Source organism: Scleropages formosus, chromosome 17, assembly GCF_900964775.1.
Source record: "Scleropages formosus chromosome 17, fSclFor1.1, whole genome shotgun sequence".
NCBI classification, from domain to species: Eukaryota; Metazoa; Chordata; class Actinopteri; order Osteoglossiformes; family Osteoglossidae; genus Scleropages; species Scleropages formosus.
The window spans coordinates 7,741,081-7,802,028 of NC_041822.1; the positions used below are offsets into that span (position 1 = coordinate 7,741,081).

General features: G+C 38.9%; 2 protein-coding genes and 1 long non-coding RNA gene across 4 annotated transcripts; 2 read left to right on the forward strand and 1 right to left on the reverse strand.

The window, feature by feature from the left end:
* Positions 1 to 31,953: 31,953 nt before the first annotated feature.
* LOC108938416 (uncharacterized) lies at positions 31,954 to 37,286 on the reverse strand. The gene is made up of 3 exons (XR_001966418.1): positions 37,229 to 37,286; positions 32,520 to 32,738; positions 31,954 to 32,052 (listed from the first exon to the last, which is right to left on the reverse strand). It is a non-coding gene; the product is annotated as an uncharacterized LOC108938416 (long non-coding RNA).
* Positions 37,287 to 37,363: 77 nt separating this feature from the next.
* On the forward strand, positions 37,364 to 42,591 carry prdm8b (PR domain containing 8b). 2 transcript variants are annotated; one of them, XM_018758970.1, is made up of 4 exons: positions 37,364 to 37,722; positions 39,826 to 40,050; positions 40,484 to 40,715; positions 41,055 to 42,591. In XM_018758970.1, exons 1-4 carry the CDS (start codon positions 37,441 to 37,443, stop codon positions 42,299 to 42,301), a joined length of 1,986 nt encoding a protein of 661 aa, XP_018614486.1. In that variant the 5' UTR covers positions 37,364 to 37,440; the 3' UTR covers positions 42,302 to 42,591. The 2 variants fall into 2 exon arrangements, with proteins under 2 accessions (XP_018614486.1, XP_018614487.1); XM_018758971.2 differs by having other exon boundaries at positions 37,408 to 37,722; positions 39,823 to 40,050.
* A 9,794-nt stretch (positions 42,592 to 52,385) lies between these two features.
* On the forward strand, positions 52,386 to 60,288 carry fgf5 (fibroblast growth factor 5). The gene is made up of 3 exons (XM_018759117.2): positions 52,386 to 52,637; positions 55,407 to 55,510; positions 59,856 to 60,288. The coding sequence occupies exons 1-3, from the start codon at positions 52,418 to 52,420 to the stop codon at positions 60,222 to 60,224; spliced, it is 693 nt and encodes a 230-aa protein (XP_018614633.1). The 5' UTR covers positions 52,386 to 52,417; the 3' UTR covers positions 60,225 to 60,288.
* The last annotated feature ends 660 nt before the right edge of the window (positions 60,289 to 60,948 follow it).

Genomic DNA, 60,948 nt, shown 5'->3' on the forward strand with positions numbered 1-60,948 from the left:
TAAGGAAGATTTTTAACACTTCAGAATATTAATTTGTTATTTATTTGTTATATTTCTTGCAGTTATTCATGTATTATAATTATTTTTTTTCCACCACAAGTCTATAATCCATTGTTTACAGGTCTGAATATACAGTAACTAGCAAATGTATCCAGTAACAAACCAGCACCTATTTTTGAAATCAAAGTTACCTATAGATTTAAAGCAAAAATGAGCAATCCTCAAAACTGGAGCATGCAAGCAAGGAATATGTAACTCTAGCATTCTTAATATGGATTAATATGGAAGCTCCAGTAATTTCAAAGAAAAGGCATCAATAAGAATTTAACATGAAACTGCATCATATTTGCAAGAACTCTTTGATACTGATTAATTTTTGTAATTAAGAATGTTAGTATAGGAATGTTCTGCAAAATATGCTGCCCGCAGCGAGCATATATACAGTGCAGTGAAAAAGTATTTCCTGCATCCTGAATTACTATATTATTGCCAGATTTTGATATTGAATGTTTTCTAGCTTTCACCCAAAACAAGTGACCAAATATTTAGTTATTTCATTTATTTAATAATCAAAGTTATCCAACAGCAACTAACCTTGTGTGAAAAAGTAATTGCCTCTATATATCTAATAACTGGAGAGGAACCAAACACTTTCTATAGTGAAACATCAGTCCTTTACATAGCTGTGGAAAACTTTTACTCCATTTTTCTTTGCAGAAATGTTATGGTACAAAACATTGGTAGGTGTCTGACCATGAACTGCCCATGTCAAATTTGGCCACAGCATCTCTGCTCAGCTGAGGTAAGGATTTTGACTAGGCCACTTCAAAACCTTAATTTTGCTTCTTGTCGACCATTCTGATGTGGGCTTGCTTTTGTGTTTTGGATCATAGTCTTGCTGGATGACCCAACTATGCTTTAGCTTCAGCTCACGGACAGATAACCAGACATTCTTTTTAAGAATTTTCTGACGCAGAGAAAAATTCCTGGTTCCTTCATTTGTGGCCAGTCATCCACATCCTGACGTGGCAAAGTTTCCACACACTGCCACCACTATGTTTTACTGCTGGAATGATGGTCTTCATGCGAATGTGGCTTTTGCTTTACACCAGATATAATGGGACCCATTTCATCCAAAAAGATCTACTGTTTGACTCAACTGTCCATTAAACACTCTCCTGAAAGGCTTGGGTATCTTCCAGGAGCTTCTTGCCAAATGAAAGACGAGCATTTATGTTCTTCTTTGCTACTCTCCCATGAAAATTTTTGGGCATTTTTTTCTCATTACGTAGTCAAGCACATGCTCCTATTTTATGTTTGTTGTATATTCAGTGGCATTACTTGCCTATGTAGGCAAGAAGCTGAGAAACTGGTTCATGCTTTTGTCTCAAGTAAGCTAGACTATTGTAATGCTTTATTATCGGGTTGCCCATACCAGACTGTATCCAGGCTACAGTTGGGACAAAATTCTGCTACGAGAATTGTCACTAGAAGTAAGTAGTACGACCATATAACACCGGTACTGACACTGGCTCCCAGTTACATTTAGAGTTGACTTTACAATCCAACTTCTGACCTGTTAGGTAGTACATGGCACTGCTCCAGCTTACCTTTGTGAGATGACTGATTCTTATATCCCAGAACGATGCCTTCATCCCTTGGATGCAGGTTACCTTAAAGTACCTGTGATTAATAAGACCTCAGTAGGAGGGCACGCCTTTAGGTACAGAGCACCTAAACTGTGGAACAGTCTACCAGTTACTGTCAGAAATGTCCGGTATGTCTCGGTCTTTAAATCCAGACTAAAGATGTATATGTTCACTCAGGCATCTCACCGCAAAAGTTAATTCCACTTGCCTGTGTTTCAGTTTTTTCCACCTCTGTACTTAAATGTATTAAACTGTCTAATTTATTTAAGTTATAAATTACAAACAATTTCTTCTTTTTGAGCATTGTTTCCTTACAATAAGATCTGAGAGGGCTGGCTGGCCGTTACCAAGCACCCCATGCTGAGTGAAGATGATGACCAACCACCATGATGGATGAGACGTACCTTGGTGAACTGGGAAATCGAGCTATCACACAGTAACAATGCTAATAGCTGTAAACTGACTTAGAAGTCTTGTTTAATCTAGAATGCCCAGGAGGGATGGGGAGCCACTGGCACTTGGACCCCCAGAAGTTTTTTTTCTCCCTTAACTTTCAGTTGGGGGTTTTTGTTCCTTTCCTCCATGACCAGTTGGCATACGTATAACTTTGATAAATGCGTTGATAGTGATGCTAGTCTGTAGTCAACTGTCTTCTTTGTTGTATTTGTTTCTTTGTCTTATGCCTTTGTTCAAGCGTTCTGTGCCAATGCATGAGAAGAGCTCTCTATAGAAATTAAATTAAAAAATTTAATTGAACTGGGGGTTGCCCACTATGTGGCAGGTCTGGCGTATGAGCCTTCTTTCAGGTGTCTTCCGATGGACTGGCGTCCCATACGGGGTGTGTCCCCTCCCCCTTTGGCCTTGCACTCTGCGTTGCCAGGTGAGGCTCCGGCTCACTGTGACCCCACTCAGGACAAGCTGTTGTAGACGTCGGTTGAATTGAATTACTTGTATTCTTGGTTGTCGAAATACAAAATGGCAAAGAATCTTTGAAGTTTTCCAAAGAGAGGTTTCAGATATGATGGGCTTTTGAAAAGAATATAGAAGTATAACAATCCAGACTCTTTTTCTTTTCAGACCACATAGAAAAACTTGGCGGTGATGTTCTGAAAGCTTTCCTACATATTCCCACAATTACACCTCGGGCTGGAATGACAAGTGTCTTGGGCCAGAGAGGGGCTTCCCTTTTTCCGTTGGCAACTGGCAGAGCTGGCTGAATAAAGGACTGACAGGCTCAGAGTGGGAGATGAATTCATTAAGATGGCAGTGGCATTCAGTCCTTCATTCTCTCCACGATTTAAGACAATCAGACTTCACAGCAGATGAGATGGCAAGTCCTGTCATGTCAGAACCGTCAATGTCTGTCAAGAACAAGCATCCCGCTGTATTTGAAAAGACTTCTCCTGTTCAACTTTGAAACTTTCAATGGTCGGACCTTGTCCTCAGCATCTTCCCTTCAACATCCATTACAGCATGAACCATCTGATTTGAAACATTAAAAAGCAGAATACTTGTCCTAGTTTTCCAGGCTGCAGTATGGTGGTTCTGGTGGCTATAACTATCTATTTACATTTGTTAATTTAGCTGATGCTTTTCTCCAAAGCAATTTACAACATTAAGCTACTTACAATTATTTATGCATTTCAGCAGCTGGGTAATTTTATTGGAGCAATTTAATATAAGTACCTTGCTCAAGGGTACTACAGCAGAGGTGGGATTCAAACCCACAGCCTATGGATCCAAAGACAGCAGCTTTAACCATTGTGTGATCAGCTGCCCTGTATGTATATGGTGCAGAATATATGTATAGTTGGATGCTAAACATGCTTTTAAAGGGGATTTTTAATGTATCTTTAATGTAGTACCTTGCGCAGGGGTAGTACAAGGGAACTGTTATCCACTGTCAATTTCTGTCTATCAGTTAAAACTTGATGGTCATTTAACTCCACCTAAAAGTCTTCTGGTCACCAATGTCACATTTCAGTAAAGTACTCAAGTTAGCCTTGGCTTTTCAATCAAAAATTTACACAAATAAATTGCATACAAAGAAAGGGCAACTGGGTCATTGTTCACACTTTATAGCATATGATCCAAAAAGGGAAGTAGGTTTTAAAATGTAACATGAAGACACCTTTAAGAACTTCACTGTGCAGTATATTGTGTGGTTCAGATAATATTTTACTGCTAAGTCACAGAACACAACATCAGGGAAGGATGGCACCTGAGTTCATGTTTCTGTAACATTTCCATTTCAACTTCAATGTAGATAATCTCATCTCTTCCACTTTCTTCAAATGTATCATAAGTATGAGAGTTCACCTGACTACTTTATGACAGATCTTCTGTTCACAGCTGTTATACAGTACCTAGGGGGACACAAGCATTCATTTTTGAATTGGAATAATATTAAACTTATATGTAATACAAAAGCTCATTTCACTCAGATATTCCAAGGCTGTTTGTCTTCAAAGGTTGTTTGGAAGGGTCTTATCAATTAAGAGAACAATTTATTTTTGGCGTATAGAAGACGTAGAACTGACAAATTCGACAATTCCTCAAAAATCGTTTGATTTGTGGATTCAGTCCATTGAAAGACATAATGAAAGGAAATGGTGCTGGTGTAACAATGGACAACAATGTGGATTCTTTGGGTAATCCTTTGAGAGACCTTGGTGACCGAAGAGTAGACAGAGTATCTGATAGCTTGGTGATGGACATGAAATGTACCCAGTGTCAGTAGCAGTGTTGGTGCTTTGCTGTGCCCTGCCTCTGCCACTTGGGTCTTAGCACTTAGCAGGCCTGTTTCCTAAATTGACTACCGGGGCCTTCTGTTCCTGTTACTGATTATGAGGAGCCGTTTGTAAACCAACACCAGGGCTCTAGTGGAAACTAAAAAAAAATTAACTTGTTGACAGGGAGCCTTTGGGGTGAGTACGGCTGCCCGTTTATCTCTTAATTAATTGGATGAGGTTCAACGCTTCCAAGCAATCCGCAATCATAAAGTCCTAAGGAGTTAATTAGTTTCAATCAGAGGCAGAGGGGCCATGTGGGCTTTGCTCCAGCCTCCATCTGATAGATGATCACCCGCACCCGGGCACAGGGTGCAGTGAGCACACACAATTCTGCTGTCAAGGGTGCAGTGGGGCCATGTAACAGGACAGTCCCACCAGGACCACCAGCTCTAGCAATGTGGAGAACCCCAGTGAATCTCACTGCAGCGCAATACATTGTCACATGTCACTCCAAGGAAAGGATGCTTACACCTTTCCACACTTGCACACTAGTCATTTACTAAGGCTTAGTCATTTCCAGTACTCACCAACGGACATTTATTCAGTCACTGGAAGTCAGATCACGTGAGAAATCCATGGTAAACAAATTATCAGTTATTGATACAGGTTGCATTAGGACAGAGGTTGATTCTATTTATAGAATATAAACAATATTACGGTATTCAGCGATGGCACATAAACTTAAGGTCACAGTGCTTACTCAAACCTATGACACATGCACAGTCGTTATGTAATACCCGTGTTCAAGAGAAAAATTAGAAAATAATCCTCCTGCTGTTTTCAGTCTCTTAAATGTTGCGTAAAACAGTTTTGAAGCCAGCAACTTTTAGTGTGGACATATTTATAAAAAATACCTTTAATGTATTACATATAAAAAACATTGCACTATATCGTAAATAATAGTGGAGATATAATTTCTCATATTAAAGGAATATGAATATAATATAGTTCCAGAATGCCATTGTTTTTATTTTACTTAAATTATCAATTAAGAGTTAATTCACTTGTACCCCTTTTTGCCTAAAATTTGGTAATATCAATTAGTAGGCTGTAGGTATAAAGATTAACATAATTTCATGCAGACCTTACAATGAAGGATTGCCTGTTTGATGAAGTAATTAAGCTGCAGATTTATATTTCAGACATATTGCAGGATGACTAAAACACTGCCCATTTTGCTGGGAAAACACCTGACAAACAGATGTGGTCAAGAAGCCTGCCACAAATGTCATATAAGTATGTTGTAATTAGAAACAAAGCCACAGGGCACTTAACCATCTGAGATTAGCCTGAGCTGCTAAAGTCCCCAACACCCATACCACAGATCTGACCGTTCTGAAAGAGTCAGGTCAGCATTCCCATATGGCTACCCCATTACTGTCCAATTGGATTTTATAATCCATTCTCCTTTGCCTAAACACACCGTGTAATGTCAAGCTGTTTTTCAGCCTAATATGACAGCAAATATGTGGCAGGTAGCATATTTGCAAATGAAAATAATTCACTTTCAATAACAGCAAATTAACCTTTTCGCGAAGGACACAAGTTGTTATAATCAGAACAGCTTAATTCTAATCAGTCATTTGTGGCATGCTGGATTTTTGCTGCTCTGCCAGTTTTAGATTTTTCGATACCTCCAAGGAGAGTTTCGGATAACTGTCTATATGCACATATATTACCCAAAGAGCTTTTGACTGAAATAAATAAAAATGTTATTTTTCCATATTTTTCAAAACATTATTTTATGAATTCTTGTTTCCTAGTGTGATAGTGCAATATGCACCCTTTTCAATGAGAAGACTTGTTGTTTTTGTGGTGTTTTTCAGTGAGAAGAGGGTGTATATTGCACTACAGTTCTGACTACTAAAATCAGCATCATCTAGTTTAAATATTAACTACGCACACATGGCCCTCTTTCTTTTCAAGTCCCTAATGAAGCCAAGCAGTGGATCCACAACCAAGACAAACACAGCCACATCCAGATAAGCTGTAGGGGGTTTATATTTTAATGTGTTTGTTGGTTTTCCAAAATATGCTTCCATCTTATCCAGAAAAATAAAATCCCCACTGGGTTCTAATAGGCCATTGACTCATTGTTTTGTGGTGTTTCATCAAATTTCAGATTCCAAAAGTTGAAGAAGAGTATGTCTTTTCTAGCAGGTTCCTTTTGTTTTAGCCATTCAAGTTTTCCTTTGCAACAGCACAAATTTCTGACATAAACCTGTGCAATCTGATTATTATCAGCATTGAAGCAATTATTCCTCAGGCATGTATCATCATAAAGTGTCCCAATGGTGTCTTAAGTATGCGTTGAAGCAGTACAGGATAAGGGATGACACAGTACTTACCTGAATTTTTTAAAAGTTTGAAGAATTTAACATTTTTAATGTCCAGAGCTCCTCCTGGAAATACTGTGTGCAACACCAAGCAAGATGTATTCTAAACAGGATTACCAGCCCATTACAGGGTAGTGTAAATATAATAATAGACAACTGCCCAACTTTATTTTTGTTACAACATTTCCAGATGAACTCTTGCATTTATACTCTCGGCTGTTTCACATGTTGCTGGATATTCTTCGTTTTTTTAACCTGGAAAGCTTTAACTTAATCAGTTTCTTGTTTCAACAAATGATATAAAAAATCCTCAATTAAAGATTTAAAGTTTGGGCAGAAACAATCTTTGGAGCTGAATTACTCATGCTAAGATTCTTACACATTAAGGTAAACCAAAGGTGTGAGAGGTAAGCTGTGGGGACACTGCTCAACCAGGGTCCATGGAGTGAGAGGTATCACATAGCCTCAGCAGTCATACAGCCATCACTGGGACAGGGGTTCCTACTGCTCCGAGTTCAGTGGTTTTAGTCTGTACAGGGGTGCTTACGTTGACCCTAAAACTCAAAACGCCTTAAACTTTCAAAAATATTCTTGAAAAACATTAATAAAAACTTTTTCAAATTCTGATCCCCCTGCACTGCACAATTTAAGTCACTGAAAAATCTGTGTGGTGGAATGAAAATGCATAATTCTCCCACTTTATTTGCACAGGACAGCATAGGGGCCATTTTAACTGGGAAACTGCCAAAGACATGCAGACACTCACAACACTTTCTGTTTAAAAACGTATAATATGCAAACTTAGGGGCTATCTTTGAGTGCACCACATTTATTCATTTAGCTGACAATTTTCTCCAAAGCACCTTGCAATGTGAAGCTACTGACAACCAACCAACCAATCAATTTCAAAAACCACTTGTACCAAGCGGGTCATGGTGAGCCGGAACCTATCCGGGAGACAACGGGCGCAAGGCTGAAAGGGTGGGTGGGGGGGCACACCCTGGATGGGACGCCAGTCCATCGCAGCGCCACAAGTAGGTACCCAGTCAGACAGTCGGGCAAAGGTACAGGAGCAATTGCAAGGCAAGCGCTACTGACAGCTATTTCCCAATTATTATTTCTTCACAATTATACAGCCAGGGGATATTTGTTATGGCAATAACCACCTCACTCAACAGTGCTGCAAAAGACGGTGGAATGTGCAGAAGTCCAAAAGCAGTAGCTCATACTGATACCCTACCTGCTGCTCGTTGTGCCAGAGAGAGAACAAATACACAAATGCATATCTGATTTTTGCAAAAGTTCAACGCACCTTCTAACACTGGATCATACTGGCACAAAGTGGCAATACGGGTTTCTGCAGACTGATAGATTATTAATGAACCACAGTCCTCTTCCTGCCTGTTAGCAGGTGTTGGTTTGGTCTTCAGTTATTCCACTTCATCCACTACTGTTGTGGAAATGCAAGTGAGGATGTGGCAACAAAGGACCTACGGCACTTAACCTTTACAACGGAGGATGAGTGGGGTGGGGCGCAGGAGCGTTAATGGGGGCCGGGGACAGGTGCCAGGATGCTTGACTGACAAGGCAGCTGTCACAGCAGATGAGGCACTAAAATGAACATGCCGTCTCTGGCTGAGGGAATCCCTGGTTCGGGGGACAAGGCCATTATCTAAAACTCTTAAAGGATGAAGCTTTGCAAATAAACAGTGAAGTGTGACTTTTCACTGTGAACTTCTAGTGGACATCTTCTGCTTGGAAAGAAAAAACAACACTATGCCCGAATGTGCAAAGATGCTTTGTTGGCCTAGACTGTGTCTATTCTTTTCTCAACCAAAGAAAGGAAAAACACAGTTGGCAGAGGTACACATTCTGCGGCTGCTCTATGTGTCAGTGGTGACCACGCAAAGCAAACAGATGGACAGAGACACAACTTCTGCTCAGATGTTGTGCTATTTGTGTGCATGTGGATTGTCAGGGCATAGTAAATTATTTAAATACCACCACAGGAAAGGGAATCGCTGCATCTGTTGTACATCCCTTCACAACTCGTCACCAGATGTCTTTATTCTCTACTTACACTATCTAACTACTTAATGGGTCACAGTCTGAAGCCAAGAGTTAATTAAGCAAACACACGGAAAAGCCACCAGAAATAGGACTTTAATTTTCTCCTGTACTGGGTAGTTGTAACAATTCAAGCAATTTTATGTACAAGCAAATATTATAACAGCATTATAACAGCATAACTACCATTGCCTCAAAAACTCAAGGTAGACCAGAAAAATTAATTGGCGTAAAATTCTTCTACATGAAGTTCCCTTTAATACAGCTAAAACTATAGAGCTTAGATGGTCACTCATGTCTGCCTAAATGTGTCTGCGGCAACAAAGTAAAACAGAATTAAATAAGAATTGTGTTGGAAGTGGGACTTTTAGAACAACTATTGTTTTTCATATCAAGATCTCCCCTTTCTGTTACAGATATATGGCATCACACATTTTGAAGTTATTATTTCACAAGGAAGCAGGGGGTGCGGTGGCGCAGTGGGTTGGACCAGGTCCTGCTCTCTGCTGGGTCTGGGGTTCGAGTCCCACTTGGGGTGCCTTGCAACGGACTGGCGTCCCGTCCTGGGTGTGTTCCCTCCCCCTCCGGCCTTGCACCCTGTGTTGCCAAGTAGACTCCGGTTCCCCGTGACCCCGTATGGGACAAGCGGTTCGGAAGGTGTGTGTGTGTGTGTGTGTGTGTGTGTGTGTGTATATATATATATATATATATATATATATATATATATATATATATATATATATATATGTATGTATGTATTTTACAAGGACTATAATGAGTAAGTGCTCATAAAAATATTCGAAAGAATCATATATTTCTGCTACTGCCAATCTTTTCATGAATGCAGTGAAGGCTACACATCGGGGCAGGTAAAGGAAAAGCTATACTGTGGTGCAGAATTTCATAGGAAATAATCACTTGAGATTCTACTATGTGAAGGTTTTTATGAGAACAAGTTCAGGCGTCTGTGGTTGATGTCTACCTTCATGCGGTGTGAGTGTGTGAGAAAGATTTTTCTCCTGCACCACACTTGGCTTCTCATTCAAAAAATTGGCCTTTTTAGGAGTTCTACACAGACCAGTGATCTGAAGAATAAACTTTTTCTAGGACTAATAAATCTAATCATTTGTAATAAATAAACAATATCCATTATGTGTTTGAAAGCATCAACAAATTTCTAAAAAACTAAATTCAGAAATGTAAGCACCCTATAAATGCTGCTCTTTTCCATTTATACTTTAATTGATTCATTTAGCTGAAACAGTTTTCTCAGAAGAAACTTACGACATTAAGCTTCCTACAGCTAATATTTCCTACCTTTATACGTTTGTATTACCTTTCATGACACTGGGAAGGATGCACCAACAAAGCAGCACCAGCAAAGATGCAAAGACCCTTTAGTGCGAGGAAAGCAAAGAATTCTTTCTTTTCTTCAATTTAAAACTATTTACATTTTCAATAATAAAGATTTAGTATCTTTGTCCATAGGACTAGGCATTAATTAGCTTGACAGTTTATGCTGTTCAATATTTCAATAAGCTCAATTAATTAGGTCCATTAAGCAGTGCTTTTGTTATGCCAGAACCAGAGTACAAAAGCAACAAGTACAGAAAGAGTATAACATGAAGAACAAGGAAGTCAAGAAGAGTGCACAATAAGACAAGAGAGAGCTGGTCAACAGACTTGCCGCTGATGTTGAAGTAGTAGCAGAGAACGACTTGAAAACACTGTACAAAATCGCACGCCACCTTTCAGGAAGGAAGATCAACACCAACAGACATGTGAAAGCTTAAGAGGTGGAGGAAGCACTTTGACAGCCTGCTTAACGGCACATCCATAGAAAAACCACATCTGATAGAAGAGGAAGAAGATCTGAGTGTGAACCTTGGCCCCATATCAAAGAAAGAAATTACAAAAGCCATTAAGATGATCAAGAATGGAAAAGCACCAGGACCGGACAGCATTGCAAGCACTGAAAGCAGACCCTGGAATCACAGCAGACATCATGGCTGACCTATTGCCAGAGACTTGGGAGAGAGAAGAAATACCGCAGGAGTGGAAGGCAGGCTACATTGTTAATCTTCCGAAGAAAGGAGACCTCACTGATTACCAGAACTGGAGAGGGATCCATTTTCTATTTCTCCCAAGCAAAGTCTTGGCTGTGGATGCCAAGGTGAGAGTAGAGCAGGTAGGATTTAGAGCCGGTATATCCTATGTAGACAAGATAGCATTTCTCTGCATCATCATTGAACAGTCACAGGAATGGCAGTCTCCGTTGTACGTCTGTTTCATCAACTTCAAGAAAACATTCGACATGGTGGACAGAACAGTGATCTGAAGAGTACTCGGTCATTATGGCATCCCCAGAAGATTGTCAGCGTGACCCAGAGCCTATATGAAGAAACCAGCTGCACATTCATCCACAATGCTGAACTGTCCACACCCTTCGCAGTCAACAGCAGAGTCAGGCAAGGCTGCCTCCTGTATCCCATTAGCTTCCTTCTGGTTACTGACTGGGTGATGAAGACAGTACTATACAAGCCAAGGGGTATACAGTGGACCCTGACCGAGAAACTGGAAGATCTGGATTTTGCAGATGATATTGGCCTACTGTCACACAGTTTTGAACACTTGCAGACGAAGGTGGTGATGTTCAAAAATGTTGCAAGGACTGCAGGGTTAGAGATCAGTACAACAAAGACCAAGACCCTGCGAATAAACTCCCCACAGAAAACTCTCATCACCATTGATGGGCAGACTGTCGAGGACGTTGATCACTTCACCTACCTTGGCAGTGTTATCAGTAAGACAGGAAGGACGGATGAAGATGTCAAAGCCAGGATCAACAAAGCACGCTGTCCCTTTGTTTCCCTCAGACCAGCGTGGAGGAACAGGAGCCTCAGTCTGCGCTCTAGGCTGAGAGTGTTCAACACAAATGTGAAGTCTGTGCTGCTATATGAGGCCGAGACCTGGAGACACACAAAAAGCCTGGACCATAAGCTACAAGTTTTTCTAAACAATTGCCTTCGCCAGATCCTCCACATCAAGTGGCCAGAATGAATTTCTAACCAGGAGTTCTGGCAGAGGACAAAGCAGCAGCCCATAGTTAATACAATACGGAGAAGGAAATGGAAATGGGTCTGACATACCTTGGGTTGGGCACACCTTCCACAGACAAGAGATGAGCATTCCAAGGCAAGCCTTGGATTGGAACCCACAGGGTAAGCGGAGAAGAGGAAGGCCACTCCTCACATAGAGGTGAACCCTACAGTCAGAGCTACAGAAGATCAAGATGTTCTGGGGAGAGGCAAAGCGGGCAGCCCAAGACAGAGACCGATGGAGACATCCAGTGAAGGCCCTATGCTCCGATTGGAGCAAAGAGGATAAAAGAGAATTAGTGTTTACCACTCCAAAGTAAAAAATACAACACCTTTGGCATTTCTGTAAGAATTTGTACTGTATCTCATTCCAAATTAGACATTACCTTTAAGTGTTCAAATTATTTTTAAAGCTAAAACCTGCCTCCCAGAATAAGGGAATGTACACTGGACTGTTCGGTTAGGTCTGTAATTTAATTTTTTTTGTAATGCTGGTCTAGTAGTTTGTTTAAACAGGTTTATTACCATTATGATTATCAATATATCGGTAACATCATTGAGTCAAGTAAGATTCTTTTTGCAGGAAAGCTGACTCTGCTGGAAAGAAATCAAAGTTAAGTATCAGGTACAAGTAGCAGGATGGAAACTATGACAGTGTTTATGGGAAAATTATACGAGACTATTACATTCAACAAGCCCCCATTACCATATAAAAAGGCTTATATGAGCAGCCTATCACACAAACACTTTCTTCAATTTTTATATAAATCTACAAAAGGCAAGCAATGAAAATGCCTGTACACAATCACTTAAAAAGAGCATATTAACCAGTGCATGTTGTCTGAACAGTTCATAGAAGGACAAAGCGTAAGCCAGAGAGGATCATCTTATATTGTACAACAGATCTATTAAATAGGATAGTATGCTGTGATAGGGAAAAGTGTTTTTGGAATTTTCTTCTCCTGTTAATGTGCAATCTAACTTTACCCAGTGCATATTTAAATTGCATTATTTAGTTCTATATAGACTTCATACTCACTCTGTGACATGAGTAAATAAAATTCATCGGCTGGCCATGTTTGCTAGTCCACTATCATTTTGCTATTGTTTCTATACGTATATTGAGAACCTTTGATCTGTCTGGAGATACGTGAAATAAAAAATATATTTTCACCCTTGAGTGAAGCCAAGCACAAAGCTATATATGTACTTGCATGTGGTTGACTCTTTTTCATGGGTACAGCAAATCAGGTGACTGAGATAAAATGTGTGGACATGGCTCTGGGAGGACGAATTTGAGTGCAATAATATGCAGGTTTTCTAACTTCGCAGAAAGGGTCCTCCATCAAAATAATTATGTAAGAAAAAGTATAAATTTTTAAGAAATATCACTTAAATATATCATAGGCTCTATTAGCCAATCAAAATCACCAGAGGATCAGGTTACTGCTAGAGTTAGGGCTATATAGCTTGTTACACAAAATAGGAAGAACATATAGTTCATTTACAATATCTTAAGAACATTAAGAATCATTTAACCTTTTCACGACACTGTTGTTGCCATCTGTATCACACTCAAAATGAATTTTCAAACTGTTAATCTTAGACTTATGTAATGCAAATAAAATTCATTTAAAAAATGTGGAATTTTTTTCATTAATCACCACAGAATTTCACCAACAAACAGTTTTTGTTACCTTTACAGTTAAAGAAAACTCAAGTTTTATTATTTAATTTAATTTTTGTGAAGTGGATTCTCATGAAATCTCATTGCTGATGTGTGTGTTTTCATTTAGTCCACTTAGTAATTCTGTCCTTAAGTTCAAAGTCTTCGGAATTTCAGTAAAACTGAAAATGACATTATATTTACACTTTCACAGATGAATTACTGTGAAATGAATAAACCCCACATACAGTCATGAAGAAGAAGCAAATTTGCCATCTAACATACATTATCATTTGTTGCCATGGAGGCAATACATAGTACTATAATGCCACAGCCAGCTTACGTGTTTTGTCGCTGAAGAATTGGCTTAATTTAAAAAGGAAAAGAGATGAAAAAATATGTTATGGTATTTAAAATAGTGGTTATTAAAATGAAACATCCATACTAATTTAAATATTAACATAGGCAAAGAATGCTGAATAATATACATATATATTGCATTTTGAAATTCATATCCAGTACTTTATTTTGCCCCAGTATCAGAAAAAAAATTGAACTGAACAAAAGAAGATCAATATGTATTAAATATTTACATTTACGTATTGTCAAACAAAATTTCTGAAACAAAGGAATCTTCATTGTATTTTTCCTGAGTTCATGAGGTTTTCATATATTTTTTATAAAATCCATCTTTATGTAACCTAATTTTTTCTCACAACTGAGTCTTAGGCTGTGTATTTGTTTTCTACCTTCATTCAAATATAAAATTTTTCCCTTTATATACTGTACTTTAACAAGAAAGTGTATAAGCAAGGAGCATACAGAGTATATTGAAAAATACTGCACGAAATACAGTAAATATTTTATATTCTTTATGTTGTGTTTCAAAAAGCCTAAACAATTTTGCCAGTTTTGCCGGTTTCAAGAAAATGTTTTCGTACTGTAGAAAAAAAAGAAAAGATCATTCATAATTACTATTTTCTTCGCTTTTTTTTTTTTTTTCCACTGGACAAATCAAAAAACATTACTGTGCACAAACTGGGTCTGGTGATGCACAGTTTAAAACAAGTTCAACAAATGGGAAGTATCACATTACAATTGGCTGACAATTTATATACAGAGTCACTGCTTTGGCAACGTCACACCAACATAATGTTGGATGGCTAAGCCCCTGATCCCCAGCTATCCACTGAAGTCTCAGTGTGACAGTCTGTGACTGAGTGACCGCAAGCCACAAATTCCTCTGTGGATATTTGTCTAAATATTGTCTTCTGTTCAGGCCAATACTGCTTTTTCGCAATCTGATTTTAGCCCAGCACCCTATTTGGGGCAAGAAGCAGGAAAATAACTTTTTCAAGTTTACAAAGATCTGTCTTAAACAGTAATTCAGTATATTTAATGTATAGTGCAGCTGTACTGAAAATTTTTAATATGTATACATTTTTTTTCCAACAAAAAGCATTAATCTGAGGAATATGTTTTGTGAACTTTATGAAATCTTTTTCTGATTTACATCAACATATCAAGAGCTGTGACAAAGACCAAGGGGGCATAGAGACATGTATACGGCAAAAGGGATAAAAGCCTTTCTCATTGCAATCACTTTGTCTTTCTGCTTTCCTTGCTGTTAGGGTTCTGTCTGAAACTATAAGGAGAGATGTTAAAAACTGTGAGATGTGTGAGTAATTGCAAGTGTGGTTTTCAATCTTGACATCTGTTGTGTTGATGGGATATTTTTTTTAGAGTGCAATCAAAATATTTCAAAAGGAAAAAATGCAGCTCAGGTCCAGACTTTCTTTTCAACTGAATGTGTTTTAATGTTCTTTCCAAAAAAGTCAATTTTATTTGTTTTTTTTTTTTTTTTTTGACTGGCTACTGAGCAAAAAAAAAAAAAAATCAGGATATCACACCCAAAGTCAATGGCCACTTTCTGTTCGACATCTATAAATGTAAGTAAATGTAAGTATCAGTAAAAGTATTTATATCATATGTGTACTCTTAAAAGAGGTCTAATCAACAATGATGGGGCTACACTTAAACAGAACAACCCCACTGCTAGTTTTACTCACTATTTTTCTGTCTCCCTGGACTTTTGTTAAAATTCCAGTTCAGCATGCAGGGTATGATTTGATTTTTGCTGTACTTTTCCTCAGTTTCCCTTTGTATTTTGCATAATTATGCTTCACAATTTTTGCTTGGCTGTTTTGCATATATGAAATCATTAGTCACATAGCAGATTCTAGATTAGCACATTCTTTTTATTTGTCAATTTTTTAAATTCTTTTGACCAAGTATACTTCAAATGTAATTTTTTTTTTTGCCGTAAAATTGTTCTCTCATGCATGTTGAGTCTTTACAAAATATACAGTGGTGTAAATAAGATGTCCAAAACTTAACGATTAAGACTGGTAGATTAAACCCTGTCAGGATGCCCTGGTCAAAGAATGGTGAAAAAATCCATATGAAGTATGTAATTAAGGTGAAGTTGTCCTGTTTCTAAAGACGGGGGATGATTTCACATGAAAAAATGACAGGAAGTGAGTTGTCATGAAGTGATTCACTCTTACACAAAACACATCCTCATATATTTTTGTACTTATCGCTGCAAACATTACCATTATCACTGAAACTGATAGAAAATGTTGTGAAAGTAAGAAAAAAGTGACATTTGCTTAAATTATGCAAAAATAATCACAGATTGCCTAAGTAATGTGGCTAAGTAATAATAACATGCCAAATGACAATAAAACATGTTGTAAAGCAGTTGACAGCTGAATGCTGTGTCTGTGGAACTGCAAATATGCCAGGCCAGGATGTTGATTATTACTTAATTTTTTGTTCACTTATTTTTTGTGCTTAATTTTTGTGAGTATGCAAGGTAACTTAAAGGCGAAATATGCACGGCGAGACAGACCCTGCGACAGCAATCTTATATTAAGTACAAATAATTAAGATTGTTAATACTTTATTTTTCAAACCTTTGATATATAAAGTCGGGTACAACGAATAGAGCTAATTTACAAACGTTCTCAAAAGAATTACAATTATTAACATAAAGACATTGGTTGACGAGGCATTTTTAATGTATAGTATATGTTTATTTCTTTACTCAAGTGTCAAATGAGCAGGCTGTGAATGGAATAAGAGGGAGATTGCCTTTTTCTGGCCTGACCTCGAAGATTGTGAGGCATCCAAACATAAGTAGAGGTGCTGCATTTCCTCACCCACAAGACACATGGCACAGTTGCCTTCCACCCCCACAGTTTCAACACAGAGCCTTTTAGTACTACAGTCAGATTGGGGAAAGAAAATGACGCCCAGGCCAGCTTCTTTAACTAATTTTGGTTCCTTTTGCACAACACCTTTGCTGTGTACCGGTGTGGAATTGTTGGCTCACAATGTCCAAAGGAGCCATTATCCATCATTAACAGCACTCACACTGGGATTATTAACTATTAATCTTTTTTTTCTTTTCTATAGCATCCTTCTCAACATGATTGCTCCTGAGTGCTGAGTGGAACAATTACATTCAGGAAGTTATCTACAAAAGAGATACAAATTTTAAGATTCAATGTGGAAAACGGCCAACAAGTAGAAGAGTACGTGAAATGAAACTAGTGTGGCGCAGGAGAAAAACGATGTAAGGCTACTCGATCCACTGGGCATCTTGCAACGGGGACAGCGATGAGTGTTATGCAAGCAAGATTATGAGGATTAGTGCTTGTTAAAGTAGAAATGGGTGTGAGCAACTATCAATAGCTGTGCCAATACAGAATTCTAACATGCATAGTTTTTCCTCCATTAAAACTAGTTAGCTACACTTCGCATGGGGCTGGGTGTGATTTCACACCTAGATTTGAAAGGGGAAAATTAGCACATTAATTCCTTCTGGCTTGTTTTCAGCTCATTCACAGAAGGACACACCACACAAGAATTTACTTTTCAACCATTGCAACTGTGTGCCGTTATTGCATTGCAAGCTTTCTCATGCAATACCATGTCAAACATTTTTGCACAATTAAATAACTGCTTCAGATAATATTTATGAATAACAGACTATTCTAAGGTCTCTCGTGTTATAATTTTGGATATGGAGACATCTGAAATCCTAAGAAAAGACCTATATTACATGAAGCGATCCTGAATGCTGAATTTAAAATTCACTTGTCTAATATAGGAATGGGGGGCAGCTGATTCCATTGTGGTGACAGCCACTGCCTTGAGATTAAAAAGCCTTGGTTCGAATCTCACCTCCTCACGTAGTACCCTTGAGCAAAGTACCCACACTTACACAGTAAAAATGGCCAAGTTCTGCAAGTGGGAAAATCATTGTAAATAGCTTAGAATAAATCCATAAGATTGCATCGTTGAGAAAACGGATTATTTGTTACGCAATAACTTTACTGAGGTCTGGCACAAGTTCAAATCGGTGCAAAAACTCGTATTTGGACGCTGATGTCTTATTCATTGATTATGCGATGCGTGTTTCACGCTCGGCTTTACAAAGAACAGACATCTTCGTTCAAAATGCTCAAAATGTCATTAGGGACAGGGAATAATGTAAGCTAAAAAAGCATAATATTAATGAAGCCCTGGTCCCCTAGAAGGTATGAAACAGACACCACAAAAAAAAAAACTAATGAATTCCTAATCAACTCAGTCAGCGTTATAGAACAGTTAATTGCTTTAAACTATGTGCAAGCAGCATGCACCTTCTGTAGTGTACATTATCTGTGTTTCCCCATTGTATGGTCTATGTGTGGATATGGATCCCCTAGTACAAATGGCCATCCTCACAGCCCAGAAGACTAATCCTCTCTGCCACCCACTCCCACCTGGTCCCATTGCTATTTTCCTCAGCAAACCAGTTTATTTTGGCTGGGTCGCCACCATCTGTACTGGCACACACATTGAGTCAACATTACATAAGTTCAGATTCATCACAGAAATCTCTTCTTTTTTCAGCAGTTTCTTCTGATAACTGTCTGGACTTTCAGTGTCTCTAATCTTTGTTTATAATTGTAAACTTTATATGGCATCATAGCTGGTTTAGGGGGCTCTTGTTTCATGTTTACTCTTAATTATGCCCAAGAGAGAATGAAGATACATATTTTCAAAGCTTACTCTTTGTGTGGGTATGTTTAAAGGTCCTCCGTCTTATACTGAATAAAGTGAACAGGCGTGTTTCACAAGCTTTGCCAATAATGTTCAGTGCAATTTGAAAAACCCGATAGCTGATTTTGGTCATAATCAAACTGCACTTGGGGGGCACGGTGGCACAGTGGGTTGGACCAGGTCCTGCTCTTTGATGGGTCTGGGGTTCAAGTCCTGCTTGGGGTGCCTTGTGATGGACTGGCGTCCCATCCTGGGTGTGTCCCCTCCCCCTCCAGCCTTACGCTCTGTGTTGCCGGGTTAGGCTCCAGCTCCCTGCAACCCTGTATAGGGCAAGCGGTTCAGACAGTGTGTGTGTGTGTCAAACTTCACTTTGATTCTTATGCCACAAAAATCATTTCTTACCTGAAGTAATTTTGCAAGTCTACAGATACCACAGGAACATTATGTTTTCATTATCGTTATACTTGAAAGGACTCCCACTTTGTGTCAAAAACTGTGAGCTGCAGTTTTCAAAACTATTCCCATATTTTTGCATGCTATATTGATTAAAATGGAGAACTAACAGATCACGCAAAGGCATAAAATTCAGAGCGAAATTAAATGTGTCAAGAAAAAATACTACATAACTAGCTACAGCTTAGCTACTACTGTCAGCATTGATTAAAGTTTTGTGCTGTAACCAACCTTAAAATATTAGTCATACCTACACTGTTATCATGTATAACAAAAGGACGTCAAGTTGTTACCTTGTAAATAAGTGCAATGTTAAAGGAATGTGTACTAAATACATAAACAAAAAGATTACCTCTAGGATTACCTCTAGGTGCTACGGTCTGCAGTTTGTTCCTGCTGCCCAAAGGCGTGTGTTTTAGGTGAGTTGCTGACTCTTTCCCATAATGTGTGAATGTGTGTGGCTACCCTATGATGACCTCCTGTACCCTGTGTTCCCTTGTGTTTCCAGATCTCTACATTGTTCTGATGGCCATGACAAAGCATCCAATGGAAAATCTATGAATGTATGAAACATAGTGATGCTCAGTTACATTCTACTTGAGAGCAAAACATCCTCACAGTGTTTGAGTGAACATAATCCCTCCTTCTTAGACATATAATGCATTCATAATATTTTAGAAAATGGAAAAATTCAAAGATTTTGAAAAAATGCAGAAGCATCCAGGATTCAGAGTCAATATGAGCTAGAGAAGAGGCAAAGGCAACTGCAAGTTAAGAGTAAATGGTTTATTCCATTATCAGTTAAAATGCATCAGGGTTACAATGAATATACCACCCCCCCCCCACCCCCCCCCCCACAAGAAGGAAAAAGATTAGGAATTTGTAAGCAATTCCAGGAATGGTCTTTTTTTTTTTGTGAACTCCCACTGTCAGATCAGATCTTCTTTGAGACTTGAAACATAAAAAAGTAATTCCCCCTTTGCAAACTAACATACCCTGCACTACACATTTACATTTACATTCATTAATTTAGTAGATGCTTTTCTCCAAAGCAACTCAGAGAACAAATGCAAACATACCATTCTTGAAGTACAGTTACTTTGCCTAAAGAAAGCATTTTTGCACACAAACATTATATGAGTAAGTGTACATATACCTGACCTTTTTGTTTGATTTTTTTAACAGATAATGTAATGAATGTTTATGGAGCAGAGAGGAGATCAGGAAAAAATCATCTTGAAAAAAGACTCATCTTGTTGATAAGGAGTCAGCAGTTCAGAGGGAGCGAGGGAGCTCATGTCTCCACACTGGAGTTAGAACTGAGAACCATCAACATTTGATGTTTGACCTTTTGTGCGTGGGACTACCAAGCAGGGTGAGGTCGAGAAATACAGTCGTCTGGCTGGGGCATTGCGAGTGTTCATGTTCTACGGGTTTTTGGGGTGCAGATCCATTGATGGTCCTGTAGCCGGTATCCACAGTCTTGAAATTGATATGGGCAGCTACAGGAAGCCAACAGAGAGAGACAAGGAAAGAATATGGGAAAGTTTTGCCAGGTCAAACACAACTCTTTTAGTGACATTCTGTATTAGAGAGGCTTGATGGCCGGAGAGAGGAGAGCTGCATTTGTGCAGGTGGGATTTCATCATGGCCTGTGCCAGAAGCTGAACAGACTGTGTCATAATATAAGAGCAGATCCCTCGGATGCTATGTAGGACATATCTGCAGGACTGGGTTATCGTACACTTAAACTATATTTATTCACTGCAAAGTATTGTGACATCTAATAAAAATGATAAGTATCAAATGTATACAATCCAGAAAATAGAAAAGACTATTGTCTTAACAAGGGCAGGGGTGGCCCACCCACTGTTCAAGAAAACCTTATAAAAACATAAAATATAAAAAGATCATGTTTGCTCAGTGAGATGACCTATCACTAACTCCATTAAAATTACAGCACTACAGTAAAATGATATCTAAGGGCATTTTCACACATTATTCTATCCTATAATTTCAGCGTATCTGCATTGAATTTTCTGTAAAGCCCTACCATTAACTGATGTTGAAGAATGCGTCCTATAAATATTGCTAAGTTGCTGTCGTTTGTTGACCGCTGACAGTTTACAAAGACCATTAATCATCTGAGTTGAACAAATACATCCTTAAGAGGCAGAGAAGGGTTTTGACTGTATTTGTTCTGAATGCAGTGTGTACTTTTGTGGGAAGCACAGATCAGTGTTCCAAGAAACTTGCATCAGGTTGGCTGTTCAGCTGTCAGAAAGCTTTATCAGAGATGTACCATACATAGACCAAGTCCAGCATGATTCCGCTGAAGAACTTTGCATTGTTTCCATCCGCCGCTAAGTCTGGGTAACAACCCTGCTCGTCTTTACAGGACAGCAAAATCCATTAAACACCTACAGAAAACAATGTAAAATGTCAGTTTCCTGATTAGAGCACAAGTCACAGGACACAAGTTCGTATCGACCTTCTGCCATAGTATCCTTGAGCAAGGTACTTACCCTAAATTTCCGTAGTGAAAAATGACATAGCCATTTAAATGGTTAAATAATTGAAAATAGCCAAACACAGTAAATTGCTTTGGAAGAAACCTCCAGCGAAACAAACAAATAAATAAATAAATCCATATAAATAAATGAAAGCAGAATTAGAAAATGTAGCTATTTTTCATTGTTTCTTTTTTGCTCAGCTAAGATATTATAAGAGCCAATACATCTGTAATAAGCATAAACAAAACTTATCAAATGTGACAATGTGAGAAGACAGTTAATGCTTGATACAATTATTTACTGGATCAGAAAATAATTAAATTTTAATTACTGAGTAGGAAGAATGTTAATTTCTTGGCACACCACTTGACTTCTATACATGGTACATGAAATCCTCATGCATTTTCAATGGTGTGGTTATGGTTAACATGGTGTATTTATAAAAGAAAAACCTTTGCCTATTTGATTAAGGTGATATATTTGAAAATTCACTGGATTGAGAATAAGTTTTATTTTTATCAATTTGTCATGGACTTTTAAGGTATAATAATAATTAGAAGTGACAGTTAAAACAACCTAGCTAAATGCAAAAGGCACTGAGGTGATGAAACTCGTTAGAAACAAATGCGTGACAAACACAGAGCTTTAAACACAACCACCAGATTTTGAACAATGAAAATGAGGGAGGGGGTCACTAACGCTTTTATGAAGTAAGATGAAAGAATAACTGAAGCAAACATAAAAACAAAAAATATAGACAAAAAGAAATAACCCTCGCCTTCATGTGTGAGTATATATTCCATATTCAGATTCAGTGTTCACATCAACACGTGACATCTTACTAATTTCCTTCTACATTAAAGAAATGCACACATGTTATGTTTTTAGGATATTAAACGTCTCTTTTATTGAAAATCTTGTTTTATTTTTTAATGTGCAGTGCACCATTTGACAATTACCATTTCGGGTTCTAAAACTTTGAATCTGTTGTAGTCCATCACAGTTTCACTCCAACAACAAGAGAAAATTAACTGGCTAATGCTTGGAAAACGTAGGTGGAATTCAAAATTCAGAAGTCCCTTGCCATTTTACCTTCATTTTTTTGTAATTTGGCTTCATGGTGAGATTAGACTGCTAAATTGTTTAATGTCATAATATTAAAAAAATACTAATTACTGGAGTGAGCAACCATAGAAATCACAGATTTTAGGATTTGATTGTCTACTGTTATACTAATTCTGCTCTTTAGCAAAAAAGATTAAAAACAACGTGCAGTTTTAACATTAATGAATCTACTAACCACGAATAAAATCTAATAATACCAGTAGTCCAGAGGGAGGAGGTAGTGGTTAGACCTTGCAATAAAAAGCACCCAACTTTAAATCCTGACTTTTGCTCTAGAACCTTCGAGGAAGGTTATTACCCAGAAGTGTTCCAGTAAAAATTTCCATGCATTACTGGGTAAATTATTTTAACATTCACAATTATGCATTGGGGGTGTGGTGGTGCAGTGGGCTAGGCCAGGCCCTGCTCTTTGGTGGGTCTGGGGTTTGAGTTCTACTTGGGGTGCCTTCTGATGGACTGGCGTCCCGTCCAGGGTGTTCCCCTCCCCCTCCAGCCTTGTGCTCTGTGTTGCCGGGTTAGGCTCCAGTTCACAGCGATTCCGCTCGAGACAGACAGACTTATGCATTTTGCAGACACTTTTCACCAAAGTGACGCACAACTTTTTAAGTAGATTATTGTATACACCCAACATGATAAGTTTTAGAGAAAACCATCAAATAAATGAGTAGCAATAATAAGAAAAATAGCTTTTCTACACATTTAAAGAAAGAGGAGTCTAATCAATTTCACTGTTTCCCCAGACGGACATGTTTCACATTGACAGAATGTAATTGCTGATGTTTAAATAGATTAAAAATTTGTCTCTATTAATATACTTTCAAGGTCAAAATAGCTTATGGAGTCACTTTTAAGTACCTTTATGACTTATTACAAAGCAGCACTGTCGAGTTATCATGGATTTCAAAAGCAAAAAGAATCACAGAAAATGAGAGGTCATACAGCTTGGGTGCAGTTCAACGCAGGGGAATTCTGAAAGAGCAAAAGTGATTATCGTCAAGGGGTACGTAACGGTCTCCGGAATTAAACAGACTCCTCAGGAGTGATACGAATGGTGACAGCACCAAGCATGGCATCGTGAGCCTTACTAACCATTTCCGAGGCAAGAACCTCTCTCTGAAGACTAGTGCAAAATGAGTACGAACATTAGAACTGAAATTCATTATTACAACTTAAAACCTAGAAAAGGACCCAAGGGATTCATTTAGATGATTCATAGCCTATTGCATTTTAACTGTTGTGTGTTACCTCTCGTTGACAAACTAGCAAAAATCCAGTAGTGTGTGACATCTTAAGTAAGGATATGTGATTCCAGTGCAGTCCTCACCAATTTAAGGCAACCCCCCCCCTCCCCCCCAGAAGTCGCCTCTCATCATTCTCTTTTTTCAGTGCATCAATTGCAGGAATAATCTAGGATGAATGGAGTTAATTGTTGCTGTTGCTGAGCCTGTCAGCTTAATGAGAGTGGTCCGTGGAGCTGCTCCTCTCCCCCACCCACAAACACACTCTGCTTCACATGCTGCATCGCGCCTGGTGGAAATCAAAGTGGACAGGGCTACATTCGCGAAGACTGACCTCCAAAGAAGACTCAATCAGGGCAGTTAACACAGCTCTGCTTTTGAGTGATGTGTGGCAGCAGCCCTTTGCAGTCCGCTCCGAGGAAAAGGGAGCCTTGAACAGGCTCGCTCTCCTTCACCCTACAAGGAAAGCACATTTAATGAAAAATGCACACTAGTTTTTACTGTTTCCATTTATGAGTTTATACATTTACATTTACGCTTATTCATTTAGCAAATGCTTTTCTCTAAAGCGACTTCAGCAAATCAGAGAAAACAAAAGAGCATTTCATTAACAGATGGAGAGCTACAGGTGCAGATGCCTAAGTCTAGAAGCAAGGTCACTTTGTCTAATAGTGCTGTTTAACAAGCAAACGTTATGTAATTAGGTTTATATCGAATTGATAGAGTACTTCTTTTTTAATTAGGATAACGTGGTGCAAGTTAATGTAGCAGACAGGGGATCACAAGATAAATGGGTGTAAAAGAGACTTGTTTTGAAACCTTTGAATTTTGAGAGGGATTCAGCAGGTCAGTGACACTGTAATATCGCATAAACATTTGATAAAGGATGCATATTAATTTTTAGCAATTTACCACAAACTTCAGGAACACACACACCCTGTATCGAAGTTCATAATAAAATAAAAATCAGTTTTCTCTTAATCTCTGTTTTAAAACGATATGGTCTTCCTATGGAAAGCAAAAATTAAGTCGTCATATGTGAGTTAAAGATACTGGAAGAGGCAGAGCAATTCTATATTCCTTTTTTATTTGAAATGCATCTGTGCTATTGCAGCTACTACAGACTGCACACTGCTGCGAATCACTTTTGATAGCTATAATACAGTTTCTTTCTAAAATAATCCCAACATCAGTTTGAATGTCATATGCTGAGACTGTGATTCTGTAAGTATGTCTGTGTTTTTTCCTTGTGTCTTGTTCCTCATCTCTGTTTACTGGCTTGACAAGCAGCCTTGTGCTGGCAGCTTTGTCCATCAAACGGGACCTGCTCTTTCTCTCTGTCTGTTCAGCTTCCTTCCCAGAGCTGTACATATTACTGTCACTGTTATGCTCAAAGCATCTTTGTTTTTCACTCTCTCTCCTTAAACGCTTCAGTCTTTACCATTTACCATTTACCTTTACCATCCCTTTAAACACAGACACACTTGCATGTAGAAACACAGGAACAGTTACCTCTAATTTTGCTGTTATTCCTCCTGTCTTTCTCCAGATATTGGAAAGCCAGACATATTCAGTATTTGAAGAAGGAAGTATGTAAGTGCTTTGTCTTAATTCTGCAACAACTACCATGTCTCCTGGCCTTATTTAAACCTGTTGGTCGCACTGCTTTGGAGTTGTGCTGGAAATGATCCTTTAGTTTAATGCATATCTCAGAAATGTTTCAGCATTTCATTTTGGCAAATCACACTTTGCTGCTGCAACTGATCATAATCTAGTTTGTTCCTTTTCTTAACAATCTCAACATTTTTTGAATGTTTACTTTTTCAAATATGTTTACCTTCAGTACTATTTTTCAGCAGATTTTTAAAAGAGCTCAGATGTGACTTCATGACTACACAGATGAACTTATTATTTTGATCCTATCATTATAGAATATTATTTTTAAAGAGCAGTGGCTTTTAAAGAGACGAACACCTGAGGAAAAAACAATCATTACCACTGACAAGTGAGAGAACACCTAATGAATACCTATATCAGATGTACTGGTCAAAAAAGTTAAATCAAAGCACCGCATAAGTGTCTTACATCTCTGGGAATTGCTGCTGAAGAGCAGGGAAGACATATCAGCTGATCTCCTGCTCAAAATTGTTCATTACAACCTTGTAAAAAAAAAAAATGTTGCCAACAAATATATTCTTGCTTTCAACTAGAACTATATATATATATATATATATATATATATATATAGGCAGGTTTAACTTAAAATAGATGAAGACACAAGAGTAACAATTGAAGATAAGGGTGCATTATTTTAAAAATCTGTATCACAATTTAATTTAACTATTTATAAATACATGGCATATGAAAAACTTAAATTATTAAACCCAGTATTATAACTATTCAAAATAAGTCCATTCTCTTGGCCTGATAAGGCACAGAAATAAATGGTCTTGTCTCTATAGCGAGTATGCATGCAGCCATGTGTTGTGTGAAGATTTATTGATAGTCCGCCTGTTTGAACTGAATGCATCTCGGATCAATGGAGAAATTCCTTTTAATAGATTTACCTAAGCAGTCACACATGACTTCATATATGGAATGCCTCCTCACTCAATTTGACAAGCTTGCCTTGCTGCATTTGTTCAGAAGTTATGAAATACCTACAGCACGTGACAAACTCCTCAGATGGAGTGGAACTCCACGCTTCTTTCAGCATCAGCTCAATGGACAGCTGCCATTTTTGGTACCAAGCGCTGCACTTCTAGACCAAAAGTTGCAATTGAGTTTGGTATTTAACTTAAATAGCTAAATAACATTTCCAGCAACAATAGCATTATGTGACAAATGACAAAAGGTGAGAAAAAAATATGCAGAAGTGTTTAAAAAAAATGACGGATGCCAGGCTTTAAATATATTTAAGTACTTTCATGCAACGCACAACTAAAAGGCTTTGTATTACTTCAACAATGTTCTTGAATAGTGACTTTGATTATTTTAGTGTTTACTGATTTAATGAACATTACAAAATCTCACATTGTAATGTTTGAATACAAACACAGAGGCTGTTTTAGAATAGATGTTCAAATAAAAAAACAACACGATGAGTGAACTGCAGCACACGTGCAGCTTAATGCTGACTTCTTTGCAGTTTGGTATTAATTGCTATTACTGGGTTATTCTTGGGAATTTCAAGAAGAACTGCAGATTTCTCATTGAAATGAAGGTTAAATTAACTTCAACTATAGGAAAGCAGTTCTATTCAGCAACACATCTCTTCAGATTATGGTTTGATATTATAGGTATAATTTCCAAAACCTCAGCAGAATGAAAACAATCTATTCAAAGTATAATTTTAGAATTATGCTTTAATAAAAATATATTAATTTCAGTTTTGTAGTACGCAAAAGTTTCAGGATGTACTTGATACAAGCTGGATGCAAAATGTATTTACGGAACAAAATAGGTTTAGTTCTTTTCACAATTTAGCTAATTATCAAGCATGGTGTCTTAGACCTGCAAAATAGTTGCACCAGATAAGATTTTCTGCTTTATCCTGGTTTTAAAAATTAATGACATAATTTAAAATTCCTAGAGTTCGAGTGGATTTATAATAGTAATACAGAGTGCAGATAAAGATAAATACACTAATGTATACTTTTGTGTAGTGCTGTAGTAACCTGTGAAAATAAAAAGAGGAGACTTACATAACAGTCTTTTGTGCATGTTTGCTATGATACACATTAGTGGCCTTATAAACGTCCACATCTTCAGCATCATCATTGGTCTCTATTCAGTCAACAGCAAAAAGTGTTGTGTTTTTGTAAGAATGGTAAACTTGCTGATGCTGTGCAGCAAGCAGAACACGATGTGCTGACATTAAGTGCAATAGTTAGAGCAGGCAGTCATAAAGCAGGCGATGCCCGGGAGAATCTCTGATGTCAATTACTTTGCCTTTTGGCTCAAACTAATTCAAAGGATCACTGATGTAATATCTAAGGACTTTGACAGTAATGAGGTCTATGTTGTGTGTTACACATCCGAGGGTTTAATGGGCAAATTTATAATACCAGTAAACTGTGTGCCAATCTCAGCAATAGTTTACTGGGCACTGACTTTCAACTTCAGCTGGTGTTTGGCTAATGTGAAATGTCTCCGAATACACTGTTACAGTACAGTCTTGATTTTATTATAAAATAGGCTGCGTACTTGAGGTGGCCATAAATCATTTTGTAGTAAGGTTGCCTTTTACTTCCTTCACCAATTCAAGTGACCTGTATAAAATTAAAGGTTCCTCACGGCTGACTATATGAGACTTTTCAAATAAAATGGTGAAACTAGCATTTAGACTCAGACATCACCGGACACACCCGTGTTTGGACCGGAATACAGCGGAAGATGGTTCAACACCCTTTTCGTGTTTGTAAGATTTCCATAGTAAATTGAATAAAAAAACGACTGAATCTTGAAACTTTTTTACTAGGACTGGCTAGATATAATAAAAAAATTGCAAGATAAAACTGCCTAAGTTAAATTACAGTGCAATAATCTTTGCTTATTGATGAGGTTAATGATAAGGTATTACAGACAGTACGTTCCTAAGGTGTACGTTATAATGTGCTTGGAAGAGATTTCAAATTGTTTGTTTTTTCGTAGCTTTTTTCGTATGTTTATTGGTTACAGTATTTCAATATTTTTATTTAAACATTTTGTAGGATGAATGTTGAATGAATGGGTGAATTTAATGAGCCAATGTCTCATTTTTCCAGTTACAAGATTCTGTTTGTGCATTACACTTGTCAAAGAACACGTTTATCAGTACTGGATTTATAAACTGGCACATATTTGGTTATATCATCCATGAACAAAAATGAATTTTCGGTGTCTTGCATTAGATCATTTTTTTTTATAAGAGTCTATGTTCAGAAACTCCCTAGACTCCCATTAATAGAACTGCCAAATTTACACTGTATAACAGAAATGCATATTTGCTTCAGTAACTTTATCGCAGTCATGGGGGAATTGAGTTTGAGTTTGTTGATCAGAATTAGATTTTGTCAAGATCTTTATCACGTTTATTTGTGCTTCCTAATGTGCATTAATACTCTTTTCATTACGGGCTAACAATGACGAGCGCAGAAAACCAGATAGTATGATAGATTTATATTCGGTACCAATTATTTCGGAATGTTTATTTCCTGACAGCTTCAGCTTAAGGAATTTTGCCCTAAAGCTGGAATTGTATTGTTTCCTCTACTGTCCATTCTTCTTTTGTTTATTTTTGTAATTAAATTTTGATGAACTTTTGGGACAGGGGTTCTTCCCCAAGCTGGCCAGCACCTGCGTCTGCCTCCGCAACCCCTCTCCTGGAGCCGAGCGCTGAGGATTCCCTGCCTGCCTTGTGGCGAATCCGGGGCCCCAGCGGTTGAGCCCACGACAGCTTCGGTTTTTGTGTCTGTGGCCACCGCCTGCAGCTGGGACTTCGAGGTTGACAGCTCTGACAACACTTCTGAAGGTATTTTAGCATCACCTGTCATCTTGTCCTAGCCTACATCAAAGCTCCCTAAAAATGATGGGTTCGTCCTGTTTAGCCCTCCTGTGATAGCTGTTTGTTTTGTAAGGGGAATGCTACAGATGAGGGCTAGACAGCTCTCATTCCTGCAGGCTGCAGTGTGTGCTGACTTTTGCTGGAAACAACGGCTTCGTAAAACACCAACTTTGCCAGACCTGTTTTACTACTTGATACACTCTTGTACACATAAGCACAGGTAACATTTTATGAAAATGTTCTGCACTTTGGGGCTCTGGAGACAAAACATTGAACAGTTTTGCTATGGATTCCATGAAGAGGACTAGAAAAAAGACTGAACACAATAAGGCTTGCATGAATGGGAGTTGGGGGCGCGGTGGCATAGTGGTTCTGGCCTGGGCCTGCCCTCTGGGGGGTCTGGGGTTTAAGTCCTGCTTGGGGTGCCCTGCGATGGACTGGCATCCTGTCCGGGGTGTGTCCCCTCCCCCTCTAGCCCTGCGCCCTGTGTTGCCGGGTTAGGCTCCGGCTTGGGACAAGCGGTTTCAGTGTGTGTGTGTGTGTGTGTGTGTGTGTGTGTGTGTGTGTGTGTGTGTCTGTGAATGGGAGTTGAGTAACTCTGCAACAATTTTTTTTTCACAGCCAATTTTGCTGAGTGAAATCAGACCTTGTGGTAGCAGAATCACTTAGTATTGATACAATGTCCAAACAGGGCTATTATTCTTATTCTTATTAACAAATTTAAATGTGTATAAAAATTAAAGGCTTACCTGAAAGAGGCTCATCTAGAATATCAGATAACTTGTAAAGCATACAAGAGGCATAAATTATGACAGTTCGCTGAAGTCAGAGATGCCGTAATGAAAATTCACGAGAGATTTGTTATTTTTATTTATTCAGCGCAACCTTTATTTTTTCCAAGTTCAAACATTTAGACTGTAGGCTGCATGCTCAACATTTCTTTAGCAGGTTTGTTAACTGGATGGTGAGAACGAGGTATTATGATGTGCAACATCTGCCAAAATCTCAGAAACTACATGCACAACCTTATGTATTTATCTTATACTTCTGCTGCATTTCCATGTAATAGTCAGTGGATGATCTGTACAAAAACAGTTAACAGTGGAAGACGTCAGAACTGTTCTCTGTCTCAAGTATCTAAGTAGCTGTAACCTTCACAGGTTCTGAGTGTTAAATGCTAATGTTTTCTCCAGAGCATTCCCTTGTCAAGATCAAATACCCCAAAACTTGCTTATACCTGTTCATTGCCTTCTGTCCTCATTAATATTGTTTTTATTTCTATTATTAACATTATTTATCTCCGGTGATTGTGTTACCCTTGCTGGTGTTGTTATCGGTATCCCTTCTGCCATAAGCGATGGGCTGGTTAAGTAATCCTTTCAACAGAGATGCAATTCAAATGATTACATCGATCAAGCAGCAACCTTGTAGGAGATGAGACAGAAAGGTCACACAGACACTGTGGGGGCAGCAGGCCGTGTAAAATGTGCTGGATCCCCGTGCCCGAACGTCCTGACGCTTCCCCTGTCAGTCGGAGATAGCGGCGCCCGCCAGAGCGGCACTCTCGTGGCCGCAACTCAGCCCTGCCAGCCTGAGCTTCTCTTCTTCACTGAAGAAGTGAGCAGATGCCCCAGGGGCAGAGAAACCTGGAACATTAAGGCTTGCCACGGTGACTCAGCTCAGCGGTGGACCCTGAGCTAGTCTGGCAGTCTGGCTCCGAGGCCAAGCCGGGGATGATTCGGGGCCTGTTTCCATCCGCACCTCTGTGCATCGAACGCAGGCGGACACCCCGTGCTTTGTCCGGCCGGGGAATGCTGGGGACGAGGATAGCGGTTCGTTCACACTGCTCACCAGCAGCGGACAAGCGCTCAGAGAGGTGTGTTAGCCAATGCTCATCACAGTGCCTTTAAAAGGGTGACAGAATGGTTTATAACTCAACATCCAGGCTGCAAAGGCTGCGCAGTGAAACAATGCAGTCTGTCCAGGCTCCGATGGTGTCTCACTTGTCCAAAAGGAAATATGGTGAGAACTTAACTTTGGAGAAAATACAAAGCAAACATTAGGTGTTCGGTAACCTAGCTGAACCAAAACACGTATTTGCATTAGAGAGGAATTCAAAGTAAGTTGAAAGCCGGGTTTACGTGCATAAAAAAAGGATTATCATTTCAACCCAAAAAGTCTCCCACAAAGAGCGACATGCCCAGCCGATTAAAATTATGATGATGAGGCGCTCGGCAACCAAACTAATTTTGCCTCCATGAGTTAGCAGGAAGTTTAATTTCCACTTCACAGTGGAATATGAAAGACAAGCACTGTTGCTGGCCCAGAGGGATAAAATAGCAAGGGGTTACCGTGGAGAGCAGACTGCGCATGCAAACAAACGTGCGAGTTTGTTTCATCTCACCAAAATCTCCACTTTCGCATCCTGTGCTTCTTCTTGATAGTACGCTGCAAACTGTGGAGAGACATCAGTGTGGTTGTTGAAGGCAATGAAGCATTTTTGCACAGCCCTCACTGCGTTATTGGCAGTTACAAGCGACCATCGTGTGCCTCTGTGCCAATTTTTGTGAAAACTGGCACATATGGCAGCTGAAGTGCCATATGCCATACAGAATATTTTTTGGCCGTTGCTTCCATTTGTATAATCACTGGATCCGGTATAAAAGTGCCTCATTATTAATTTATTCCTTCTCTTTCTCTCCAGAAGGACCATTCCATGCAAATATGGTGCAGTAAGTTAATTTAATATGCAGCGTGTGGATTAGTAGAGAGTGACCGGGGGTGGCTTCCTCCACGAGGATGGCGAAGTTGTGTAAACGGGGTCATGTGTGGGCAGGTAAAAGGGTGTGTAGAAAGTAAGAGAGCGAAGATACAGCCTGGTCTCTGATATGCACATGCACACACGGTCAGAAACACACTCACGGTCCCCCATATAATGTCATTACAGCTCCATTCCTTTCCTCTTCTGCCCTCCATAGGAAAGAGCAAGGAAAGTCTGCACCACTCCATAGCTTCTTCCTCTTTCTTGACTGCATGTGTGAAATATAAACTCTGATGCACAGAGGTTTGCCCTTGGGGTGGTCACCGGAACACTCGCGTTCTCCCCTGCCCAGGGGTCTAAGAAGGGCATTCCACACTCACCTGAAATGAATTAACAGACCAGAAGCGCCGTCAGTGTACTCTTTCATAAAAATAATGAAAACACCATTCACGGACCGTAAATTCGTGCACAAACAATTGCGAAAATACTCTGAACGGGATTGTTTCAGGAGTTAAATTGCAAGTAATTACAAATGCATTTAATTACACAAGGCACAAGCTGTTCAGTTGGCCGAGTGTACTTTTCTGGAAAAAACCTGCACTGAAAATTGTTATAAATAATAGAAATAAACTGTTTTTTGACTAATTTACCTCTAGGGCGTCAGAGTAAAAAGTGTAACCCTAATAAGTGATGTAAGAAATCTGCAGTCAAGAGGAAACTGAATGAAAACAATATCAAGAGGAAGTTTTCTTCCATGACTCCAATCACTGCTTATTAAAATTCTGTCTGCATTTTCAGGCTGACAATTTTTTTCATTTAGTAAATAATCTTAACATTATAGTGTCAGGTATTTGAAAGTGGTACACATTTTAATAGTACACATTATTTTCCCTGTAAAGTAGAAGAGTTGTTTCAAGAAAACTGAAAGACAATTTTATCTTACATATGATGAATTTATTCCGGGACTAAAATGCATTTGTGAGAATAAAAATTATTAATCCATGCTGAGATAAACCTCAACATCATTTTACCTATCCAGAATAACTTTATATATATATTTATAAATACATGACACAATGTACACTGCTGCAATTTAACAAAATGTAATAAAATAACATACACTGGATATACTTGTTTATTTGGAGCCCAGTCTTAACCATGCCATATGTGGTTTGTGAAGCACCTTGTAAACATCAGTCAAAAGTGTTATAGATTTAAAATATGTCATGTCTGCCTTATCCTACCCATAATCCCTATTGTAATTATCAAAAGCAGCATATAATATCTACTTTAGTCTGAAATATACAAACTCATTTATTTTTGACACTGTATCAATGAAGCAGTTTTTGGTTGCTTTGCACATTACTCTGTAAAAGTGAGCTTTTCTGATATCATCTATTTGTGGTATGAAATTTTACTTAAATATATTGTTGCTAAATACTCAATAATCAAATGCCTATAAATAGGATTTTATCCACAATCTGTTCAAAACATCGTATTTCAGAGAATGAGAACCAATTTGTATCGTCAGTATGCTACAAAAATTAAGCAATATACACATATTAATGTTCTGATCAATCAACAAATACATTACAGACGTTGCTGTTTCTTTAGTGTTTAATATTTAATTTTATTTACTCGAAATACCAACTGCCATAAACCCTAGCCTTTAAGTAACAATTTAATAATTTTAAAAAATATATCATAATTTTAAAATATTCTGCACTTCAGCCATGCAAATACGAATTAGATGTATGCAGGACTGCGGCAGTAGATTTGAAAGCACTGACATTATCATGGACATTTGTTGTAACACAATGAGAGGGCACCCGTGCTGCCAGACCAGCTACCAGGAGCTGCATTTAGGGGCGAAGCAGATGGCCACTGATTGGGCGAGCTTTGTGGTTTTAATTCTGAGTACTGTATGGAAAAGGTCCTTATCATGCTTGGATGGACAAGAGAGGAGCAGGAGGAGATTTGGAGCAAAGATTATGGCCCATAAATCTTTTTATGTTCCAGGGTTCGAAGAAAGAAAAAAAATCAAGTGCATACAAAAATGAAAAAATCAGTTGGCATTCTCAGGGCAAATCACATTCTCTGGGATGACAACAAAATGTTCAGCAGGTTCCCCTTTCACATACACAGAAAAGACTTCCTTTTCATTAGCAAAGAGCATGGCTATTTATCTATAGTACATATTTCCTTTCACCCTTCCCCCCCCTCTCAAAAATATACAGTTATGGAAGATTTTATTGTATTTTGCTTCAAGCAATAACAATTTAGCATATCAGTCCAGTTTAGTTCCACTTTGGTGCCCAGTTGACACTTGAACTCATTTACGTTATCATTCACTGCAGATAAATACATGTTAAAAACACACCAGTCACATGTTAAATTGTAACAGTCATGGTGTCTCTTACTGTTAACAAACATAATACAAAATGAATTGCATTGACAGAAACATAACAGAAGAAACAGAGTTAACAGAGAACAAATGTGAAACAACTTAATCCAGAATTGAAATTGTGTGGAAATGCAGGCACACAGCCATGATTAAGATTAATTAGTGAAAAACTACATGAAGCGATAAGCCAAAAAAACTTTTAAAATCCTGCAAGGAAAGTTTACATATGTGAAGGTCAGTAGTAGGTACAATATGGTCCATTATTATACGAAACATGATACACATTTTAATGTCATGTTTCCCTATTCTTGACTCCATTTATTAGAAGCAATACAGAGGTTATGCGAAACAAAATATAAACGTCTCCAAAAAACAAATTTAAAGAATCACTTCAGATTTAGTTACATTAGTCACAGCAGTCTACATCATTAAATTGTTTTCTGAACTGAATACAATACAGTTTGTACTGGACAGTTTTGCTTTATGGGTATGATTATTCCGTATTTAATTGATACCATCATGAAAAACTTAGCTATTAAGTAAGCAGTAATAGAAATTATGGCTTTATTTCATAATACCCAATGCATTTTCTTTTTTTTACTTTTCTTTTTTACTTTTTTTGGCAGCTGATTTTTGCAACTCTGATAGGGGGCAACATAAGTCAACAATTCATTTAGCATCACTGCTCACTCCATAATGCATGTCTCCACCTTCAGACCTGATGATGTCTCTTATATCCCATCTGAACGCCTATATGACACAGCAGTTTTTTTACTATTATTATTTAATCTGAATGTACATATACATACACACACACACACACACACACTCTCTCTCACACACACATACACACGTAATCTCTTTTTAGTAACTTCAAACTGTATTTCTGAGGTTGTTATGTAGACTTCACAGGAATGATCGAAACACACATTGCAGAAAAATGCTTTTAAAGAAAATGAGGACTGCATTGAGCTGTATTATACCATAGTAGTCGATGATACAGATCTCAGGACAATATCAAGGTAAAACGGGCCTCAGAATATTTATCAGAGCCCAACATACTCAGTGAATGCTGAATTACAATGATTTGTACTGTATACATTGGAATTCGCTTTGGAGAAAAGTGTCTGCGAAATAAATAAATGTAAATGTACTGTTACAATGGGACTGTGTTTTAAATATACTATCATTGTCCAAACAGTGTGTTATTAAATATGAGTGTATCAGTTTTGCAGTGCAAGCTTCTTCTTCTGAGTGCTCATTTTAAAAGAAACATGCAAACAAGTAAACATATGCACAGACACAAACTCAGCTTCAACTGTCTACAATGATTATCTACGTCCTTATATTACAAGAACCGTGTTTTTACATCATCATACGTGTATGTCGTTGATATAATTTAATAGTACAGCTAATTTATGCCAGTATCATCATGTGTGTCTATATTATATATAGTTCTGTTCATCACAAACTACAAAGCTATGATATTATGATATCAAATTTAGATGGATTATACGAAAGCCCATTTTTTCAACTCCAATATATATCGAGGCCGTCGTGCGAATTTCTAAAAGGCTGGGACTGAGGAGCACGGAGCGCCCGCTGGCTGCCCCGTCTGTGCCCACTGGCGGTGGCTGCAGCAGCAGCGGTTGCCGTGGAACCAGCGGAACCAGGACCCTTGAGACCAGGCAGGCGTGACGCGCCCCGCCGCGCGCGCACCCGCGCGCGCGCGCCCACGTCTACGGCACCTCACGTGCCGGCTAAGTTGCAGCCCACTTAGTCTGTCGCTCAGAAGAAACAGAGCAGAAAAGTTTATGTGCGGAGAGTGCCTTCAGCATTTGTCTGCACTGATTTCGTAATCATTACTTATTTGTTACTTATTAACAAATTTGAAATTATTAGTCAGATGTGCTGTGGAGATGATGCATAATAATAAATTATTATTATTAGAATGTTAGTGCTTAAATATATGCCTTGCTTGAGTTAAACTTAAATGGAACGTGTTCATGGTACTGAACTGATTTAAAAATAATATTAATATAACAACTTGTATGGAATAATATCACAGAGCACTTCGTACTATGCAGTAGGACTGTACGTAATGGGTTTCCAACGATTATTAAATACTTAAGTATTATAGCTTGTTGTACAGCATCCTATACAAAAACGGTAACAAATCATAAAAATGTTAAATGTGCATAAACTGTAAAACGCAGGTATAATAATTAAATAGTGCCACAATAATATTGCTTGTAAAAACCACAAATAACACCTGTAGTATTACTTGCATTATTATTATTATTATTATTATTATTATTTAAACTTTGCCTTCTTATTTAAAGAATTAGAGCGCTGTAATTGTTTAAAACACCTCCTAAAGCGTTTGAAGCGGCAGCGCTTCTGTAGCTTCGCATCGCGGCTCGCGTTTCTGAAACACAGAAAAAGAGTCGTAAAAACGCCACAGACCTGCGCCGCGCGTCTTCGGGCTGCGGGTCCCCGGCGTCACTAAGTCCACAAACAGGTCCGCTCGCGTGCGGCGCTCCGCTGAAGCTGCGCCGCGGCACGAGGGCGGCACGCATCCCGGAAGGTGCAGGTGGGTGCAGCTCCCCCGAATGGCTGTCGGCCAGTGAAGAGTTAAAGGGAGGAGACGGACGGTGACACGCCTCATTGGGCAGATTATGTGCGGCAAACAAAAAGTGTGTGTCTGTGTGCCAGGCAGCCAGTGCGTCGGGTCCATCTGTACCACGGTATCCTGTGAGGAGCTGTCACACACACAGCGCAGGGGGAATGTACTGAGCGGGCGGACCGAGACACACAGAGAGAGACAGAGACAGAGAGAGAGAAAGAGAGAGAGCCAGCAACCCCTCCATTTTACACCGTTATTTTACACCATTTTACTCACACCCGTCTGCGGCGGCGCGCTAAAACCTTGTGGATTATATATTGCTCCCGAGAAAAAGGTGAGTAGAGCGCGTTTTACTGGAAAAAGTGTCCGCGGCTTGTTCGTGCGGGAAGAGTTGAGGACCCGCCGTCGCGGAAAAATCGTTCTCTTCTTGGCGGGCGGTGGGAAACACGCATCACAACTCTCATCATGTGCATAATAATAATAATAATAATAATAATAGTTAAATTGATTAAAATCATGAGTTTCCAGGATAGGGCGAGTCATTGATAGGCCTACTTGTTTGTTGGTTTTTTTTTTTGTTTTTTTTTTTTTTTTTTTTTAAATTAGTTTTCATGGTTTTGTTAAATAGCAGGGACTAGCAGCGAGAGCTCTACCAAATAACGGAACAGAGCGCTCAGTTCATCCATTCATTTTATGGACGCGGCTGCATTCGGAGTTCTATTATGCGCTTTAGAAGAGATGCATATTCATTGGCCCTTTTGTCTGATTTCCCCAAGTGAGAGTGCGACCTTTATACCACACAAGAGGCTGTGCGACGGGCAAAAACATTAGTTTTGTTGAAAAATATATGTGAGATGTGAATTAGCGATGTCCCGCAATGTGCGCTACGGGGGTTTGCTTGAAGGAGTTTCGGAGTTCGGCGTGTTTTAATACATTTTAAAGGTGGTTTTTAAAGGAGTCTTTGTGAAATGACAACTTTTCGGGAAACGTCCTCTGAATGTTAATGCTTCATTGAGATGCAGCGCAGGGCTGAAATGTGCATGACAGAGAGCACTTTCAGCGTTTGCTCGTCGCGTTTTATTCAGCTCTTATATTATTATCACCCTTTTCCCAGCTTTTTTATAAATATCAACCTTTTCCAAAAAGGCCGATGTTGAATTGTGCAGGAAAAAAAAAAAAAAAATGTTTTTAGTGGTGTCGTAGGTGAATGTGGCATATTATTATATTGCTTTATTTAACGAGGTATTATTATTGCCATACATACGTCTGTTTGTAGTTTTTATTTACTTTTCAGGAGAATAAAACCTATTTTGAATCTGTCTTAAACAAGCTGCTGAAATATACGTACGTTTATCTTTTTAAAATTCGTATTTTAAACGTGTAATAATGTACTACTCCCCTTAGACACCATAGAGTCAATTTGTCAAATTTCTTACTGGTTTTTTTTTTTCTTTTTTTTTTTTTTTTTTGAACGTACTTCGTTTCCGGAACATACTGCTTTTATACCCTAATAATACCGTTTTCCACATACATCTAAAAATATTTTAGAGGACTGTATGTATCGCTTGGACGCGATAGCAGGAATTCTTCTTCCCTAAATACGCACGGCGGGGTAAAAAATGACTTCGCGCGCTGCCTTAATTAAAGTCTCAGGAGGGAAAGTGGTGGATTATGGTAATGAGCAGACATACGTTCCAGCTTGTAGGATGGAGTTAAAGGTTAGCTGACATGAGATCAGTGACTTTGACAGTCCACTTGAAATCCATTCGATATGCTTTTGCGATCCCACTGCCTTTCTTATCGCGATTTCTTTTTTTCCGCGCCTCCGACGGCTATTTAATTCGCATAAATAAATCCCAGTGGCGGCGTATTAAAACTGCGGCGTAAAATAATAAATGTATGATATGTGCTCTATAAAAATGCGATTTCTAGAATGCTGAGGCCTTGTAACATACTAGTACAATAATAATAATAATAATAATAATAATAATAATAATAATAATAATAATGAGCATCACACTGTCGCTTTATAATCCGAAGGTTCCCGGTCCCACTCCTGCTGTAGTACCCTTGACCAAGGCATTTAACCTGAACTGCTACTGCAAGAATACACTTTTGGGTAAATCAATACGAAGCTGGTCTAAAAATGTAATTGATTATTATTATTATTATTATTATTATTATTATTATTATTATAACATAGAAACTGTATGAACATTAACAAAAGTTATTAAAACCCAATAGTAATTTTATTACACTTGCATGCTATTGGACTCAAACTGATTTTATGTGAGGACACAAAGACATTAGATGCCTTTAAGAGGTGAAATAACTGGTTGAGGGGCTGTCATTTTTGGAGTAAGTGTTACAGTGTTATGCCTGGCACTGGGACTCATTGCAGAGGACCCGTTATTTACTCGTGTTTTTTTCCCAGTAGGCGACCATGGAGGAATCCAGTTCCCAAAGACTGGCGTGGGATGGCGATGCCAAGGCGGTGCAGCAGTGCTTAACGGATATTTTCACCAGCGTGTACACGACCTGCGACATACCAGAAAATGCCATCTTTGGACCCTGTGTTCTGAGCCACACGTCCTTATACGACAGCATCGCCTTCGTTGCGCTGAAATCTACGGACAAGAGAACTGCACCTTATATTTTCAGGGTGAGGATACATTTCCCTTATAATCAAACTAAGTATATTATTATATTCATTACTACAAATATACAAATATTATGTATATACATTTTTTTATATGTATAAATTGAAGGCAACTCATTTACTGGACCGCCGAGTAATTGGTGTATTTGGTTTCATCTTCAAATGTGAATTTAAATAAATACATGATCAGTTTTGCCAAGTGCCTATTCAAAGCAGTTCCAGTTGTTGGCCATGAGAACTTTCCACTGTAGGTACAAAAAAGTACAGAGGTTTTGTTTTTGATTCTGCTCATAATAGAAAGAATAATCCTTAACAGGAAATAGAGAAGAGGAAATATAAGAATGAGCATAAACCGTCAGAGATGCTTTAAAGTGAACACTGTCACTGGTTATGGCGATGTGCTTCTAGTGGCCACTCATTGTCACTGGTCATTCAGGTGGATACCTCGGCGGCCAACAGCTCATCCGAGGGCCTAATGTGGCTGCGGCTCGTCCAGTCTGCCAGGGACAAGGATGAGCAGAACCTGGAGGCCTACGTGAAGAACGGACAGCTGTTCTACAGATCTCTGAGGAGAATCGAGAAGGACGAGGAGCTGCTGGTGTGGTATGGAAAAGACCTGATCGAACTGCTGCTCCTGAGCTCCAGCAGAGCGCAGTCTAAGAACAAAGGTAGGGCTTGGAAATTTCGGAGAGAAAATCCTTGATTCATTTTTCATCCCAATGAATGAAAAGGCCACATAGCTAAATGACACATTTAAACTTTTGGTCTCATGTATGGAGCCACAATTCAAAATAATAATGAAGTAAAAATTTGACCGTTTTCATAAAACAAAAAGGTGTTTGAATAATATATTTTAGTGTAATAAGATTTTATAATGATAATACATTTTAAAACAATTTCAGGTAAAAGTCACAAACTTTCGTTGTTTTTTTTTTTTTATGAATGCATACCACTACATGTGTTGAAAACGAATGGGTGGTTACATTTATATTTCCTCTTTGTTTCAGGATTGCCCCCCTATTTGTGTCCAGATTGCAACCAACGCTTCCAGTTTGAGTTTCCCTTCCTGGCCCATCTGAGATTCCGCTGTACCAAGAGGCTACAAACCATTAGCAGTACAATTGAAGACTGTAAGCACAACTGTGAGGAAGTCAGTATGGCTCCCTCAAGGTCCAGCCCCAAACTGGTGAGGTCAGAGGGGTACTCCAGCTCACAGGATGGTAAGCCCTCCACAGACTTCCACAATTTAGCTAGAGATCTTGAGAACAGCAGGACCAGTCCACCCAGTGATGTGGAGGCTGAGATTAGGAGTGAGAGCAACCACAAGAGGAAGTTCTCTGAGGTGGAGGAGAGCCGGAGCGGGAGCTTGCCGCATCCCGTCAAATCGAAGGAAGATTTAGTGAGCTCAGCGCAACAGTACCTGGGAGCATATGGTTTGGAAGAGAACAGGCAGAGGTACTCTCCCTCCGGCCTGGGTGCCACCGAAAGTAAACGGAGCGCCTTCACTGAGGTCAAGAAAGCTTCCCAGGGCCTCAAACACAGCACCAAAAACCTGAGCTCCAACACGGAGAACAAGGGCAGCGGAAGGCCGAGCGGCAGCCCGTCGGAAAAACATGCAAACATCAGGCAAGTGCTGACGGAGACGCAGCCGCAGTCCCGCATGGAGAGCTCCTCGGTGGGCAGCGCTTTCACCTCCGTGCCTCAGCAGGTTGGCAGCTCAGAGAGGAAGAGCGCCTTCAGCCAACCGACCCGCTCCTTCTCGCAGCTGTCCCCCCTGGTGATGACCCCCAAGCTGCTCCCGTCCGTGGACTGCCACCCTGCCGTGGGGGACACCATCTCGTCCAGTCGGCTGTACCAGGCTGACCACCTGGCGGCCAAACTCCAGAGCTCTGAGTTGGGTAGCAACTGTCCGGTCCCGGGTGGCATTCCCAAGCAGAGCCCCTTCCTTTATGCAACAGCCTTTTGGCCAAAGACCTCGGGACCTATCCAGCTGCAGATGCCCTCGGCCCTCACTCTCCTGCCCCCCTCCTTCACGTCCCTCTGCCTTCCCGCACAGAACTGGTGTGCCAAGTGTAACGCTTCCTTCCGCATGACCTCTGACCTGGTCTACCACATGAGGTCCCACCACAAAAAGGAATACTCCATGGAGCCCCTGGTGAAGCGGCGGAGGGAGGAAAAGCTCAAGTGCCCCATCTGCAATGAGTCCTTCAGGGAGCGACACCACCTTTCTCGACACATGACGTCTCACAACTAGCTTTTTTTTTCAGTGGAACTGTTTGGTTACTGACGGTTTTCAAAATGGGATTATTGTTAAAATGGAGTTACGTCTTTGAATGCACTTGTTTTCACTTTCAAAAGGACATTTTTTTTATGTTTTCTGCATATGCAAACGCATTTTAAATTAAAAAAAGTAATTTATCATAAAAGCACTTAATTTGGAAATAAGGGAAACCATAATGATATGTGTATATGTAAGTTGTATTTTATATATACAGAAAATGAATAAAAATGTTGGTGCATTCCATGGATTATTATTTAATTATTTTCTCCCATGTTCATATTTAAAGGTTAATTATTGAAATTAAACGGGATTATGATGTCAGACTATATTTGAGAGTGCATGTAATATTAAATAGATATTGATTTAATATGCAGTCTATAAAATACGTTGTAAATACCCGTTTTGTTTAAATACAAAGTGTAATATTTTGTGTCAGTGTGAGATAGTTTCGGTGTCTTTTCCTTTTGCTCAAATTTACTACTTGATAGTTTATCTAATCATGTTGAATGCTTTCACAATAAATAGCTTTATTTTCATCCAACACTGTGAAGCTGTGGATTTGTGAGATTGTTATAAATACTTGCAATATTGCAGCACATCGGGATATATGCGTAAAGACAATAGTACAAGTGAGAAATGAGGATTATCTGGCTCGGTGAAAAGACGCAAATTCCGTAAGCGCAAAAACGCACTGCTGTGTCTTCAAGTCTCGGTGTCACTTCTTAATTTTCGCACAAAATTGGCACTATATGGGTCTGCAATCATAAATTCTGAAGCTAATTTTTCTAAACATATACCCACGCCAGCTGGATTCATTTTAAATAACCGAGGTATTCAAGTGTCGTGCGCCTACTACCAGTGCATTTAATCGAAGTACAAGTTAGTAAGTCCTATTAAAATGCCACGTGAGGATTCGATTTTCCTAACAACAACGCCGCAATTTTTAACCGTGGAAAACTGCAGCTCTTTTACTGCTGCACGAAAAGAAAGCGCGTAACGGTCCAGCTTTTGGCACTATATATGAGTCTGCAATCATAAATTCTGAAGCTAATTTTTTCACATACATTATGTGAAAATATTTCAATCGTCCAGACAGCTAATAATTTTACCATAATATTGTACGAGATGACGTCAAATTCGGAAAAAAAAAAAAAGATTTAAAAAAAAAAGCTGGGACATGTAGGTAAGCGAAGGCTTTCACTGCTTTTTTTTAATTATTATTATTATTATTATTATTATTATTATTATTATGTAAAACTACTGAACGTGTAAGGTAACGAGTAAATTATTTTCAAAAGCGATTGTTAAAAGGTCGTTTTGCTCAGAGTTGGTCGGTCAGGTGAGGTCGGTACCTGTGCGCGCTGCGCGCTGCACTGTTGCTATGACGCCTTCGCGGAGCTCCTAGGAAGAGCGCGCGCGGCCGAGACTCTCGCGCTCCTCGCCGTCCTCTCCTCTCCGCTCGACCTGAGCACATCAGGTGCGTTTTTGATTCAAAGAACATGTAGGCCAACGGACGAGCGCTCTGTTCATCTTGTTAGAGCCGTTACTATCTCACGTCTTCATTTCCCACAGATTGTGAGCGGTGCTACTAGACTGTAAAAGATGCCGGGATTTAAAGCTCTGTTTAATCTTTCACCTCTTTTTAACAACACTGGTGCAAACAGAATTTACGAGACAATATTATATTATTATATAAACCGATCTTTTTCATATACTCATCTACACTAACTGAGCATAGACTTCATATTTAATATAATTTTATTATATCTGTGTACACAATTTAAGAATAAAAAAATTCAACGAAATGCTCGCCAGGCGCTTCACCTATGTGTACAGAAATTACAAACTCACATTATTTTGCCCAGAAAATAATGTAGAATAGATGTTCAAAAGCTGCATGAATGTTTTAAATTAGCTGTATTATTTTAAGTGGCTAGAAAGTTTCCTTCATTAATTTGGAAAATATTTCTTCTAAGTCAGTGTAAACATCTGTGGTTCGCATTCAACGCCATATATATATATATATATATAGGAAATGTGATTAATTTTAACATTGTATTTTCGTTGCCCAAAATTTCAGTGCAGTGCGTTTTTGTACGTATTACAAAAAAGATCTCTAAATAATTACGCATACAGGACATACGAGAATTCATTCATTCATTCATCCAGTTTGAATAATCGCCTGTCCTGACCAGGGTTGCGGTGGTGCAGAGCCTATCTCGGCATCACTGGGCTCAAGGCTCGTCTGGACGTGGGTCCATCGCAGCGTAACGTACCAAAATTCCAGGGTCAAAAATCAAAAATGAAGCGAAAATAGCTAAACAGTGACATCTAGCGGGAGTATCGTGGAATTCAGTCTCTTTCTCGTATTGCAGAAACATCGAATTTCTGGGTCAGAGCGCCACCACGCCTTTACTTCGTGATTTCCACGTTGCTCCTATGTGTGAATTAAATTCGTGTGAAAAAATATAGAATAAGGTATAAGAAATGCATATTATACTATTATCAAAAAACTTATATAAACGCATGTGAGCTCTAAATGGTTAGTTGGCATGGCCTACCTTTGGATGCATATCTATTTCCATGCAGGAGCGCTTTATATATAGTACTCGCTTCTCTGCAAGTCTGTGACCCTTTCCTGAGATCCTGTCGTATTTGTCACCGTTTAAATCAGCAGTCCAGAATCTGGAATAGCGTCATCACACACCTGGTGTTGTAATACTTGGCCAGCTCGGTTAACTCACATTGTAAGTTCACATGGGTCCAAAGAGGGTCCTTTCACACACACACACACACACATTTTCAGAACCGCTCATCCCATACGGGGTCACGGGGAACCGGAGCCTAACCCGGTAACACAGGGCGTAAGGCCGGAGGGGGAGGGGACACACCCAGGACGGGACGCCAGTCCGTCGCAAGGCACCCCAAGCGGGACTCGAACCCCAGACCCACTGGAGAGCAGGAGGGTCCTTTCGAAGTCAAATCAAATTAGCAAAACAAGGAAAGAAACAGAAAATTCTTATTAAGTGATCCCAGCTTGGGGGTGTGGTGGTGCAGCTGATTTGGCCTGTGCCTGCTCTTTGGTGGGTCTGGGGTTCACGTCCTGCTTGGGGTGCCCTGCGGCAGACTGGCATCCCATCCTGGGTGTGTCCCCTGTGCCCTCCGCTGCCGTGCTAGGCTCTGGCTCTCCGCAACCCCACTTGGGACAAGCGGCTTTAGTCAATGTGTGTGATTTAAACTTCTCTCTATGGTTATACATTGTATCATTGCATTTTCACTCACTGCTTGACTGTAAAGCTGAACAAAAACAGAATAATTATATACACAAATAATTTTCAATGAATATACATTGAACGTTCATGTAGAATTTTCAAGCTTTGGGTTAGCATGATATTTATTAAAGGGAAAGTAATATATAAATAAGTTAACAGGACAATATACATGTGATAACTATTGCTTCTTGAAAAATTTTAAGATGTACACTACAAGGTGTGAAAGTATCAACTGCTTAATGCACTTTCCTTTGGTCATCAAAACTTAAACTCTCTTTGCTTTCTACCTTCCTGTTGATTAGGTTATTTCTGTCATAATATTTACTGACTCAGAAAGTTAAATATATAACATGCCTTAAACAACAGCCGACTTGCACTATTTTCATGTACTGCACATTCAATCTTTCCCCTTGCTGACAGGTACAAATTTACACTAAGTCTCACTTTGAAGACAATCTGCCTTTATTTACATGGCTTTGAAATGTATAGCTTTGCTCTTCTTTACATTGCTGGGATGTTTTTTACATATGTTTGGGGTTATCTATTTGCTTTGTTTACTTTTTAACTTAATGTCTTATTTTATTTTATACATTCAAAACACTGTTGTAAACCCAAGGCTTCAATATTAGTGAAATTTGTTAGTAAGTTTCTGTTTACTGCTGCATTTTTTTGTTTATTTCAGGGAGAGATTAATTTATAATGTTATGAAAGTAATAGGATTTTAAACTTCCTTCAAAGTGAAGGACAAGCTATGTAAGCACTGGATAGTAACAGATAAGGCCTATGGACTTCATTCGTGCAGCTTTTCAACCTCAAATGCTCTGTATGGTGTTGTTTTCCCTTCTAAATATGCTCAAAAGTGAAGAGTCCAAATAAACTAATTTAATGCAAGATGATTGTTTGCAAAGATAATCTGGCATATTCCTAGCATTGCGCTGGTTTCTTTAATTCCAGAGTGCAAGTTTAATAATTACAAGGATTTTTATTACTGCAATGCAATATCATCTGATTTGTACATGAAGTGGTTATAGTTTCCAGACTGATAACAGGCTATTCACAGAGATTGTTTGCACATCAAATCCGTTAAACGTGGATTTAAAAAGCTTATATGGAATGGGTTAAGGTTGTCTCCATTCTAAATTTTCAGGTAATTCAAATACGATAGTAGGAAGGTAAATTGCACACATCGAGAAGTTAAATTTTGTATCTGAGTTTCTAAAAACACACAGGAGGGCATTTTACGTGTATATTCAAACTTCATGTTGTACGAATTAATCTTCTTCTGACATTGTGCTCTTAAAGTGTCTACATGTTTAAAATATATTCTCAAGCCTTGGTTTTATAAACAGCAGTGCAGTTACCGAACACTGTGTTTTTTTAGCCGAACTGCTTCGTTGACTCACCACAGCAGATTGCAGAGCTGCCCCGGTCATGTTGGAGAGAAGTATGGTCCCTGTCATAAAGGAAAAAAAAAAAAACTTGCTCTAGGGCACCACAACAATGGCGGGATTGCAGTCAACAGTTACCTCTTAGGGCTGAAAACTTTGGCAGAGTCAAATTTAAGATAGTTGCTTCTCTATCACCTGGGTCATTTATCAAGCAGTAAAGGACATTTTTTTATTTACTACAGAGGAGGTCTGCGTCAAGCTTCCCCCGAGGTAAAAATACAAGCATAGGAAGTCCAGTGTAAAACTATACGGAATTAATCTTTCACTGCTGAGTGGATCCCTCACAGTGAACTGCGGTTACCGGCTCCCTGAACAAGTGCAAGCAGGTACAATGAAGGCCATGTGATGGACGGGGAGAAAAGTTCAATGTTGTCTGTTTGTTTATTTAGCAGCAAAAAACGCCATTGCCCCTGACAAACTTTCGTGCCTCAGCTCCGATGTGCAGAAATCTGCCAGTTCTTGCAGAATTTAGGCAAAGATAAAATCTGCCAAAGTAGAAACACATATTAAAAATGGAAGACTGACAACTGCACCGCTGTAGACTTTTAAAACAACCAATAATATCCACATGGGTACTAACATCAGTTTTATTTTAATGTACAGATACAAACTGATAATGGTTAGCCAATAACAGACATCTCTGACAAGCAATATATAGTAAATATGGAAATTTTCCATTGTCATATATACAACACCCTTGGACATACTGCGTAAGTACAACAGTACGCAAATATGCAACGGCTCACTTGTAATCCGGGCAAAATGTGGTTTGCCGTCATCCTGTTGGAAAATGCTGGGGCGTCCCTGGAAAAAAACAGCATTTGGATGGCAGCATATGTTGCTCCATAATTTCTATATATTTCTGCATTAATGGTGACCTCACAGAAGTACAGGTTGCCCATGCCATGGGCGCTGACTCACCCCCGTACCATGACGGATGCTGACTTTTGGACCAGACACTGATAACAGCTTGGATGGCCCTTTTTCTCTTTGGCCCAAAGAACACGACAGAAAAGTTGACTTGCCGGACCACAAAAAACGATTCCGCCGTGCTACTGTCCATCTCAGATGAGACCAAGCACAGGGAAGAGAGCGACGTTTCGGGACGCTGTTGATGTACGGCTTCTGCTTTGCATAGTAAACCCTTAACTTGCATCTGTGGATGCAGAGGAGAATGGTGTTGACTGGCAAAGGTTTACCGTGGTATTCCTGAGCTCATGTGATGATATCCATTACAGACGCACGACGGTTTTTAAGACAGTGACGTCTGAGGGCCTGGAGTTCATGTGCATTCGTAAGTGGTTTGTGGCCTTGCCCTTTGCGCGCCGAGATTTGACCGGATTCCTTGAATCTTCTCATTATATCGTACACTGCAGAGGATGAAATGCACAAAATCCTATTGATTTGTCTTCGGGTACCGTTGTTCTTGAAGTGCCGGATTATTCGCTGCTGCATCTGTTGGCAAATTGGCAAGTTTCAACCCATCCTTGCTCCTGAAGGGCTGTAACACGATAACATCACCCGTTTAACATCCCCTGTTTCACGCCACCTTGTTATTTCACCTCGTCACATCTTTATTAATCCTCAAGTACCCCGTCCCAACTTTTTCGGAACGTGTTGCAGGCACCAATTTCAGAACAAACGTATATCTTTAAAAAAACAACGCAGCTGATCAGGTAAAACATGAAATACCTTGTCTTTATACCGTTTTTGTTTTCATACAAGTCAAAGTAAATTTACAGATCGCTCCTTTTTGTTGTTATTTGCATTTCTCACACTGTCCCAACTTTTTTGGAATCGGGGTTGTATTATAAACAACATAAAGTCTACAGAAAAGCATTTTCAGATTTGAATAGAGTGGAAAATAATTGAATCACTCATGAAGATGACCTGTGCATAGTCATTTATCTGCTAACACATGTTATTGTCATGACACACTGCAAAAATGTTTGGGGCCTACCTACTGGTTTGTCATGAAAGGAGTCAACAAACTGATATTTGGGCTTCAGGGTGAAGGGGCAGGTGTGTGTTCATTTTTCAGAGGCAGGAAAGCCACTAGCCTGCGGCATCCTCTGACGGTGCGTTGTCAATAGCCGGTACTTTGACAGCTGGCTGAGCCTATAACTGCGCAACAGGTGTTTCTTTGTTGATCATCAAATGAACTGAGACCACTGTGTAAAATAAAGAGAGCTTTTCCCACAAATTAATGGGGAGGGCTCACGCTTAAGCAAATGTTTAGTTCAGCACAGTGATTAAATGCTTCAGTGATGTGTGGAGCGTTTTGAAATGCAAGGTTTCAGCCCCCCTTTCCACACTTTTCCACTACAATCACCGTTCTACATTCTCATATTCTGGACTAAGTCTCTCACCCGTGAAGCAGAATTCAGAATTATTTTTTGGGCAAGAGCTGTGACTAAAAGGCTTCAGACAAATTTTATGAAAGTGTGTTTTTCATTGTGACGGTGGAATTTAGGAAGCACAACAAGCACATTCACAACCTGAAGACCGCTTATTGGGTGATGAAGAACAAGACGTTATTTTACTAGACCTTGGACTGCAAACTGTGTTTTGCAACAGTGATATAGTGAACAGGCAGTGATATAGTGTTGTAAGAAGGTGCTGCATGCCTATATTACATACCTTTGCATACCTTTGCATACTACTCTGCATACCTTTATTACATACCTGCATACCTTTATTACCTTGCGTGCATGCACTTTATGCAGTCTCTGTAGGTAACTCTGCATTGTTTTATGTAGCACCATGGTCCTGGAGGAACGTTGTTTCCTTTCACTCTGCACTGTGGCAGCTGTATGTGGTTGAAATGACAATAAAGCTTCTCTTGTCTGCAACGGAGGCTTTGTTACAGAAAGAATTAAAAAATACACAATTCTATATTATGGAAAGTATTGAAGAAATTGTTACAGTTGTATTCTGAAAATTAAACAAGTTTGTTCATAGCATGGAGTTTGTTGTGGTGATATAGCTCAGCTTTTACTCTTAAGACATATAGTATCAAGGATGAATTTAGATCTTGTGGATGTATTATTCAATTGGCAGGTGGAAAGGGTATTTTGGTAGCTTTTAGACTATGAGCATCACAGACACTCAATTATTGAGCAGCCTTGTTTTCCACTGACATGTCAGTCCTGCTTAGTACAGTGTTGGCATTTCGAAAGCAAGTGTGTAAAAACAAACCAAATACTGCACAATGAACGATTCTTCAACACTGATTTTTCATAATCCACCTTTTTTATTATGGGATCAGTGGTATGTGAAGTGGTATGTAATACACAATATACTGTAAAGTATATGGACATTACTTTTCAAATGCACAGATGGGCATGATTTCCAGGAGATATACAAGGGATCCTGATGGACTGTATTGTTTGTTCAGTCCTGGCTAAATTTGACTGGATAAATGAAGTATCATGCATTTATATGGCATTATTTTAAATATTATCTCATTGATCTTTTTTGGAAGACTACTTGGAAATTGTTTGCATCAGCAGTAATAATGAGCTGATGGACTTTTACACTTCATATCCTTGTAACTCATCTCCACACCACCGAAATATTAACTTGTGCTCTAAGAGAAGAAGAACACATCTTAAAGTTCTGTTTATTTTTATTTAAAACAAGGAAAAACAACACCAGGTCAAAGTTTAATAGAAGTGATCTTCATAACAATTCAAATTGTGTGCAAATGTTCTAACAAAACACAAATAAAACAAAATAATAGCAATACAGCTACTGTTTTAAACCAACCACATTTTGTAGCATTTTTTTGGAAAATAATAACCATGGCATTATCATATGGATTTGCATGTGTTGCAATAATAAATAAAGCACATGGATTGTTTTAGTATAATTTTTTTTTGCATGAGGCAGGGTGTTCTGACTAAATATATTGGATATCTTGGTTGTCATTTGGTTAGGACATCATTATAAAGCTGTGTTTGTTGTTGTTGGTGTTGTTGTTGCTGAATTTCCACCATGCTTCCTATCTGACAAAGGACATGAACACATAACAGCAGGACATCAAGTAGAAAAGACTGGTCTTGACAGGAGATTGAAGCACAACTAATTCACTTAGTTAATCTATCTATCTATCTATCTATCTATCTATCTATCTATCTGTCTGTTTCCCGGGCCCGATACAGTTAGTCAAGCACAGTGCAAACCCAAGATAGGCATTTGTGTATTTGTGTGTATATGTGAGTGTATGTGTCTCTCTGCTTGTCTATGGCCTTAGTAGGGTTTCCTGATGTCCAGTTCCATTCTACATGTCAGAAGTGAGCCATGCAATTTCTTGGTGTGTCCTTACTAAAGCTTCATTTGGAACTGGAATCTACTTAACTGAATAATTTATTCAGAAAGGTGCATTTTTACAAAACAAATGTTTGAAAGCGTATTGTATGTAACTGAACGTTACAGAATAAATAATTTAAAAAGGAAAGATTTTATGTTATTCATGCTTTTTAACGATGAAAATCTTGGTAATTGAGCATGTTATATTCTGAACTACATTTTCTTTCATATGTTTGTAATAAACATTTATGATTGTCGCTATTAATTATCAGGCAAAAGTATATTTTAAACAGCATTAATTAGCAGAACTTGAATACCGCCACCTTACGTCTTTAAAATCTGTGAATGCCTTCAAGAAGTTCTTTTTCTTAAAGATTAATTTTATGATTCCTATTAATATTTGATGAGAACAACACCAATAGATAGATAGATAGATAGATAGATAGATAGATAGATAGATAAACTAAGTGAATTAACAACACAATTGCCTTCATGCAATATTAGACCCCTGGCCATGATGGGATTTCCTTTCTCTGTCTGCAATAAATTGTTCGTGACCCTTGAACATTTCTTACTAATCTGCTTTGTGGATCTAACGCAGACAGAGCGCCACCTTTTGCCTTCTGCCCCTGTTATTCTTTTTTTTTTCCTGTGTAAAAAAAAAAAAAAAAATGTCTGTTTTCCATCCTTTGCCTCACTGTTGCTAAACAGGGTTACTTTTTTTTTTATTTTTTATTTTTTTGAGAGGGAAAATCCAGATGAGACAGCGTCCTTCAAAAACTCAGGCGCGCATCAAGCAGTGAGATCATTTCGTGTTATAAATATCTTGGTGGCAGCAGAAGCGCTCCAGCTCCTGCAGCCCGGGGTTATGCCTATAATGAAGAGCTGCAACTACATCTGTGCGCACAGCTTTTTTTTTTTTTCTTTTTTTTTAACTCCCCCCCCCACACACACACACACACACACACACACACACAGTTAGTGCGTGCGATCGCACGAGCCACGAACACCATGCCGGAGCTGCCCTAGCAGGAGCGCGGCAGTGCGTCGTGGGAAGAATGAACGCTCCTCTCGCCCGCTTTCTGCTCGTCCTCCGTGGGCTGTGCGTGGCGGCAGCGGCCGCATCCGAGCGCGTCCTCGCCGAGGATCCACTTGTGGAGGAAGGTGCCAGTTCGGGACGCAGGACTGGCAGACTCTACTGCAGGGTTGGCATTGGCTTCCATCTGCAGATTCACCCGGACGGCAGAGTGAACGGCACTCATGCGCCAAACCACTTGAGTAAGTAACTAAGTTGATAATTCATGCGCTGCTACTTTTCTTGGCGGGTGCGGGTGAAATCATAATAATAATAATAGCAGGATAAACATCACTTTCGCTCATCATTGCCTGCAGATCCCCACTTCGGGTTTTATCTTCAATTAACTACATGCGGACGCTTCCTGATGCTGAGCCTGACTTATTGCTGACTGACTGACTGACTGACTCTTGATCATTTATGTTACACTGAATTTCTGCGAAAACTATTGCAAGTGATTATTTCTTATATGGACTAACATGGAAATTAGACTAATTTGACCACCCCCACTGGAATGTAATTATATGGAAGAATGGAATTGCTTGCCTTACTCACTGAGTCAAACTGCTAATGAACTTTGCACATGTTCTGTGCGACTTTACACACATTTACATTTATTTATTTAGCAGACGCTTTTCTCAAAAGCGAATGAACTCAATGTAGTGTTATGAGCCCACACACCTTATTCACCGTGGTGACTTACACTGCTAGATACACTACTTACACTGGGTCATTCATCCATAAATCAGTGGAACACACACTCTCCCTGTCACTCACACACTACAGGTGAACCTCAACAGCATGTTTTTGGACTGTGGGAGGAAACCAGAGCACCCAGCAAAACCCACACAGACACAGGAAGAACATGCAAACTCCACACAGACTGAGCAGGAATCAAACCCATGTTCTGTCGCACCACCCAGGCACTGGGAGACAGCAGCGCTACTCGCTGTGCCGCCATGCCACCCGTTTACCACACATTACCACGATGTACAGGGCTGCTTGAAAGTATGTGAACCTTAAAGGGATGGTCATTATTCTTGTATAAAATATTACAATAAACTTGTATAAAATCTAAATCTTAAAATAGACTCATAAAATGAATAAATGATTATTTAAACACCTGAGTCTACATACCTACTTGGCTTAATCGGTGCAGCTTGGGGTTCACTTATTTTTGCACCTGCACTACTTCTGCTTTTCTGCTACACACATGATTTTCTCTCAAGCAACATCTGGAATGGGTCATTACACACCTATTCTGTCAGGTGAGGAGGACTGCGTCTGATTAAATAACCATTTTGTGGTAAAACTAAGGGAAGAAAGGGGTCCACATGCTTTTGCAGCACTGTATGAAGTATATGTATAGTTGCAAGTGAAGCTGATTCCTGTTGTAGCAGGTATCTCACTTGTAACAGGTGAAACCGCAGGGAAGAGAGTGTGTTCAGCTGGATATAAGCACAGCTGTCTGCAGAGCACTTTAGTGCAACTAACACTTGTCACTGGCAGCGGAATTAGACATGCACCAGTATTTGAATTCTGTTTTCTTCCAGAAGTTGTTTGGCCAGAATTAGAAAAATAATTAAATCAGTCCTTGGTTTAAATGTTTTGTCTTTACACCTATGCTTTATTTTGTTCTAAACTCCTGGTGCAAAGATGCATGTGTTAATTTTCACAGCATCAAGTGAATTATCTTTCAGTTATATTCATTTCCTGTACTCAGTATGAACTATAAGGTTAAATTACTCACGTGTGTATAATAGTAAGTTTTTATCCATTATTTTTAGTTACTGTAATGAACAAAAATGTATCCATTGTGATAATAACGTCATCACTGAATTGGGGTGTTAAATATGAAAATACCTAGACAAAGTACACCAAGTAGCTTTTTAAAATATTTGCATTTCCTGATCTTTTAAATGTTATATGTATATACAGTAAAACACATATTAGTCAACTAAATAAAATGATTCAAGCACATTATAGCAGGAATATCACGTCATTAAACTCCGAGCTATTTTCAGAGGAGATTAGGGTGCATGTAATTAACTAATCACTTCAAAAAATATTTGTCGCACAGCTAAAGTTAAAACCCCAGAGCCATGAGTTCTTGGGTTTAGGTTCAAATTAAGTTGTGAAACATATAGTAAGAAGCCTCAATCTGGTATTTAAGTGAAAATTCAAACTTTGTGTCTGGTTTAAGAAAAAATTGTTAGCAAGGCCTTGTAAACCACAAGCATCCCCTTAGACATATTACAATATATTAGTTATGTTCCCCACTGTATGTTTGGTAAAGGCTTTCACAGCGTAATCCCCCTGGGAGTAAGACTTGTTTAATAATTTAATTTCACAATCCATTGTGTTATACATAAAGGGTTTATATTTGAATGGCTTGCCTTTCTTTTCAATGTGTTTTGCTTAAGAAAATATAAAACACTAACAATGAATTTGATGATTCCCAGAAATAATCTAGAAATTTTAATGTTAAAAAATTTATATGATACCAGTGTGTAAACACAATAATGGCATTATTGTAATGTTATTACATAATAATTGTAGCAATATATCGTTTCTCTTGCCCACTAATGTGTAATAAATGCAAAATTCTTAATTATAAAAACATTACAGTTTCATCCAAATCTACAGCCTCTCTCCATGGTCATTTCAATTACCATTAGAAACTGTAATTTCTTTATAGTAGGGAAAAAAATAGTTTTTTTTTTCTTTTTTTAGAGCAAAACATTCTTCAGTGCTCTGCCAAATTAAACATATCCGTGTTTCCCATAACTCATGTCTTGCAAAGCACTTGCCCACCAAAAAAACCATTTCCAGCCTTCTGAGCACTGGAATCTGTGTCACAGATGACCAACAAGGCCAAGCTTTAATTGAGCATTGGCTACATATTTCTTTGCAAAAGTTGTGTTCCTGAGCATACTGCTGAGGCATAAAGAACATTTTGTTTTTCCACACAGGTGTGCTGGAACTTTTTGCTGTCTCTCAGGGGGTTATTGGTATCCGAGGAGTTTTCAGTGAGAGGTTTCTAGCAATGAATAAAAGGGGAAGACTACATGCCACTGTAAGTATGGACAAAAATCCCAAGACTACCTGATCAGAAGAAGCAATACAAAACCATATAATCAAGTTTTATAAAATTACAATGTAAGCAGCCAATAACAAAGCAGCAGGCTCCACTGGAATATGCTTAATAAATCATGTGAAACAAAGGATGAACATGCTGATCCATTTGTTTACTGTTGTTATATACTGTATATATGTGTGTGTGTGTGTGTGTGTGTGTGTGTGTGTGTGTGTGTGTGTATTCTGATAGTTCTTAATGTTCGTCAATTTGCACAATGCACTGCACCACCCTGTAGCTTGTAAGCAGGCCATCTCCACACGCAAACTGCTCAGAGAGCCTGGCTGCCTGACAGAAGCAGCAGTCTATTAGCATGTGTTAATGGGAAGCAAGGATTAAAACCAGCCTGGGATGGCTGATAATATACAGATGAGGAAAAAAATCAATACGATGAGTAAACAAAGCAAGGAAGCTGTAGAATCAGACCAAATCTTACATTTGGCATCAATAAGAGCATCACTTCATGGCATGAATTTCTTTGATTGATTAAAAGGCTCAGTTGCAATATATTTTAAATACTGTAACATGAATGTGAATACAATGAGTATCCCACCGTCTGTCATTTCCATTTTCCATACTATTGTTACTAAGTGAACAGCCAATACCTGTAAATAGTGTAGCACTTCCTGATGAGGCGTGACGGTGTGTGTTGTTGTGCAGATCGGTGGCTGAGTGGGGAGAGGTTTAATTTAAATGAAACACTCTTACAAAATGCCTTTTTTTCTATATTAAGTTGTAAAAAGACAGAGTGAGAAACATACTGTTTTATTTTCATTTCCATCTGCCTCCTAATTAAATCTGAAAGTGGAAAAACGTATTTTTATTGCACTGAGGCTTAACACTTCATTATTGTTTCATGAAACACTTTTGTGAGAGAGGAATTTTGTGTATTTTCTGTTCCTTTCGAAAGAAAATTTAGCGCTAGGCAAAGGTCTATAGTAGAAAAACAGTTACCTCATTTATTGGTGTCTTACATTTACTTAACAAGTGGAATAAAAAGTGGCATGGGATACAAAACATGAACATAGCAATAGTATGAGGAAATTGTTGAAGGATGGGGAACAAAAACAAACAATAAATCTGAAGATGAGCCCCTAAGCTGCTGTAGATGTGAGCAGCAATTAGTGCAGCTGCAGCAGATCCATCAGGGATGAATTGAGCTTGATGTTCCTCAGTGCAGCTACAGTGTTAGACCTTATTTAATGGACCTGTCAACTTGGGACATTAAGCCCTGTTGCTGCACTTCACAGACAATCCAGGGCCATACTGACAGTATAATATTACACCCAGACTTGTGTTGTCCCACAGCCTGTCATGCTCAATATTTACATGTTTTCAAAGTGAAAATGTATTGCAGGGATAATGGGAGAAAGACAGATGCACATTTACACTGAGTGACCTGTACACTGTGTCATTACAAATGCTATTTTTTGAAAAGGTTAAAAGGTCACATTGATTTATTGGGCTGAATTTTATCTTAGGCAAAAAGTAACAGCAACCGTGCAGTTGTGGCCAAATCAATTCTCATCTGGTCTAATACAAACATTGACAGATTGCTCTGTTCAGTGTATTTACTTTGAGTAGGGAGGTAATATTTTTCTTCTATGGCAAGATAGAATTCTTGAAGTCAGATTTTACAATTCCACGAACAGATTTGTTACTAGTACATATTTCAGGTGACTCATATAGTATATGTCCAAATGACTGGCTTTCTTATAAATAAACTATTGTATTCATTACATACCATTTGCTGTGCATAATCTTAGTGCGTTAGGAAGAACTAGGAGAAAGCTGTAGACAAAGGTAGAGGTTTTAGTGAATAAGCCTTAACACAAATTATGTAAATAAAGCTCTGTACTATGGAAGTGATGGAAGTTAAATAGTATTTGTTGAGTGATTGAGAATAAGAAGACCTCTTAATTCATTATTCTTCATGACAGACCTGCTCAAATGATGAACCTCTTCTTAAATAATGAGAGAGGTTTTTGTACTATATCAAAAATAAAGGAATTTTGATGGTGAAACTTGAAGTGAAAGCTCTCACATTTTTATATACGTTACAAACCCAATTATTTACCGAAAGCACTTTAGAATATTAGATTCCAAATGAATATCTGATTTCTTGGGAAAAAGGTAGGAAAGAATATACTTTATGTATCTTTAGAAAATAATTCATTGTAACAGTGTAGTTTAACATTAAAAAATATAGTGTGGTTATTTCTTCATAAATTGCATAAAGGCTTTATTGTTTGAAAATAACTAGAGGACAATGAAAATTGCATGTGAATATGATTAACATTTAAGTATGTATACATAATCCTCTGAAGTTATGGCAACTTGAATAACTGTCTGGCATGTTTTGAAAGCAGTGCAGTGGCATTATTTTCTGCTATGCTGCACTGCTCAACAAAGCATGACTGTTTTATTATTTTAAAATGCAGTTTGGAGGTTATATAAGGAAAAAATATTGAGCAAACAGGAGTCCTTGAGCACATTTTATAGTTTCCCACAAAAGTATTTTTAGCAGTTTAACTGAGATCCTTTAAACGCGACAAATGTGTTGTCTTATCACTGCTGTAGACTGAATATTAACTAACATGTCGCATTTATACTCACAATTTCTCTGAAACAGGAGGCAAAATGAGAAATATTATGGTAGCATTTCTATTTTGAAAGTGTAGCTCTCAATATTAAAATCTGCCTGTTATATGAAATCAGTTTCTGTGATAATTGCATAGTTTGTCTGTCCTATTTTCTGATGCATTTTTTTAAATCAAAGTCATTTTGATGATTTTGAGTTATACTGAAAAAAAAGGCTTGCAATTATTTTGTAAGTCCTACAAAGCCTGTTGCATGAGTTTGTATCTGCTGTCTAGAGTTTTTAATAGCAGTCTCTATTAATTTCAAACATCCTGACCATTCTCCAAGTGGTCAGTTCCTTCTAGATGCTAATAGAACGCCCTGCAGCGTTAATATAGTACACAGATTGTGTGGGGTTCTAGACGGAGGTAAAGGTTCAGTACAGCATCATTGCTTTGCACTTTGTATACTGGGAATGAAAAATTTTACATAAAGAGCAATGCATTCTGATGATATGCACAGCCATTCTCTTCACTTGATTATTTGTTTAATCTCTAATTCTCAAGCAGATTATTACAGGAATTGGTAGATATTTTTTATTTATCTGGCACAAGGTATAATAAAAGTATGTTTTCTCTCATTTTCCTTAAACACTTGTTAAAGTCATGGTTGCAGCAGTCTCTAGAGGCTTTCCTGGAGGCACAAGGTGCAAGGCCAGTTAGGGTACACCCTGGTTGGGACAGCACTCAGATTGTGGGAGGAAACAGGAGCTCCTGAAGGAAACCCACACAAACATAGTGTGAACCTGCAAAAGCCACACGGATTGAGCTAGATTTAAACCAGCACAGAAACAGCCCAAGTGCTGTGAGGCAGCGGTGCTACCTGCTGCATCGCCATGCGACCAGCAAATAAATTTTATACATTTTAAAAATTTTTATGCAGTGAACCTAAACACCAGGTTGTGCTGCTGGACTATAACAAGCTCTAGCACTTCAAGACACTTTCTTTTAATTGAACTGTCACTTGATGGCTGCTTGAAAGTGTAGTTCTTAGTATGTTAAATAATTAACGTTGAGAGATGATACAAGTCACGGTGCCTGTCCCACATGCTCCGAGACATTCTGTGGCTCGGTCCTAATCAAGGATTACACATACGAACTCTCCAGTTCTTTACCAACTCCCTGGAGAGCAATTGGGATCCTGCATGCACATTTTTACCGACTAATGTCAGGCGACAAGCAGATGAGCAAAGCCTGAAGCATGCCACACAGGAATGCAACACTTCAGCTGTATTCAAGCTTTTTTCACTTTGTAGGCAAATTAATGTCTGTGCTGAAGAAAATCTGGCAGAATGCATAATTTTATGGACGCTAGTTTAACGAGAAATTTCCTGAAAAAGGATATGGGTGACTGTTATTACTGAGGCATAAAGGCAATTATCTAATTAAAGACCTACAGGGAAAATTCGAGGTAATGAAGTAGTACATAAACATAATCACAGATGGGAGCCAGCTGATTAGTGTGTATATATTATTGTAGGAGCCTTGTATTATTCATGTACACCGCTCATTATGATATTAATAGCTGTGGTCATGGTAGAAGTCCGCGAAGCTGCTATAACGCGACTTCATTTTGAACCTAAAGCTTGAATTGCATAATGTTGTTTTTCGTTGTTTTCCGTTTCTTTTGTCTCCTTTCTGGGCAGGAAAAATTCACAGAGGACTGCAAGTTCAGGGAGCGTTTTCAGGAAAACAGCTACAACACATACGCCTCAGTCATGCACAGGAACCGCCGGACGGGGCGCGAATGGTTTGTGGCTCTGAATAAACGGGGCAAGGCAAAGATGGGCTCCAGCCCTCGCGTGAAGTCTCAGCACGTTTCCACGCACTTCCTCCCCAGGTTCAACCTGCAGGACAAAGCGGAGCGAGGGTTCACCATTGCAGACAGGAACAGGGAGCAGGAAATCGCTGCACCACCTCAACCGAAGCCGCCCTCGCCGTCAATAGTTAAAGTGAACACTGGGCGGAAGCGCTCCGAAACCGTGAAATACTGGCCCAAATTCAGATTTGGGTAGAAGAGTGGCTGAGCCCTGAGGCTCCCTGTGAACAGCTTACTTACACAAGCACTGACACACTCAACAGGCTGCAGTTCGTGTGACTTTTATGAAGAATTATAACATTTGAAGCATTCCAAGCATAAGAGCAGTTAAAGGGCTAGAAATACCTAAAGACTTCGGAACACGTAGCTGTGCGGTTACACAGCTGAGCAACGATTTTCTTTCTGACCTCATTACTTTTTCTGTTTGCTGTTGCTTATACTACTGTACTTTCAATAGGCCTTCCTTGCCTGAAGAACAGAACCTGATGCACTGTTATTTTCATCTGAAAAAGCAGTATAGACTGCTAGTTACAGATTAAAGGGAATCTAGACTGTTATTTAAACGTTTTTTGTTTCCTTAATAATCTTTGTTTGGTTGCTCTCCATACTGTTGCAGGAAAAAACAGTTTACATGCCCTTTATGCGTGCTGTATTATATCCTGAATGCTAATGTTCAACGCTGTTTTGATCTGGGAGAACTGAAGAGAAGTCAGGAACGTCATTTGCTTTAACTTGCAATAAAGACCAATCCAGTTTGCTATGTAGGAAAGAGGTGAACTGAATTAGGTTATTTAACCTCGAGGACCAGGTTGGCTCTCCCTGAACAGCTGGCGGATAACGGGCTGGACTGTCCATCAAATCTATCATTTTAGCAGCTGTTGCAAAAATTCCCACTATGACCCTCTGGCATTCCTCCTGGG

Excerpts from the sequence above, each read along its gene's own strand:
- fgf5 (XM_018759117.2), top strand. The coding sequence starts at position 52,418 with ATGAACGCTCCTCTCGCCCGCTTTCTGCTCGTCCTCCGTGGGCTGTGC. Across the intron at positions 52,638-55,406 it reads TCATGCGCCAAACCACTTGA|GTGTGCTGGAACTTTTTGCT; the intron begins GTAAGTAACTAA and ends TTTTCCACACAG. Across the intron at positions 55,511-59,855 it reads GGGGAAGACTACATGCCACT|GAAAAATTCACAGAGGACTG; the intron begins GTAAGTATGGAC and ends CTTTCTGGGCAG.
- prdm8b (XM_018758970.1), top strand. The coding sequence starts at position 37,441 with ATGTGCGGCAAACAAAAAGTGTGTGTCTGTGTGCCAGGCAGCCAGTGC. Across the intron at positions 37,723-39,825 it reads ATATTGCTCCCGAGAAAAAG|GCGACCATGGAGGAATCCAG; the intron begins GTGAGTAGAGCG and ends TTTTCCCAGTAG. Across the intron at positions 40,716-41,054 it reads AGCGCAGTCTAAGAACAAAG|GATTGCCCCCCTATTTGTGT; the intron begins GTAGGGCTTGGA and ends TCTTTGTTTCAG.